This window comes from Mustela lutreola, chromosome X (assembly GCF_030435805.1).
Source record: "Mustela lutreola isolate mMusLut2 chromosome X, mMusLut2.pri, whole genome shotgun sequence".
NCBI lineage: Eukaryota > Metazoa > Chordata > Mammalia > Carnivora > Mustelidae > Mustela > Mustela lutreola.
This window is the reverse complement of record NC_081308.1, coordinates 86725895-86797983: the sequence shown is the minus strand read 5'-3', so window position 1 is coordinate 86797983 and position 72089 is coordinate 86725895. Positions and strand designations below refer to the sequence as shown.

At 37.2% G+C, this 72089-nt stretch overlaps 1 protein-coding gene across 10 annotated transcripts; it reads left to right on the top strand.

Annotated features, from left to right (window-relative positions):
• The first annotated feature begins 32950 nt into the window (after nt 1-32950).
• ZMAT1 (zinc finger matrin-type 1) lies at nt 32951-68752 on the top strand. Of its 10 annotated transcripts, XM_059157381.1 has the most exons (8): nt 33355-33518; nt 40014-40131; nt 47527-47633; nt 54635-54736; nt 54814-54988; nt 56664-56732; nt 64838-64937; nt 66228-68752. In XM_059157381.1, exons 3-8 carry the CDS (start codon nt 47529-47531, stop codon nt 67540-67542), a joined length of 1866 nt encoding a protein of 621 aa, XP_059013364.1. In that variant the 5' UTR covers nt 33355-33518; nt 40014-40131; nt 47527-47528; the 3' UTR covers nt 67543-68752. The 10 variants fall into 10 exon arrangements, with proteins under 10 accessions (XP_059013361.1, XP_059013360.1, XP_059013362.1 ...); XM_059157378.1 differs by lacking the exons at nt 33355-33518; nt 40014-40131 and adding an exon at nt 32951-33265 and having other exon boundaries at nt 56667-56732; XM_059157377.1 differs by lacking the exons at nt 33355-33518; nt 40014-40131 and adding an exon at nt 32951-33265.
• The last annotated feature ends 3337 nt before the right edge of the window (nt 68753-72089 follow it).

Below are 72089 nucleotides of genomic sequence, written 5' to 3'. Positions count from 1 at the left end.
ACTTCTTCATTGCCAATTTGAATGTCTTTTATTTCTCTTTGTTGTCTGATTGCTGTTGCTAGGACTTCTAATACTATGTTGAACAAGAGTGGTGCGAGTGGGCATTTTTGTTGTGTTTCTGACCTCAACGGGAAGGCTGTCAGCTTTTCCCCATTGAGGATGATATTTACTTTGGGCTTTTCATAGATAGATTTTATGAAGTTCAGGAATGTTCCCTCTATCCTTATACTTTGAAGCGGTTTAATCAGGAATGAATGCTGGATTTTGTCCAGTGCTTTTTATGGATCAATTGAGAGGACCATGTGATTCTTCTCTCTTCTCTTATTGATTTGCTCTATCACATTGGGTGATTCGTGAATGTTGAGCCATCCTTGCACTCCAGGGATAATTCCCAGCTGGTCATGGAAGATAATCTTCTTAATGTACTGTTGGATCCTACTTGCTAGGGTCTTATTGAGAATCTTAGCATCCAAATTCATCAGTGATATTGGTCTGAAATTCTCCTTTTTGGTGGGGTCTTTGCCTGGTTTGTGGATCAGGATAATGCTGGCTTCATAGAAAGAGTCTGGAAGTTTTCCTTCTGCTTCAATTTTTTGAAACAGCTTCTTTTTTGAAAGTGGTAGAATTCCCCAGGAAATCCATCAGTCCCTGGGCTCTTGTTTTTGGGGAGGTTTTTGGTCATGGCTTCAATCTCGTTACTAGATATCAGTCTATTCAGGTTGTCAGTTTCTTCCTGGTTCAATTTTGTAAGTTTATAGTTTTCCAGGAATGCATCCATTTCATCTAGGTTGCTTAACTTATTAGCATATAACTGTTGATAATAACTTCTGATGATTGTTTCTGCTTACTTGGTGTTAGTTGTAATCTCTCCCTTTTTTTCATAATTTTATTAATTTGGGCCTTTTCTCCTTTCTTTTGGATTAGTTTGGCCAATGGTTTAGTGATCTTATTGATTCTTTCAGAAAACCTGCTTCTAGTTTCATTGATGCGTTCTACTGTATCTCTAGTTTCTATCTCATTGATCTCTGCTCTAATCTTGATTATTTCCCTTCTTGTGTGGAGTTGGCTTAATTCGTTGTGGATTCTCCAGTTCTTTAAGGTGTAGAGACAGCTGCTGTGTTCTGGATTTTTCAATTTTTTTGAGGGAGGCTTGGATGGCTATGTATTTCCCCCTGAGGACTGCCTTTGCTGTATCCCATAGGTTTTGGACTGAAGTGTCTTCATTCTCATTGGTTTCCATGAATTGTTTCAGTTCTTCATTGATCTCCTGGTTGATCCAAGCATTCTTAAGCAAGTTGGCCTTTAGCTTCCAGGTGTATGAATTCCATACAAACTTTTCCTTGTGATTGAGCTCCAGTTTCAAAGCACTGTGATCTGAGAATATGCAGGGAATAATCTCAGTCTTTTGGTATCGGTTGAGTCCTGATTTGTGACCCAGTAGGTGGTCTATTCTGGAGAAGGTTCCATGTGCACTTGAGAAGAATGAGTATTCTGTTGTTTTAGGATGGAATGTTCTGTATTTATCTATGAAGTCCATCTGGTCCAATGTGTCATTCAATGCTCTTGTTTCTTTATTGATTTTGTGCTTGAATGATCTATTACTGATAGTGGTGTGTTAAGATCTCTTACTATTAATGTATTCATATCAATATGATTCTTTATCTTGATTAACAGTTTTCTTGTGTAATTGGCTACTCCCATAATGGAGGCATAAATATTTTCAATTGTTAGATCTTCGTGGTGGATAATCCCTTTAAGAATGATGTATTGTCTTTCTGTATCTCTGACTACAGTCTTTAGTTTAAAATCTAATTTATCTGATATAAGAAGCACTACCCCAGCCTTCTTTTGAGGTCCATTGGCATGAAAGATGCTTCTCCATCCCTTCACTTTCAGTCTGGGTGTATATTTAGGTTCAAAATGGGTCTCCTGTAGACAATATATGCATGGGTCCTGTCGTTTTATCCAATCTGCATCCCTGTGTTGTTTTATGGGCGCATTTAGGCCATTCACACTGAGAGTGATTATTGATAGATATGTTTTTATTGACATCGTGTTACCTTTGAAGTCTTTCTTTCTGTAGATTGTCTCTATATTTCTGTTCAATGCTATTCTTGGGATTTTTCCTCTTTTATAGAACCCGCTTTAATATTTCCTGCAGTGTCGGCTTGGTGGTTGAATAGTCTTTTAAGCCTTGACGGTCTTTGAAACTCTGTATCTATCCATCCATTTTGAATGTCAGTCTTGCCGGTCTTGGAAACTCTTTATCTCTCCATCCATTTTGAATGTCAGTCTTGCTGAATTAAGTATTCCTGGCTGCATTTTTATCATTTAGTGCCCTGAATACATCTTGCCATCCCTTTCTGGCTTGCCAGGTTTCTGTGGACAGGTCTAACATTATTCTGGTGGGCTTTCCTCTGTCCATAAGGAATTTTTTTGTCCTAGCTGCTTTCAAGAGCTTCTGCCTACAATTATGATCTATCATTCTTATTATCAGTTGTCTTGAGGTCTTTCTAAATTCTATAATCTTGTGGAGAGACCGTTCTGCCTCTAGTACAGGAATGCTGGTTCCATTCACAAGATTGGGAAAATTTTCATGGAGAATTTGTTCAACTATATCTTCTAGCTTTCTTTCTTTCTCCTCCCACTCAGGTATTCCAATAATTCTGATGTGGAACACTTCATAGCATCATTTATTTCCCTAATTCTGTTTTCATGGCTTCTAAATTGTTTGTTCCAGGCTTCCTCCTGATCCTTTTTCTCTGTTTGTCCTCCAGATCACTAATTCTATCTTCTGTCTCAGTTACCCTAGCTTTGAGAGAATTTAGATTAGATTGGAACTCATTGAGAACATTGTGAACATCATCCCTGTTGGCTTTCACTTCTGCCCTAATCAATTCTATTTAGTAATCCATGGCTTTCTCCAACCTAGCTAATGCCTGGATAATTGTTAGCCTGAATTCCTTTCCCAACATATTGTCTAGGTCCATAGCCGTTAGCTCTGTTGCAGAAGGCCCAGACTCTGAATTTTTCTTCTTTTGGGCATTCCTCCTCCTAGTCATTTTGGTGAGAGATGGCTGAATGGATGTAGCTGAATGTATCGACCATGGTGCAGGCAAGGTTTACCCTGGAATGCTTCTGAGCAATCAAGAGTCCTCACCCAAAAGAAAGAAAAAAAGAATCAAAAGAAAGAGAGAGAGAGAGAGAGAGGAATAAAAAAAGAAAGATAAAATAAAAGAGAAGGCCCAGCCCAAATGGGCCCCAAGGTAAGATTTATGAAGTATACAAACAAAAACAAACAAAAAGACTGATAAAATAGATGACAAAAGAAAAATAAATAAATACATAAAAACAAACAAACAAACAAACAAAAACAAAAAGAACCTCGTCAAAAAGAACTCCAAGTATAAGATTTATATACTACCAGGACAAACACAAATACACAGAAACAGTGGCAGAAGAAAAAGATGGGAGAGTGGTTATAAATTTTCAGTGTGGGTGAGAAAAGTTATTTTGATTCTTCCTGGATGTATCTTGATATCTTTTTTAAAGGACTCAACTTTCCTAAGATAAAGGGGGATTAAAAACTGGTTTACCTATAGGGGTAGCATTGATTGGGGAAAGGGGATTACCTTGAAGTTTAACTCTATATGAATATTAAAAAATAAAAATTAAAAAATGAATAAACTAAAATAAAATAAAATTTAAAAATTTAAAAAATAGAAAAGCAAAAGAAAAACAGTATATGTATCAAAAAGTTCAGGTTAAATGCTTATTATGGAATTTGATGTGCTGGACATCTCGTTGTGTTGCTAAATAGGTTAAAAATTATGTTGGGGCGCCTGGGTGGCTCAGTGGGTTAAGCCGCTGCCTTCGGCTCAGGTCATGATCTCAGAGTCCTGGGATCGAGTCCCGCATCGGGCTCTCTGCTCAGCAGGGAGCCTGCTTCCCTCTCTCTCTCTCTCTCTGTCTGCCTCTCCATCTACTTGTGATTTCTCTGTCAAATAAATAAATAAAATCTTTAAAAAAAAAAAATTATGCATAAAAAATGAACCAGAATAGTGGGATTGAATTAAAAATAAAAGTTGTCCATAATTATGGACATTGGGGAGGGTATGTGCTTTGGTGAGTGCTGTGAAGTGTGTAAACCTGGTGATTCACAGACCTGTACCCCTGGGGATAAAAATATATGTTTATAAAAAATTAAAAAATTAAAAAAAAATAATAAAAGTTGTATCTATGAAGTAGTGGTGGTGGTTTTCTTGTCTTTTTTTTTTTTTTTTTTTGTTAGTTTTCTGGAGAGGGGCCTGTTGATTGGTTTTTCAGGCACTGTTCCCTGAATTAAGTCCTCCTGCCCCCGTCAAGGGGGTGGGCTCTGAGGAAACCGGTTTTTCAGGCTTTTGTTCTCTGGAGGTTTTGTTTGTTTGTTTGTTCATTTGTTTTCTCTCGCCTTGGCAGCTTTTAATGGTTTCTGGAGGTTTAAAGGAAAGCAAACTGCCTCCAGACCTCCCTCTCAGAGAGAAGCCTCAGTTCGTTCTCCTCTGGGTGCTCCAGAGCACATAAATTCGCCCTCAGCCGCTAGCAGAGCACATTCCCATTCACAGTCTCTGGGGTCACAGGAACTCTGGCTTGTACCCAAAACCACGATAGCCGCAGCTGTCTAAGCAGCTCCAGACCGCCATAGAGGTTCCAAGCAGCGATAGCACACTGAGATTTTCCCACTGGCTGAGCTGGGAGTGCTCAGACTCTCCAGGTGCAGGGTCCTCCCTCAGGGGAGGATGTGGGATGCGACTCAGACTCTGGTAGCATGGCGCACATGGAGAGTGCAAAGGGCTGTGATTCTGCTGGCTGGGGCTGGCGAGGCTCCCTGCCCCTCATGGGAGCTGCCACCCAGACGCTCTCAGGTGCTGGCAGCTCAGGGACCAAAACCTGGCTTCTTCACTGCACTCTCTCTGGCTCAGCACCAAGGGTGGCTATCCTGGGTCCGGGGACTTAAGCCCCTGTCCCTAACCACCCCAATTCACACAATTCCCCCACCCCCCCACGATCCTTTGCTCTTTTTGAGTGCTTTCAACGTGACTCCAAGTTAATGCTGGTCTCCAATTGCAGGGCACTCTCATATTGGGGTATTACTTTCCAATGGGTTGCTTCTGGTGGCTCCCTCCCCGTTTTGTTTATGTTCCGATATCAGTCTGATGTTCCCACCCGCTTTACGTGCCCACTGGTGTCTTCTTCCCGTAGAGATCCAGAAGTGGATAATTCTAATCTCAGGCTGATTTCATGGGTGATCAGAGTACTTTGGTAGGTATCAGCTCGCTTTAAGGTGCAGGTTGAAATGGTGCCTCCTCCTACTTCCCCACTATCTTGTCCCAACCCCCCCGGATTTTTTTTTTTTTTTTTTTTTTTTTTTTTTTTTTTTTTTGTTCTTTTTGCTGTCTGGTTGCTGAGGCTAGGACTTCTAAAACTATGTTGAAAACAGTGGCGAGAGTGGAAATCCCTGTCATGGTCCTGACCGTAGGGGAAAAGCTCTCAATTTCTCCCCGTTGATCATGATATTCACTGTGGGTTTTTTATATATGGCTTTTATGATATTGAGGCATGTTTCCTCTATCTCTACATGGTGAAGTGTTTTTATCATGAAGGTTGCTGTATTTTGTCAAATTCTCTTTCTGCATCAATTGACAGAGAGAAAGAGCACAAGCAGACAGAGCAGTAGGTAGAGGGAAAGGAAGACACAGGCTCCTTGCTGAGCAGACAGCCCTGTGTGGGGCTTGCGGGGACCCTGAGATCATGACCTGAGCAGAAGGCAGACACTTAACTGATTGAGCCACCCAGGAACCCCATTTCTGCATCAAAAGAGAGAATCATATGGTTCTTATCCTTTCTTTTATTAATATGATGTATCATGTGGATTGATTTGGGGATGTTGAACCGCCCTTGCAGTCCAGGCATAAATCCCATTTGGTCATGGTGAATAATCCGTTTAATGTACTGTTGGATCATAGCAGCTAGAAAGATTCATGTGACATTAAGGGCTTCTAAGGCCTGAGCTGTTTGATATATATGGTCTTGCAGAAGTCATGATATTGTATGGGTGTGCATACAACAAAGGTCAATTTGTATAAGGTAGGAGGAGTGGAATGGAAGAGTAGAGTATGTGGCCCAGCTGAATGAGAGTGGTACCACAGGACAACAAGTAGCCCAAGGGGGCTTGGAGGGTAAAGTTTCTGGTGGGAAAATATTAATCAGTTCAGACATATGAGGGCCAAATAGTCTTTTTTTTTTTTTAAGATTTATTTATTTGGAAAAGACAGAGCACAAACACGGGGACAGGCAGAAGCGGAGAGGGAGAGGGAGAAGCAGACTCCCCACTGAGCTGGGAGCCAGAGGTGGGACTCTATCCCAGGATGTGGAGATCATGACCTGAGCCGAAGGCAGCCGCTTAACTGACTGAGCCACCCAGGCACCCCAGGGCCAAATAGTCTTAATGGAGGGACAAGGCCATGTATAATATTGATTCATGATGGGAAGCAGGAAGGGTGTGGGGTCCATGAAAGGAATGGTGATGAGGTAAGGAGAATGCTGGGAAGAGATGCAGGGATAAGAGTGGGAGAAGATGATGAGCAGTCATTTTGGATATCAAACATCTCCACGAGGACAGGAATTAGATGCAAAAGTAGTTGTCCAGGCTGAGGCACTAGGTAGCAGATCCAGCATTGCTAGAGGTTTAGCTTTTAGGTGACATGCTATTATATAGATATTGTCCAGCAGATCTGAAAACACAGAAAGTGGAGATGACAACTGGGGAATAGTGGACAGTGAAGTGTGGGTTGTTGGACAAAGGAAAATCATAGTTACTCCAGTTGTGGTGGTCACAATGGGAAGTAATATGGGGGCAGTTATAGGGATGGTTTCATGGCTAAGTCCCAAATGTTAAGCATAGTAAGGAATAGAGTCTTGGGATATTGTGAAGGGTACATTTCCCTTCATGTACCCAAGAGGGGAAATTAAATGGTATGGCATCAGTTGAAGTAAATTGGCTAACTGATAGGCTGCTAACTTGCACCAAGAGGGCATGCATGAAGATGGAAAAGAGTGGGTCAAGAATAAATCTAAACAATCTACCTGGAATTCCTTGATGCATCAGGGATCTATAATGGAGACTGCCAATAAGTTTTAGTTCCCCAAAAGTTGTCCTTATATTATCTAAGACAGGGTATGAAATCACAGAGATGTAGATAAGCAAAATGGATGCTTCACTTAAGCAGTCGACAATAACCATGGTGGCATTGACATTAGGTAGTTATGGAACAGAGGCTTGAATACATAGAAATTGAGGCATAAGGTAGTGGGACAGAGAAAAGAGGGAAGCTGGGAAAATTATAGAGCATCCAGGCAGGCATACAAGTGAGGTGGAAGAACCAAAGTTTGAGTTTGGGAACAGAGAAGAGGTTAGATCTTTATTTAGCGGGTTTTGGCATGGGATTGTAGGAGCAGGACATCTTAGGGCATCAGTGTCAAGGTTTGAACTGTCAAGTTGTACTGATATCGCTATTTGAAATATGTTTATCTACTAGGTAAGTGTCACCAGTAACCAAACTGTGGAAGGAGCTGAGATGCCCTTTAACAGACAAATGGATGAAGAAGATGTGGTCCTTATATACCACAGAATATTACTCAGAAAGGATGAATACTCAGCTTTTGCATCAACATGGATGGTACTGGAGGAGATTATGCTGAGTGAAATAAGTCAAGCAGAGAAAGTCAATTATCATATGATTTCACTTACTTGTGGAGCATAAGGAATAACGTGGAGGACATTAGGAGAAGGAAGGCGAAAATGAAGGGGGGAATTAGAGGGGGAGATGAACCATGAGAAACTATGGAATCCAAGAAACAAACTGAGGGCTTTAGAGAGGAGAGGGGTGGGAGGATGGATGAGCCTGGTGGTGGGTATTAAGGAGGGCGCATATTGCATGGAGCAATGGGTGTTACATGCAAACAATAAATCATGGAACACTACATCAAAAACTAATGATCGGGGCGCCTGAGCGGCTCAGTGGTTTGGGCTGCTGCCTTCGGCTCGGGTCATGATCTCAGGGTCCTGGGATCGAGCCCCGCATCGGGCTCCCTGCTCCGCAGGAAGCCTGCTTCCCTCTCTCTCTCTCTCTATCTCTGCCTGCCTCTCTGCCTACTTGTGATCTCTGTCTGTCAAATAAATAAATAAAATCTTAAAAAAAAAACTAATGATGTACTTACTGTATGGTGACTAACATAACTTTATAAAAAATTAAAGTGTTGGGCTGCTGGGCTAAGGCTGTCACTCTTGAAGTGACAGTACTTGTCTATATTATTGTCATATGTTATTGGTTTGTGGATGGTAACTGCAAGGATTCTGCTGTGGTAGGGGCTGGGAACTCCTCACATGAATTGGAGCTAGCTTCAAGACCTTGAGGCAAAGTTCTGCACTTGAAAAACTGTTACAAAAGTGGCTGAGTATCTGCCTTTTGCTACCCTCCAGGAGTCATGGAGTAATTTTTTTTATGAGAAATTGTGAAGTACTTGAACATTCCAAACAAATAAGATAAAAAGAGCCCATGTATTCTGGCCTTGAATTGAAGCAGTAGAATCTCATATCCAAGCCAAAAGTCAAATAAGGCACAGCAAAGATAAGCAGAACCAGAATGCTGACATTTGGGGGTCTTTGACATATAGTTTCTGGTGTGCTAGGGGTGCCTGTTTATTATTATGGGAGTCATGTGCATTGTCATCTTGGATGCTATAGTGTCTCCTTATTTGATATCACTGTAATGAGGTAGATCCAGAGATGGTATCCTATTTAATAATGCTGCCTCTGAGAACTAATTTAAGATCTTCTTTTCTTCAGTGGAAGATTCATACAGTTGTTGGCATGGTATCAGGTGTGAAGACCTCTAATTCCTGCAAAGAGAAGCTTCAGTTAACCAAACTTTAAAACTATGACACTGGGGGAAGGACAGCCGACTTTGGCAGAAAGCTTTCTTGTGGCATATAGAATAAATATTGGGGGTAAGAGTAGATTCTCGATTTTCAATGAACCTCATTCTATTATTTGCCTTTCACTGGACCTCTTTCTATTATTTGTTAGATACCAATCTAGTATGATTTATGCTAGATAGAAAAGTGAGAGTAGAATGAGGAGAAGTCATTAAGTTGAAGATGATGTTACATTTGAGTATTGTACATCTAGACTTATAAGTGAGAAATGCCTGTTTTTGACTAGAAAGGGGATGATGAAAGGTTAAGGAACAAAATACTAACCACAAAAAGAGATCTAGTATATAGAAATATTTAATAAAAACCTAATCCCAAACTTCTAGCCAATTCCATGATAATTGACCAGAGTTATGTATTTTCTATGAGCACTTTTCTTATCTGTGAAACAGAAATGGATGTACACACCATGTAAGTGTAGTGATGAGTAAAAGAAAGAAAGCACATAACTTATGTAGTGTTGTTAGTGGCATTTAACAAATTATCAGTATATATTAAATGAATACATTACTCGTACTCCTCCCAGCCAGCCAAAGGAAAATAAAGATTAGTGGTTGGAAACTGAGGAATCTTAATGCATTCTGTCTAATCCAGTACCCTCCCTCTGGCACTGTTACATGAACAGACCCATGTAGATCCTTGGCTGGGAAATGGGTGGTCTGGGAAGTTCCTTGGTGGCTTAAGGAAAACTGGTCAGTTCTGTTTGTAGGTGGTTGACATTCTGGCATCCACTGCTTCAGTCTGCATCCAGGCCACCGTCCTAGGGTCCCTAAATCCCTGCACACTATAGTTTCTTTGGTCTGACTACAGGCCTTTGACATTGACCTACAAGCACCATGTGATAATGTATCCACTTGGTAAATGTGAAATTGTATTATTTGCATTCATAATAATAATTTTAGAGGAAAAATGTTATCACTGAATATGGCTATTAATTATGTTTTCTCTATACCTTTTCACAATCTGTATTTAAAATAGATTGCAACAGAGGCACCTGGGTGGCTCAATGGGTTAAAGCTTCTGCCTTCAGCTCAGGTCATGATCCCAGGGTCCTGGGATCGAGCCCCACATCGGGCTCTCTGCTCGGCAGGGAGCCTGCTTCCCCCTCTCTCTCTGCCTGCCTCTCTGCCTGCTTGTGGTCTCTCAGTCAAATAAATAAATAAAATATTTTTAAAAAATAGATTGCAACAGATATGGTTTTGAGTCATAGTTCAGTGCCATGTGGTGAAGAAATCCAAAATTGCAGCTTGGACATCACATAGCAAGTAGCAAGGAGTTGAGGGGACATGAGGGGATTTTATAGGGTATAGAATAATCAGACAGCACCCAAACACCAAATCACATGACAAAAAGTATCATTTAGCCCCTTTCTCAACTAAGAAAGTTATGGGGGTGTGTGAAAGAGAGATAGAGAAAATGAGAGAGAAAGAGAGAGAGATCAGATGTGTTCAGGAGTTAGAGACATACTAAGAAAATATATGGCATCATATATTATATTAATTAAAAATATGTATGTACTATATATAAACACCATAAATATACTATAATATATGCTTGAACAAAAAAATGCAGTCCTTTTGTAAAAGGTGCTTACAACCTCACTTTTTTTGTCAATGATACATATTTAACATCTTTGAATTAAAAGGAAATACATTTATACCAAATCATTTTTCCATTTTAATTAAAAAGACCACTTATCTTTTTTTTTAAGAATTGATTTACTTAGTTGAGAGATAAAGTGCACAGTCAGAGGGGTAGAGGGGGAGGGAAAACGACAAGCAGTCTCTGCACTGAGCTGGAGCCTGACTTAGGGCTCAATCTCATGACCCTGAGATCATGACGTGAGCTGAACCCAAGAGTCTGACAGTCATTTGAATGAGACACCCAGGTGCCCCTAAAAGCCCCATTTTATCCTATGTTTTAAAATTTGTATCAGTTTCTTCTGCTGACCAAATTAACAAATTTAGGGCACAAAATATATATTTAGGGCAGATATATATCTCCATACAAGAGGATATTTTTATGTTGCTGCCTCTTTCTTTGCCATATTGCAAGATAAATCAATACCAGTATTTAGATGTATAGTCTCCAGATTGTGTGTGTGTGTGTGTGTGTGTGTCCATACCAGGAAGTGTAAGTTACCTCCTGTGACTCAGGGATTGCCCATCTTCAAAATGGGAGCAAAGAAAACTTCTTTATATGATCTCTGGGAGGAGAAAATGAGAAAACCTAAGAAGGCTTGTCACATTGGGCACTGCCTTCTCCCGCAACATAAAAAGTTACTTTGATATTTACCATTCCAGGTCTACTGTTGTGTAAAAAACCATCACAGAATTTAGTGGCAATAAACAACTGTTCTCACCAACACTGTGGGTTGGGAATTTGGACAGGGAAGAGCAGAGACAGATTTTCTTTTTTCCATAATCTCTAAGGCCTCAGATGGAAAAAAGCAGAGGTTCAGGGTGACTTCATGGCTAGGGCTGATATCATATGAAGTTATCCAGTTGATGCTAGTTGTGGGCTGGGGCCTCAGCAGAAACTGCTAACCAGACATCTGTATATGATATCTCCATTGATCTGGGCTTCCTCATGACATGGTTATAAGGTTCCAAGAGCAAGTAACCCAAAAGAAAGGAAATAGAAGCTACAGTTTCTCAATGCTTGTACCCAGAAACTGCCAAAGTGCTGCTTTGATATATTCTAATGGTTAAAGGTAGGTCATAAGCATGCCCAGGTTCAAGGGGAAGGACCACATACACTACCTTTTGATGGGAATGTCAAAAAATGTGTGGACATGGTTTAAAATCACCATGCTTCCTTTTGGTTCCTTTTTTCCTACTGACTTTTCACAGTAGTAAGTACCAATAATCCATATTATTTTTAAATTGTTGTTTATCTTTTAGTGTCCACTTGGGTTTTCAAGGATTGAAGAAAGTTTATATGGTCCTCGTACTGTGAAAAACCCATGGAATTCTGCATGACTTCTGTGTACCAGGCACTGTGCTTGCTCCTCAACATAAATTACCCCAGTTTATCCCTACAGCAAACCTATGATGTAAAATATTAGCAACTGCATTCGCTAAATGAGGTTGAAATGAATGAAAAGATTGATATTGTAACCCCAATCCTAAAGACATTATATTCAATGCTATTTCTTTTAACATTGGAGCTGTTTTTGAAAAGAACCCCTGAAGTAAGATCAATGAAAATGTGAAAATTGACTCCATAAGTTGTATGTCCTGTAAGCTCAAATATCTAATATGGCAATATATTAATAGAGAATGAGCTATGGAGACACAGTGTTTTATAAATTATATGTGTTCCACAAATGAGAACTATAGTTCAAATATGTGTTGAAAAAACAGTTGAACAAAAAAGTTGAGTGTATTGGCTGTTTTTATGATCCTGGTGCTCTTAGGCAGGTCCACACTGGATGTCTTGGGATCAAAGTCTTGATCAATGACAAATTCATTGCATAAGTGTATGATCTCATGGGTATGGAGCCTATATGGGAGAGCAGTCCTGGTTTACATTTTAAATTCTAGTGTTGGTGAGGAAGGACAGAAATGTATCTCATTACTTCATTGTTACTGTAATGGAGAAACAGGACTCAGTTGAGAAAAGGAAGGCATTGTATACAATCTAGGAGGGAAGCTGGCTGCTCTTAAGGCAAGGGACACATTGTTCATTGGGAATTGTGTGGACTCTCATTGGATAAAAGCTAAACTAGATTCCATTTTTGTAGCAAAATGATAAATAATAACTTAATTCAGGGTGCTTTAAAGCACTTTCACATCTTTTTCATAAAGCTGAAACCTTCTACCCAGGGTTACTGAACTCAAGACCTTTTCTCTTGCTAATAATTGACCTCCATCTGCCTGTTGATGCCCCTATGCTTTAATATCATGAGCCGGAAGGCAAGTAATTAAAATAATTCATTTAATCTTCATATTCCTCTGCATTTTCCTGGATGTTTGAGAAGCATAGCAGGTGAAAATCAAGCTGATAGGTGAAGTAAAGAAGTGAGGTAAAGGGATTTATTCAAGGTCCTTATAGAATTATGGGGTTAATTCTGGTACCAGGACCCAGACAGTTCTCCTGAATTTACTACAGTGGCTTCTCCAGCAGCCAAACTATTGGCTTTATTCCTTACTGGCTTTTTTTCCTTGATAAGTGGTATCTCATTTCTCCAAACAAAATATACAGGTAGCCAACAGACACACAAAATGATGCTCACCATCACTTATCATCAGGGAAATGCAAATCAAAACTAAAATGATATATTACCTTACACCTGTTGGAATGGTTGAAATTAACAACAGAAAAATCAACAGGTATTGGTGAGAGTGTGGAGCAAAAGGAACAGTCATGCGCTGTTGGTGGAAATATGAATTGGTACAGCCACTCTGTAAAACAGTATGGAGGTTCCTCAAAAAGTTAAAAATAGAAACATCTTATGATCTAGCAATTGCACTCCTGAGTGCTTACCCAAAGAGTACAAGAATACTAAACCAAAGGGACACATGCACCCTAATGTCTATAGCACCATTACTTACAATAGCCAATATACGGGAACAGCCCAAGTGTCCTTTGACTGATGAATGGATAAAGATGTGGTTTATATATACAATGGAATATTATTCAGCCATAAAAAAGAAGGAAATCTTGCCATTTGCAACATGGATGGAGCTAGAGAGCATAATGCTAAGTGAAATAAGTCAGAGAAAGACAAATATCATAGAATTTCACTCACATGTGGACTTTAGGAAACAAAACAAAAAAAAAGGGAAAAAATGAGAGAGAGAGAGAGAGAGAGAGAGAAACCAAGAAACAGACTCTTAATTATAAAGAACAATATGATGGTTACCAGAAGAGAGGAGAGAGGGGGATGTAACCCAATAACAAATAAGCCAAGGGAAAAAATAAGTGAGACTGAGAGACAAAGCAAGAAACAGACTCTTAACTGACAGTTACCAGAGGAAAGATGGGTAGGGGATGGGTGAACTAAGTGATGAGGATTAAGGAGTGCACCAGTGCAGATGAGCACAGGGTGTTGTATGGAAGTGTGGAATCACTATATTGTACACCCAAAACTAACGTAACACTATATGTTAACTAACAAATTAAAATAAAACACTTTTTAAAAAAGCATCATCTGGCTCTTCGTTGAGGGAAAAAAAAAAGCATCATCTGGCTCTTTCTTGAAACTAGACTGAAAGATGATAACTATAAAAGATGGGAAGTTATAAAGCTATCAGAATAATATAGACAAAAGACTCAGGTCTCTCATGTCAGCATGGTAGCATTAAAGGCCATCATAAATGAATGAATGCTGAGCAACCTAGCAAGTCTCAACTCATTTAAACAGATTTAAATCATACCAAGAGCATTCTCTGACCACAATGTAATGAAATTAGAAATCAGTAACAAAAAGATATCTGAAAACTCTCTAAATATTTGGAAATTCAGTGACAAATTTAAAAATAACCCGTAGATTGAAGAAGAAATTTAGAAAAGTGAAACTATAAAGCTTTTAGAATAGAATTAGAATAAAAACAGAATATACCAAACATGTGGCGTGCAGCTAAAGCTAAAGGGGGGAAAAAGAAGGAAAACAGAAACAAACTCATAAATACAGACAAGAAACTGATGGTAGTTGGAGGGGAAGGGAATAGAAGGATGAGAAAACTAGAAGAATAGGATTAAGAGGAAACAACCTCCAGTTATAAAATAAGTAAGTGTCAAGGATGAAAATTATAGCACAGGGAATACAGTTAATGATATTATAATATTGCTTATCATCACAGATGTTAACTACATTTATCATGGTTAACACTGAGTAATGAACTGTCTAATCACGAATCTTCTACACCTAAAGCTAACGCTGTACATCAACTATAATTCAATAATAAAACTTTAAAAATATATAGCAATAGGTGCTTATGTTAAAGAAAAAGAATGACCTCAGGGGATGGGTGAATAAGTGGAGATTAAGAAAAAAAAATAGATATCTTTCAGAGCTACCTCTGAAAGAGACTTATTGAAGCAGCATTACATTTTCAAATTACACATACTATCCATGAATCCATGAATCAGGGTCAGGCCATTTCTTTCTCAGTCAGCTACTCATAAAGGAACTCTCATGGCCATAAATGTGAGGTGAGACCTGAGGCTGTGATGTAAAAGTTCTTTTTCCTTTCTTAAGTATTTTATTTATTTATTTGTCAGAGAGAAAGGGAGGGAGAGAAAAAGAGAGTGCATGTGGGTGCACAAGCTGGAGGAGCTGCAGGCAGAGGGAGAAGCAGGCTGCCCGCTGAGCAAGGACCCTGAGATCATGACATGAACCCAAGGCAGATGCTTAATCACTGAGCCAACCAGGTTCACTTAAAATTTAATAATTGAGCACCTCGGCTACCCACTCCAGTAGTTTAATTATGTTCTCTGGATGTGCCCATGCCAAAACTCAGCCATGTTTTTTCTTATTTATTTATTTATTTGTTTGTTTGTTATGTTCTTTTAATTTACAATGAATTGTGGCTGGGTCCAATCAAACTCAAAATTTAGTGGGTCTGACAGTATCCAGTTCATGATGGGAAACTCTGGCTATATGCTCACTTGGTGTTGCAGAATCAGGTGTTCTGTCTCAATAACATGACACAGGCTCTTTTTTGAATGGTGTCTAATTTCCGTTGTCAGTGGTATGGTCTTCATCCAGAACACCATAGAGTATGTTGTAAATCTCCTATTGATGCTTGCTATTAATTCTATCTGTAATCTATTCTTCTACATGTACTTCTGATACCATAAGATCTGTTCAGTCATACGGCCCAAGCAGAGGGTTGCTTATACCCCAACTGGACCTGTTGCAGGGCATTTTCCTACTAGACTCTTAAAAAATTCACTGGTATGAATTTGTGATGGTTTTATCTCCCACTATCTGGTCCATAAATGTTTTACTAAAGACTTAAATGTACCTTTGAGTTCTTTCTCATCTAATCCAATTAACATGATGTCATCTATATAGCAAACCAAAAGGATGTTCTGCAGAATGTCCACGTGTTCCACATCTCTTGAGACTATATCATAACAGAATTTTAGTATTAACATATCCCTGAGACAAAGCCATAAATTAGTAAGTTGTTTAAATCATGTGAATGTAAACTGCCCTTGAACATTCTTCATGGTTAGGATGAAAAAGAACATATTTGTTAGATTAGTGGCCACATAGCATGTACTTGAAGCCATGTTAATCTGCTCTAGCAAAGATACCACATTCAACACAGCAGATGGAACTGGAGCTAATACTTGTTCGAGTTTGCGATAGTTTACTCTCTTCTTTCATAATCCTCTGGTCCAGACTGATAAATTAAATGAGAAAGTGATGGCATCATTATTTAAGTCCTGCATCCTTTTAGTATTTAAGGGTCTCAACAAATTTCTGCCACTCCCCATAGGATTGTGTATTTTTTTTTTTTGATTGACTGAAGTGTAGAGCTTCAGAGGATTCCACTTGGATTTCCCCAGATGATAACTTTTTCCTCACAGGCTAAGAAACCAGTGTGGAGGTTCTGTCGCCTATCATGTATATCCATTCTAATCATATTATTTGTGGATCACGGAGATGACAAGCAGATTATTTCATGGACTCATTAGAACAACAGTGAACCAAACATTGACAGACTCATTAGAATCACAGTAAGTCAGTCTGGGCTAATTCATATGCTCCCTCTCCAACAGAAGACCACAAATATGCTTCATGTCTTCAAACATCAATATCAACTAGAGTCCTACATCCAAAAGCTAAAAATGCCCTCAGTGTACAATTAGCTAAGGTTATGGATGGTCCCTTTGGAAAAAGACTAAGAACCATTAACATAGGGGGGAGACAAGATGGCGGGGAAGTAGGAGGAGGCGCCATTTCAACCTGTACCCTAAAGTGACCTGATTACCTACCAAAGAACTCCAGTCACCCATGAAATCAGCCTGAGATCAGAATTATACATGTCTGGATCTCTACCTAAGCAGAAGACGCCAGTGGGCAGTCTTTTTGTTTGTCTGTTTTTGTTTGTATACTTCATAAATCTTGGGGCCCATCTGGGCTGAACCTTCTCTTCTATTTCACCTTTTGTTCCTCTCTCTCTCTCTCTCTCTCTCTCTCTCTCTTGTTCTTTTCCTTTTCTTTTTTCTCTCATTTGGGTGGGGAACCCTGATTGCTCAGAAGTGTTCCAGGGTGCACCTTGACTGCACCACAGTCGATACATCCAACTACACCCGATCAGCCATCTCTCACCAAAATGACTAGGAGGAAGAATGCCCAACAAAAGAAAAATTCAGAGGATGGGACTTCTGCAACAGAGCTAATGGCTATCAACATAGACAATATGTCGGAAAGAGAATTCAGGCTAACAATCATCGAAACAATAGCTAGGCTGGAGAAAGCCATGGGTAACCAAACGGAATTGATTAGGGCTGAACTGAAAACGACCAGAGATCATGTTTTTAATGTTAGGGAAGAGCTGAAAGCTACCAGGGATGAGCTTCACAATGCTCTCAATGAGTTCCAATCTAATCTAAATACTCTCAAAGCTAGAGTAACTGAGACAGAAGATAGAATTAGTGATATGGAGGAGAAACAGATAGAGAGAAAGGATCAGAAGGAAGCCTGGAACAAACAGCTTAGAAACCATAAAAACAGAATCAGGGAAATAAATGATACCATGAAACGTTCCAACGTCAGAACTATTGGAATCCCGGAAGGGGAGGAGAAAGAAAGAAGTCTAGAAGATATAGTGGAACAAGTCCTTCATGAAAATTTTCCCAATCTTGTGAATGAAACCAGCGTTCATGTACTAGAGGCTGAACGGTCTCCACCCATGATTATACATTCCAAAAAAACATCACGACACCTGATAGTCAAATTGAGGAATTATAATTGTAGGTATAATCACTTGAAGGCCGCTAGGGCAAAGAGGCTCCTTACTTACAGAGTAAAGCCCATCAGAATAACATCAGAACTGTCCACAGAGACCTGGCAAGCCAGAAAAGCCTGGCAAGATATATTAAGGGCAATAAATGAGAGGAACATGCAGCCAAGACTACTTTATCCAGCAAGACTGACTTTCAAAATGGATGGAGAGATAAAGAGATCCAAGACCGGCAAGGCTTAAAAGACTATGCAACCACCAAGCTGACACTGCAAGAAATATTAAGGGGGGTTCTATAAAAGAGAAAAATCCTAAGAATACCATTGAACAGAAATATAGAGACAATCTACAGAAAGAAAGACTTCAAAGGTAACTCAATGTCAATAAAAACATATCTATCAATAATCACTCTCAGTGTGAATATCCTAAATGCGCCCATAAAATGGCACAGGGTTGCAGATTGGATAAAACAACAGGACCCATCCATATGTTGTCTACGAGAGACCCATTTTGAACCTAAAGATACACCCAGACTGAAAGTGAAGGGATGGAGAAGCATTTTTCATGCCAATGGGCCTCAAAAGAAGGCTGGGGTAGTGATTCTCATATCAGATAAATTAGATTTTAAACTAAAGACTGTAGTCAGAGATATGGAAGGACACTACATAATCCTTAAAGGGACTATCCACCAAGATGATCTAACAATTGTAAATATCTATGCCCCCAATATAGGAGCAGCCAATTACATAAGAAAACTGTTAATCAAGATAAAGAGTCATATTGATATGAATACACTAATCGTAGGAGATCTTAACATGCCTCTCTCAGAAATAGACAGATCATCGAAGCAGAAAATAAATAAAGAAACCAGAGCATTGAATGACACTTTGGACCAGATTGACTTCATAGATATATACAGAACATTCCACCCTAAAACAACAGAATACTCATTCTTCTCAAGTGCACATGGAACCTTCTCCAGAATAGACCACCTACTGGGTCACAAATCAGGACTCAAATTACACCAAAAGACTGAGATTATTCCCTGCATATTCTCAGATCGCAATGCTTTGAACTGGAGCTTAAATACAAGGAAAAGTTCAGAAGGAACTCAAACACCTGGAAGCTAAAGGTCACCTTCCTTAAGAATGCTTGGATCAACCAGGAGATCAAAGAAGAACTGAAACAATTCATGGAAACCAATGAGAATGAACACACTTTAGTACAAAACCTATGAAATACAGCAAAGGCGGTCCTAAGGGGGAAATACACAGCCATCCAAGCCTCCCTCAAAAAAATTGAAAAATCCAAAACAAACTAGCTGTCTCTACACCTTAAATAATTGGAGAATTAACAACAAATCAAACCAACTCCACACATAAGAAGGGAAATCATCAAGATTAGAGCTGAGATCAATGAGGTAGAAACCAAAGATACAGTAGAACGTATCAATGAAACTAGAAGTTGGTTTTTTGAAAGAATGAATAAGATCGATAAGCCACTGGCCACACTACTACAAAACAAAAGAGAGAAAGCCCAAATTCATAAAATTATGAATGAAAAGGAAGAGATAACAACTAACACCAAGGAAGCAGAAACAATCATCAGAAGTTATTATCAACAGTTATATGCCAATAAGCTTAGCAACCTTGATGAAATGGATGCATTCCTAGAAAACTATAAATTCCCAAAATTGAACCAGGAAGAAATCGACAACCTGAATAGACCGATGTCTAGTAACCAAATTGAAGCAGTGATCAAAAACCTCCCCAAAAACAAGAGCCCAGGACCTAATGGATTCCCTGGGGAATTCTACCAAAATTTCAAAGAAGAAATAACACCTATTCTCCTGAAGCTGTTTCAAAAAATTGAAGCAGAAGGAAAATTTCCAGACTCCTCCTATGAAGCCAGCATTACCCTGATCCCTAAACCAGACAAAGACCCTACCAGAAAGGAGAATTTCAGACCAATATCACTGATGAATATGTATGCTAAGATTCTCAACAAGATCCTAGCAAGCAGGATCCAACAGCACATTAAAAAGATTATCCACCATGACCAGGTGGGATTCATCCCTGGGTTAAAGGATGGTTCAACATTCACAAATCAATCAATGTGATAGAACAAATTAATATGAGAAGAGAGAAGAACCACGTGGTCCTCCCAATTGATGCAGACAAAGCATTTAACAAAATCCAGCATCCATTCCTGATTAAAACACTTCAAAGTATAGGGATAGTGGGAACATTCCTGAACTTCATCAAATCTATCTATGAAAGACGCACAGCAAATATCATCCTCAATGGGAAAAAGCTTGCAGCCTTCCCGTTGAGATCAAGAACAAGACAAGGATGCCCACTCTCACCACTCTTGTTAAACATAGTATTAGAAGTCCTAGCAACAGCAGTCAGACAACAAAGAGAAATAAAAGGTATCCAAATTGGCAATGAAGAAGTCAAACTCTCTCTCTTCACAAATGACATGATACTTTATATGGAAAACCCAAAAGACTTCACCCCCAAACTACTGGAAATCATACAGCAATTCAGCAATGTGGCAGGATACAAAGTCAATGTGCAGAAGTCAGTGGTTTTCTTATACACTAACAATGAAAATACAGAAAGCGAAATTAGAGAATCGATCCCATTTACTATAGTACCAAGAACCATAAGATACCTGCGGATAAACCTAACCAAAGAGGTAAAGGAACCTTACTTGTGGAACTACAGAAAACTCATGAAGAATTGAAGAAGACACAAAAACAAGGAAGACCACTCCATGCTCTTGGATCAGAAGAGTAAACATTGTTAAAATGTCTATACTGCCTAGAGCAATCTATACTTTTAATGCCATTCCGATAAAAATTCCACCAGTATTCTTCAAAGAACTGGAGCTAATAATCCTAAAATTTGTATGGAATCAGAAGAGACCCCAAATCGCTAAGGAAATGTTGAAAAATTAAAATAAAACTTCCAGCATCACGTTACCTGATTTTAAGCTTTATTACAAAGCTGTGGTCACCAAGACAGCATGGTACTGGCATAAAAACAGACACATAGACCAGTGGAACAGAGTAGAGAGCCCAAATATGGACCCTCAACCCTATGGTCAATTAATCTTCGACAAAACAGGAAAAGATATCCAGTGGAAAAAAGACAGTCTCTTCAATAAATGGTGCTGGGAAAACTGGACAGCTATATGTAGAAGAATGAACCTCGACCATTCTCTCACACCGTGCACAAAGACATACTCAAAATGGATAAAAGACCTCAACGTGAGACAGGAATCCATCAGAATCCTAGAGGAGAACATAGGCAGTAATCTCTTCTATATCAGCCACAGCAACTTCTTTCAAGATATGTCTCCAAAGGCAAAGGAAACAAAAGCGAATGAACTTTTGGGACTTCATCAAAATCAAAAGCTTCTGCACAGCAAAGGAAACAGTCAAGAAAACAAAGAAGCAACCCACGGAATGGGAGAAGATATTTGCAAATGACAGTACAGACAAAAGGTTAAGATCCAGGATCTATAATGAACTCCTCAAACTGAACACACACAAAGTAGGCAATCACATAAAAAAATGGGCAGAAGATATAAACAGAGGCTTCTCCAATGAAGACATACAAATGGCTATCAGACACATGAAAAAATGTTCATCATCACTAGCCCTCAGGGAGATTCAAATTAAAACCACATTGAGATATCACCTTACACCAGTTAGCATGGCCAAAATTAACAAGACAGGAATCAACATGTCTTGGAGGGGATGTGGAGAAAGGGGAACCCTCTTACACTGTTGGTGGGAATGCAGGTTGGTGCAGCCTCTTTGGAGAACAGTGTGGAGATTCCTCAAGAAATTAAAAATAGAACTACCCTATGACCCTGCTATTGCACTACTGGGTATTTACCCCAAAGATACAGATGGAGTGAAAAGAAAGGTCATCTGTACCCCAATTTTTATAGTAGCAATGGCCACGGTTGCCAAACTATGGAAAGAACCAAGATGTCCTTCAACAGAGGAATGGATAAGGAAAATGTGGTCCATATACACTATGGAGTATTATGCCTCCATCAGAAAGGATGAATACCCAACTTTTGTAGCAACATGGACAGGACTCAAAGAAATTATGCTGAGTGAAAGAAGTCAAGCAGAGAGAGTCAATTATCATATGGTTTCACATATTTGCGGAGCATAACAAATATCATGGAGGACATGGGGAGTTAGAGAGGAGAAGGGAGTTGGGGGAAATTGGAAGGGGAGATGAATCATGAGAGACTGTGGACTCTGAAAAAAAGTCTTAGGGGTTTGAAGTGGTGCGGGGGGAGAGGTTGGGGTACCAGTTGGTGGGTATTATAGAGGGCACGGATTGCATGGAGAACTGGGTGTGGTGAAAAAATAATGAATACTGTTATGCTGAAAGTAAATAAATTTAATTAAAAAAAAGAACATAGTAGGAGAGATAAAAAGCTTCCAGGACAAACAAAAACTGAAAGAATTTGCAAAAACACCAAACCAGCTCTACAGGAAATACTGAAAGGGGTCCTCTAAGCAAAGAGATAGCCTAAAAGTAGTAGATCAGAAAGGAACAAAGACAATATACAGTAACAGTCACCTTACACGCAATACAATGGCACTAAATTCATATCTCTCAATAGTTACCCTGAATGTTAATGGGCTAAATGCCCCAATCAAAAGACACAGGTTATCAGAATGGATTAAAAAACAAAACATATCTATATGTTGCCTACAAAAATCTCATTTTAAGCCTGAAGACGCCTCCAGATTTTAAATTGAGGGGGTGGAAAAGAATTTACCATGCTAATGGACATCATAAGAAAGCAGGAGTGGCAATCCTTATATCAGATCAATTAGATTTTAAGCCAATGACTATAATAAGAGTTGAGGAAGGACACTATATCATACTCAAAGGATCTGTCCAACAAGAAGATCTAACAAATTTAAATATCTATGCCCCCAACGTGGGAGCTGCCAAGTATATAAACCAATTCATAACAAAATCAAAGAAACACATCAACAATAATACAATAATAGTAGGGGACTTTAACACTCCCCTCAATGAAATGGACAGATCATCCAAGCAAAAGATCAAGAAGGAAATAAAGGCCTTCAGTGACACACTGGACCAGATGGACATCACAGATATATTCAGAACATTTCATCCCAAAGCAACAGAATACACATTCTTCTCTAGTGCACATGGAACATTCTCCAGAATCTATCACATCCTCGGTTCTAAATCAGGTCTCAACTGGTATTGAAAGATTGGGATCATTCCCTGCACATTTTCAGACCACAATGCTCTGAAGCTAGAACTCAATCACAGGAGGAAATTTGGAAAGAACCCAAATATGTGGAGATTAAACAGCAACCTTCTAAAGAATGAATGGGTCAACCAGGAAATTAAAGGAGAATTGAAAAATTCATGGAAACAAATGATAATGAAAACACAACAGTTCAAAATCTGTGGGACACAACAAAGGCAGCCCTGAGAGGAAAATATATAGCAGTACAAGCCTTTCTCAAGAAACAAGAAAGGTCTCAAGTACACAATCTAACCCTACACCAAAAGGAGCTGGAGAAATAACAAGAAAGAAACCCTAAACCCAGCAGGAGAATAGAATCATAAAGATCAGAGCAGAAATCAATGAAATAGAAACCAAAAAAACAACAGAACAAATCAACAAAAGTAGGAGCTGGTTTTTGAAAGAATTAATAAGATTGATAACCCCCTAGCCAGACTTATCAAAAAGAAAAGAGAAAGGGCCCAAATAAATAAAATCATGAATGAAAGAGGAGAAATCACAACTAACACCAAAGAAATACAGACAATTATAAGAACATACTATGAGCAATTCTATGCCAACAAATTTGACAAACTGGAAGAAATGTATGCATTCCTAGAGACATATAAACTACCACAACTGAACCAGGAAGAAATAGAAAGCCTGAACAGACCCATAACCAGTAAGGAGATTGAAACAGTCATCAAAAATCTCCAAACAAACAAAAGCCTGGGCCAGACGGCTTCCCGGGGGAATTCTACCAAACATTTAAAGAAGAACTAATTCCTATTCTCCTGAAACTGTTTCAGAAAATAGAAATGGAAGGAAAACTTCCAAACTCATTTTATGAGGCCAGTATCACCTTGATCCCAAAACCAGACAAGGATCCCATCAAAAAAGAGAACAACAGACCAATATGCTTGATGAACACAAATGCGAAAATTCTCACCAAAACACTAGCCAATAGGATTCAACAGTACATTAAAAGGATTATTCACCACGACCAAGTGGGATTTCCAGGGCTACAAGGTTGGTTCAACATCCGCAAATCAGTCAATGTGATACAGCACATCAATAAAAGAAAAAACAAGGACCATATGATATTCTCAATAGATGCTGAAAAAGCATTTGACAAAGTACAGCATTCGTTCCTGATCAAAACTCTCCAAAGTATAGGGATAGAGGGCACATACCTCAATATTATCAAAGCCATCTATTAAGAACCCACCGCAAATATTATTCTCAATGGAGAAAAACTGAAAGCTTTTCCGCTAAGGTCAGGAACACAGCAGGGATGTCCATTATCACCACTGCTATTCAACATAGTACTAGAAGTCCTAGCCTCAGCAATCAGACAACAAAAGGAAATTAAAGACATCCAAATCGGCAAAGAAGAAGTCAAACTATCACTCTTCGCAGATGATACGATACTATATGTGGAAAACCCAAAAGACTCCACTCCAAAACTGCTAGAACTTCTACAGGGATTCAGTAAAGTGTCAGGATATAAAATCAATGCACAGAAATTCGTTGCATTTCCTTACATCAACAACAAGACAGAGGAAAGAGAAATTAAGGAGTCCATCCCATTTACAATTGCACCCAAAACCATAAGATACCTAGGAATAAACCTAACCAAAGAGGCAAAGAATCTATACTCAGAAAACTATAAATTACTCATGAAAGAAGTTGAGGAAGACACAAAGAAATGGAAAAATGTTCCATGCTCCTGGATTGGAAGAATAAATATTGTGAAAATGTCTATGCTATCTAAAGCAATCTACACATTTAATGCAATTCCTATCAAAGTACCATCCATCTTTTTCAAAGAAATGGAACAAATAATCCTAAAATTTAAATGGAACCAGAAAAGATCTCGAATAGCCAAAGGAATATTGAAAAAGAAAGCCAACGTTGGTGGCATCACAATTCCAGACTTCAAGCTCTATTACAAAGCTGTTATCATCAAGACAGCATGGTACTGGCACAAAAACAGACACATAGATCAATGGAACAGAATAGAGAGCCCAGAAATAGACCCTCAACTCTATGGTCACCTAATCTTTGACAAAGCAGGAAAGAATATCCAATGGAAAAAAGACAGCCTCTTCAATAAATGGTGCTGGTAAAATTGCACAGCCAAATGCAGAAAAATGAAATTGGACCATTTCCTTACACCACACACGAAAATAGACTCAAAATGGATGAAGGACCTCAATATGAGAAAGGAATCCATCAAAATCCTTGAGGAGAACACAGGCAGCAACCTCTTTGACTTTAGCCCCAGCAACATCTTCCTAGGAACATCACCAAAGGCAGGGGAAGCAAGGGCAAAAATGAACTATTGGTATTTCATCAAGATCAAAAGCTTTTGCACAGCAAAGGAAACAGTTAACAAAACCAAAAGACGACTGACAGAATGGGAGAAGATATTTGCAAACAACATATCAGATAAAGGGCTAGTGTCCAAAATCTATAAAGAACTTAGCAAACTCAACACCCAAAGAACAAATAATCCAATCAAGAATTGGGCAGAGGACATGAACAGACATTTCTGCAAAGAAGGCATCCAGATGGCCAACAGACACATGAAAACGTCCTTCATATCACTCGGCATCAGGGAAATACAAATCAAAACCACAATGAGATATCACCTCACACCAGTCAGAATGGCTAAAATGAACAAGTCAGGAAATGACAGATGCTGGCGAGGATGCAGAGAAGGGGAACCTTCTACACTGTTGGTGGGAATGCAAGCTGGTGCCACCACTCTGGAAAACAGCTTGGAGGTTCCTCAAAATGTTGAAAATAGAACTACCCTACGACCCAGCAATTGCACTACTGGATATTTACCCTAAAGATACAAACGTGGTGATTCAAAGGGGCACGTGCACCCGAATGTTTATAGCAGCAATGTCCACAATAGCCAAACTATATAAAGAACCTAGATGTCCACCAACAGATGAATGGATCAAGAAGAAGTGGTATATATACACAATGGAATACTATGCAGCCATCAAAAAAATGTAATCTTGTCATTTGTGACGACGTGGATGGAACTAGAGGGTATCATGCTTAGCGAAATAAGTCAAGCAGAGAAAGACAACTATCATATGATCTCCCTGATATGAGGAAGTGGAGATGCAACATGGGTGATTAAGGGTGTAGGAGAAGAATAAATGAAACAAGATGGGATTAAGGGGGAGAGAAACCATAAGTGACTCTTAATCTCACAAAACAAACTGAGGGTTGCTGGGGGGAGGAGAGTTGGGAGAAGGGGTGGGGTTATGGACATCAGGGAGGGTATGTGCTATGGTGAGTGCTGTGAAGTGTGTAAACCTGGCAATTCACAGACCTATACCATGGGGGATAAAAATACATCATATGTTAATAAAATAAAAAAAAAACTTTAAATCTTCTAATGGACACTGTTACTTGTGCAATACATGTATTTAACTTCACTGTCACTTAAATGCACAGAACAGTCTCTAGCTGAAAGAACAACTCTAGACAAGACCTAAGCTGGTGTTTCCTAAAACAAGAGCTGCATGGTGGTGTAAAGAGAATGGATAGCACAACATATAAAAATCATGGTCAGCAGAGCTGTAGAAACAAGACAGAATGAGGGGCTGAAACCATTGCATGACTCCAAACTCCATTGAGTGTTTAAATAACAGATTCCTAAACATATTCTTCCCTTAACCAATCATAGAAAATAAATATATTATGTAAAACACTTCCCTATAGTTCTCAAGCAACAAGAACTTTCTGGAACTTTCTAGTATTTATGTGGCATAGGAATCATTAAAGTGATTTTGGTAGAAGTTTGGATGCTAAATTACATCTAGGATGTTCCCTTCAGACTTTCTCTAGACTAACATGAAAGTTATTTGTGTGTTTGCAATGGAGGTGGGGAGCAGAGAATGAGGAAGAGACTATATGAAGATGTATACAGAGATAAATACATTAGGCATACACAGATATATTTTCTGTTAAAGCTCTACATACTCTCCTTCTCACATATATGTATGTTATGACAATAAATATATTTTTATTGACAACCTTTCATGTCAATAAAAATATACTTCCATAACATCAATTACCAATCAGATACACCCTATGCTATCATAGTTTTATCTATAACTATTTCTACTTAAATAGTGGAGAAATATGTAAACTATTTTGTATTTTCCTCATAACCCTGATTTACCATGTCCTCTCTATTAGTATTTTTATATATTTTCCAGATATATTTTATGTATATTTATATATAACTCAAATGCTATATATTCATTCATAAATATGTTTATTTAAAACCAGGTAACATTAGGGGGACCCGGGTGGCTCAGCATGCAACTCTTTGGTTTTTTGGCTCAGGTCATGATCTCAGGGTTGTGAGCTTGAGCCCTGTGTCAGGCTCCAGACTCAGTGAGGAATCTGCTTCTGTTTCTCTTTCTCTCCCTCTCCCTCTGCCCTGCCCATCACTTGTGCTTCCTCTCTAAATCTTTTTTAAAAAATAAATAAAACTAAGTAACATTATATGTATGATTTTATGCATTTCTTATTTGTGTGTCTCAATCTGTGTATTTGCTTTTCTTTAATTTCATTGTTGTTGAACAACTGTGGACATTTGCCATTGTTTTTCACCTTTGATTTGTTTGTTAATAAAACATCACTGTTTTACTTAGATTTGTTTTTATGTCAGATATATTATTTATATGCCACTAAATTATGTTTTGATTATTTCTTTCATTTTCTTTTTTTTAACGTTTTATTTATTTATTTGACAGACAGAGGTTACAAGTAGACAGAAATGCAGGCAGAGAGGAAGGGAAACAGGCTCCCTGCTGAACAAAGAGCCAGATCCCAGGATCCTGGGATCATGACCCAAGTTTTTTTTTTTTTTTTTACTGGTTTCTCAAATATGCAGATATATTCCTTCATTTATTTTGGTATCTCTGACTTCCACCTTAAACCTTTTACACATGCCTCTACCTGCCTTTTCTTTCTATGATATGGGGAGTTGGTAGTTAAAGCTTAGTTGAGGCAATACAGTGCCCTCCCTGTAGCCCAGTGATGTAAACAAACCATTTCAATCACTAAATTAAAAACCACAGAATAGTTAATTACATTAACAAGGTTCAGTTCACATTCCTTAAGTGGGATTAATGAACCCAATATAACATCACTGCTTTAAGAAGACAAAATTATGGAAAACGTCTAGCCCATGGCAGGGTTTTGTCAATTTTTACATTCTGCAACATCCCACTTCCTTTCTCTCCTGTTAAAGAAATTAATTTGGCATTCACTTAGTAGCATTACTGTCAGAGAGAGCAGTGATAAGTGTAAAAGGAAGAAAGGAAAGTAAATGCTCATTGTCATAATGTATGACTGATATCTGGCGGCATTTTTTGTATTATGACACATCACCAAATGGAACTAGGGAATGCGGAGAAAATTAAGTAACTACTTTGTTTTATTTCATGCACTATACTCTCCCCCCTTTTTACTGTTTGATTTAACAGCAGGCACATAATTTTCTATGGAGCTTAAGAGGGCATAATTAATTCCATAATTTAATAAATATTTGTTGGTGCACTGTTGTGGAGGGGAATGCAAACTGGTGCATACACTGTGCAAAACAGTATGGAGTTTCCCCAGAAAGTTAAAAATGGAGCTACCTTATGATCCAGCAGTAGCACTACTGGGTATTTACCCAAAGAATATAAGACTACTAATTTAAAGGGATACACGCACCCCTATGTTTACAGCAGCATTACTCACAATAACCAAATACGGAAGGACCCCCAAGTTTCCATTGATGGAATGGATAGAGAACATGTACTATATATACAATATATTTTTTATCATAAAAATAATGAAATCTTGCCATTTGCAATGACATGGATAGAGCTAGAGAGTATAATGCTAAGCAAAATAAGTCATTCAGAGAAAGACAAATACCATATGAATTCACTCATATGTGGAATTTAAGACACAAAACAAAACAAATGAAGAGAAAAAATAAGAGAGAGAGATACAGAGAGAGGAAAATCAAGAAAAAGACTCTTAACTATAGAGAAGAAACTGATGATTACCAAAGGGGAGGTGGGGGGGAGATGCTTTAAATAGGCGATGGGGATTAAGGAGTACACTTGTGATGAGCACAGGAAGTGTTGAATCACCATATTGCTCACCTAAAACTAATATAACACTATATGATAACTAACTAAGATAACAATAGAAACTTAATAAATATTTATTGAAAGCTATAGTCCAAAGATAGGAAATTATAACTATCACACAGAGGTCAGGGGACTGCAGAATACTATTGTTAATTTTACATGTCCTCCAGAGACTCTGGGTGCAAGAGTTGTATAAGAATGCTAAAACCACCACAAAAATTCATATTTTATATCTTTCAGAGTCCATATAAAGATTGACTTTCACCCCCATTCCATTTTAAAATGTCATACAAATGTGTATCATTGGTAAGACCTAAACCATATTCAGAATCCTGCTGGCCAAGAAATCTGAGAAATATAATTCATAGGCTTCCAATTTTTGCAACACATGGGAGTGCATAGAAAGAGGTAGAAAGGCTTCCCAGTGTTAGCTGACAATATCAAAAAGGTCCTCTGAGTTTTATTCCTCTAACACTTCTGATGATTTTTTAACATACCAGATTTCCTATATTAAATATTTTCTGTTTAAAAAAACCTAGTGCATGGGTGCCTGGGTGGCTCAGTGGGTTAAGCCGCTGCCTTCGGCTCAGGTCATGATCTCAGGGTCCTGGGATCGAGTCACGCATCGGGCTCTCTGCTCAGCAGGGAGCCTGCTTCCTCCTCTCTCTCTCTGCCTGCCTCTCTGCCTGCTTGTGATCTCTCTCTGTCAAATAAATAAATAAATCTTTAAAAATAAAATAAATAAATAAATAAATAAAAATAAATAAAAAAAACCTAGTGCAGGGCACCTGGGTGGCTCAGTGGGTTAAACCTCTGCCTTTAGCTCAGGTCATGATCTCAAGGTCCTGGAATCCAGCCCCTCTGCTCAGCGGGGAGCCTGCTTCCTCCTCTCTCTCTGCCTGCCTCTCTACCTACTTGTGATCTCTGTCTGTCAAATAAATAAATAAAAATATTATTTAAAAAACCTTATAAAATACCTAGTGCAGTTTCTCTTTTGCTGACTAAGTCCTGAGTAATGTATACTCCCCAAAGATTTTGATTGAATAGTTTTAATACAAGTGGATGGCGATTCATATTTTGAGAAGCAATATTTTTAAGGGCCCAATCAATGTTTTATTTAATATAAAACACATATGTAATGTAACACATACATTATGCATATCATATATAACTTGGAATACTATCTAATGAACATGAACCTTGAATAAATCAGATTCCCATCTCCTTCTCTCTTTAGCCTTGTCCTCCTCTTCTTTAATGAAAAAGATGAAAATCATCAAGGATTTTTTAAAATTCCAGGATAAAGTCTAAAGTGGTAGTTTTGGGGCCCCACATAGTGGGTTCAAGGAAAGTGCTGATGGGGGTGAGGGCAGGACAGCCAGCAAGGACATGGATGGAACTAAAGGGTATTATGCTAAGCAAAATAAGTCAATCAGAGAAAGACAATTATCATATGATCTCTCTGATATGAGGAATTTGAGAGATAGGGTAGGGGTCGTGTGGGGAAGGGAGGGGAAAAAATGAAACAAGATGGGACCCGGGAGGGAGGAAAAACTATGAAAGACTCTTAATCTCAGGAAACAAACTGAGGTTTGCTGGGTGGTGGGGGAGGAGGGATAGGGTAGCTAGGTTATGGACACTGGGGAGGGTATGTGTTATGGTGAGTGCTGTGAATTGTGTAAGACTGATGATTCACAGACCTGTACCTGAGAAGCAATGTTTTTGAGGGATTTCCTCCCCCTACGCACAATATTGGAAGGGATAAAATTGCATTCCCTCTCTAGGCTTTCCTTGTCCTATTGGCTATTTCAGTGGAATATTTCTTGTGTGTGATCTATCCAGTAGATCTATCATTGCTTTGATAAGTAAACATTGCACTAACTTCCAGAAAGACAGGATAGAAAATTAGAGAAACCATTCAGTACCTCAGATAATTGTGGGTAAGTTACCGAACCACAAAACAGCAAAGACATATTCCTGAGAGCCCAGTATTCCAAGTCTTCAGATTTGCTAATCTGAAATGCAGTCAATACAGCCAAATTTTCAAATGCTTTTAGGAAACTTTTTCTTGGCATGAAATGACCCTTTCAAACATTGACAAGGAAGTAATAAACAACTTTAGAGTTAAATAAAACATTTCTGTGGGACAGACCTAGGGATTTAGGGACATAGCCTTAGGAACCACTGGTTCAAGACCTTGACTCTAGGACTCTACTGTGCTGGAGCACAAGTATTCAAAAATAAAACAAACTGTCTCTTGTATCAGAATGTTCCCAGGCTATGGAGAAAAAAGGAGCATAATACAAATATGCACAGGATATAGGGGCAGCACAGAGGAGGGTGGGATTAAGTCTAAGTGACAGAACAGGTTACTGGAGGAATGTATTATCTGGGTTTCAAGGAGTGTATAAGGGCTCATGAGACATGTGCTTAATGTGGGGAAAGTGCATTTCAGGAAGAAGGAACAATATATACAACATTGCATAATGAAATGACAGTATTCATAGGAACCTATAATTAATATTGCAGAATCATAAAGTAAGAGTGGTGAGGTGGGAGCCATGAAGGAATTGAAATCAGAGGAAAGGAGACCAGTAAGACAGAAGCCATAGTTCTGACAAGAGATGGTGACTTGAAATAGGGTAATGGAAATAAAACTGGAAGGGAGAATACCCAAGAGAAACTTTTGCACACAAGCACCAGGACACATATCCATCAATAGGGAAATGAATGGGATATTATACAGCATTAAAAATGAATGAGCTACAGCTACATAAGTGAATCTTAGAAACAAAATGTTTAGCAAAAGAAAAACGTCCCAAAATGCTACTTAGAAAAAGATACAAAATGTTCTGAATTTGAAAAGTAAAAAACATTGTTTAGGCATATATGTATGTAATAAAAATATACGTAACAAGAGCATGGAAATAGTAAATGTAAATCAAGATACTGGTTTCTTTAGGATGGCAGTTGGCGGAAAATGTTGAGAAGTTTTAAATTATCAGTAATATTCCAGCTTTTTGGTTGGGTACCAGATTCACAGGTTTTTACCATAATTTAAAAGGGCAGATGGATCGATAATCGTCATTTACGGCCCCAAGACGAAAATGTCATGACCAAATATTCTGTTTATTTCTGTTCTCTGTACTGAGGGCTGCAAGAAAGACATATTTTGGAGGTGAAATCGGTTGGTTTCCAGACGTATTTTAAACCTTAAATTGGTTTTAGATCAGCTCCTCCAAAGGAAGAGGCCTCACTGTGTGAGGCCCACGTGCTTTTACATCCCGCGCTTTTTGCCCTTTGCCCTTGGCCATCATCGCTTCCCCTCCAAAGGGAAACGGGTGACGCCAGGCGGTGGGGAAGGGGGAGGGGCAGCCCGCGGGTCTAAAGAGTTCCTATTGGTGGGGAGAAGGAGCGAGAACGAGGCTCGAGCTGAAGCGTGGAAAAGAGGGGTGAAGGGGGAGGGGCTAAACGGAAGGCGGGGCTAAAAGAGCTTAACGGGAGTGAGGCGCAAGTGCAATTGTCCGCGCGTCGCTGCGATGGCGGCGGCGCCGAGCACAGTTACGCCGCTGGCGGCAGAGTCTTCCCCTCAGGAAGCTACCGTCTCTGCCGCCTCCTCCTCCTCCTCCTCCGCCTGCGCGGCGGCGGCGGTGGCGGCGGCAGTGATTGTGCCTGCCTCCTCCGCCACCTCCACCTCTGCCAGCCCGCCTGCCGGTGGCTGTGGCGACGGCGGCGGCGGCTTTGGCGGCTCCACTATGGCGGCGGCGGGGAGGGGGGGCAGTAGTTTTAAAGTAGACACCCGCCCTCGCCTCAGAGAAGGTGAGTTCCCGTCCTGGGCTGTGGGAGCGGCCCCATCTCCTTCGCTGCCTCTCTTCAGCCTGTCCGAGATCGGACTGGGCGCGGTTAGCCATCGCCCCACCCCCCACCTGCTGTGGCGCAGTAAAGGCCAAGCTCGCCCCGCCCCGCCCTGCCGTAGTAGCCCCGAGTGTGCAAGACGGACCGAAGCAGAGAGGGGCTTCCCTACTTCGCCCCCACAAAGGATGAAGGGGATCCCCAGGAAAAGGAGCTGCAGGTATTCACAAGGCAGGAGTTTGAAGGGAAGAGAAATACCACATAGTTTTTCTCCCAGCGAGGGTGCCTCAGTATGGTCTACGAAGCTGAGGTGCGGTTTGGTTAAAAAAAAAAGAGAGAGAGAGAGGAGGCAAGGCAGAAGTGCTGTGGAACTGGACGGTCAGGAAAAGGGAAGGAGGACTGATGGAGAAAGGGGGCAGAGATTTTTTTTAAAGGCCGAAGAAATAACTAAGAGGGAGGAAACCCCATTTGGTGAAATTCGTCCTGCAGTGTATAAACTTGGAGTAGGGTATTTAAAGAGAAAGGAGGTTAGGAATCTGGGAAGGTTAGAGTGTATACTTGAGCTTTAAAATAGGAGCTATTAGATTTTAGGATCATAGGGTCTGGTGGAGGGCGTTGAACTAAGAAAAGAATAAAGGAGTAGTGTGGTAAAATCACAGGTTTCAGAAATCACTTTGGAGAGTTTTCTTTGGCTATTTGAGAGTGTGACCTTGTAGAGCGAGGTTTAGGGGCCCATCTCTGAGATGATTTTGATTTTAATAAGTGCTGTTGTACGTGCCAACACATACTACTCCTAACATAAAAAGATTTCTTGGCGATTTCAGTAATAAGTGGTTTCTAGTTAACACAAAATACTATATACTAGTAAACAGATTACTAATAGCAAACTGTAAATTTTGCCATTGAAATGTGTTTTAAAACAGTGCTTGAAAATGCGTCTTAGATTATTGAGACCGATTCCACTATAGAAGAGCTCAGTAAAGCATTTAGCCATCGTCAATTTCGTAATTAATTTCCAGTATTTGTGTGTTACCTTATGTTGCTAACTGGCCTCCAAAGTGAAAGATGTGGACAACAAAATGAAGTAGAATAATTTAAGTTCCTTTTTCTTTGGAGGACACCCCATTAAAATTACCCCATAAAAATGATTTTCTCTTCACATTTTTAAGTGGTACATCTCTCTGTGCTATTTCATAACCTTTCACACCTTTCACTTTGGAGGAATGGCAAAGCAGTAAAAAAAAATCCTTTATAATATTGGTCACAGGCACATTACATAAATGCCACTTACTTAATATGGAAGTCAGAAATACACTGTGATAATGGTGATGTCTTTTTATTTATTAACTCTCTTATTGAAGGCAACTGTTGAAAGACTGTAGTGTCTTTAGTCAGTCTGGATTTGTACAGTTGTTTCAGGATAAAAATATGAAATCTGAATTTTTTTTTGTTTTTATACCAAACTATGTATAACTAGAAAGAAGGAAAGAACAATTTTTAGAGGTGGTTGAGATCACAGTTCAATCTGGCTGTCATGGCCTTTCCACAGTATCTCCAGTATTCCAGTATCTCATGGATATCTCACGGAGCAAATGGCTTTTTGCCTGCCTTTGTGACTGGCTTGATTATAGTATCTTTGTATTTATGTATATTTTGATGGCTTTAAGAGATAGAAATTCATAAAGTAGCAGCAATACTCTGTAAATACTATTACTAGCTGGCAAAATGAGAGCTCTAGCATAGGTAAGTGGTGCAGTGAACTTAAATTCTGTTGTTCATATACTAGATTTTGTGACCCTGAACAGATCACGAACTTCCTGAATTTGGGTTTTGAAATTTCTGGAATAGAGGTTTTAGACCAGCCAGACTCCAAGGTTGATTTCAGATCTGAAAATATGAACCATGATTTTGCAGATACTCTCGATGGCATTTCCATGGCTGTGCAGTAGGACAGTAATTCATAAGCCCTGAGAAACTTTGGCCATAGTTCCCATTTGACATTCAGTGAGTAATGAAATCGTGTTGTTAGTGTTGAGACCATTTACTAGGATGTGAAAAACCAAATATAATTGCTACCTAAAAGTTACCTCTTACCATTTCATTTTAGGTAAATATCCTTCATTAATGTTTCACTCCAAACCAAAACTCTTATCTTTCCACTTAACAAAAGATAAATATGTGATACAGTACACTATCGAAGACATTGTTAGGTCTCAAAAATATTTTTGTTTAGGTATTTATAGAGACTATAAATGGTTGCCAGTAGTACAATAATACGTAAAGGAGAAGAAAGAAAAATGTTGCTTAATGGTGTATCTTTTGCTTGTTTGTTTTTTGAGCCTTCGTTAGGAAATTGGTCTAAACAGTGACAAAGAATTGTCAGGATTCCAGTTATTATAGGTCCACTTCAGATAGATCCATTAAAAGTGGTTTGATCAGGAGTTTGCTAAACTATTTTCAACTATAACCAACATCTTTCTTGGGGTTGATAATGAGCAAATGTTAGTGGAGATTAGAAATTGCCAAGCAGAGGAGATGAAAAGCTTTCAATGTTACAAATGGGAAATTGGGTAATAAAAACAAAACAAAAGAAATGCCAAGTAAATGGGCATATGACAAAACACATACCTACCCAGAATTCGTAGTAAGAGGAGTCACGAGATTTTATAGGACACTTCATTTTTCCTTTTTTTTAAAGATTTTATTTATTTATTTGACAGAGATCACAAGTAGGCAGCGAGGCAGGCAGAGAGAGAGAGAGAGAGGAAAGCAGGCTCCCTGCTGAGCAGAGAGCCTGATGCGGAACTCCATCCCAGGACCCTGAGATCATGACCTGAGCAGAAGGCATCAGCTTAACCCACTGAGCCACCCAGGTGCCCCAGGACACTTCATTTTTCATTCAATTCATTCAATTCATTCAATTTCATTCAATTTTGAAAGTGTTAAAAAACATTTTCAAAAATGTTTAATGGCTCAAAAATGAACTTTCACCCAGTGTTGATGTCCCAATGTAATCATAGTAAAAATCAAAATGAAAACAAATCCCTTTTATTTACCTCTTCCTTTTAAGAAAAATAATTTTTTAAGTGGGTTGTGTTTTAGATTGGAGGACATGCTGGCTTTTTATTTAGTTAATAATCCGTTTGCATAGCAATTACCCAACAATTACCTTTGTCTCCATATTATTCAGTAAAGTTTCAAGTGCACCATAAGAAAACCTAGTTAATGGCCTTTCCTTCATTTATTCAGGAATCGTTTATTTAACACTGTATGTGTGTGTGTGCCAGGCACTATGCTAAGTGATGAGGATATAGGTGGATTAGACATGGCTATATTAAGGAGCTCAATAGTAGTGCTTGATAGTAAAATTATAAAATGAATAAATAAATAACTGGGAAAAATACAATTTTAAATAACACTTGTCAAACTCTTAAACTATCAGGACTGCCCCATTGTTTATTATAAATCTGTATTCTGCCCATGGTGTCTTACATACTACAGGCACACTAAAACACATTATATTATAAATGTAGTATCTAAAAAAGGAATAATTAGCAAACTGTTAGAATTAATTTTTAATTCTTTACATTTGGCAGGGTGGGGCTGTCTGGAGCGAGGTTAATGACCACTTATTCGTTTTTGACCCCCTGTCCTTAATTAGGTGTCAATATATGATAATACTAAGCATGTCGCCTCCTGTATTCATCACATATCTGTTAGGGTATGAACTTTGATTCTTTTCCACCTGAAACTAGTCTTGGAGATCCATTCACATTTACTAACCTGTTGGAATGAATGGCATGGTACTGTGCTGACACCAAGTAGTTGTCATAGGATCAAGTAAATATACACAGGACTTGAATTCATTTTATAACTTTACAAACAGGCAGGATTCCAGAGATAATGAGCCACAAAGTGCTAATAATTATGAAGGTCAGGGACTTAGTTTAAATAAAGACAGAGTTAATACTGAACATGTAACTAGTACTCCCAGTTATTTCTTTAATTACGTTGTATTTTGTAATTCTTAATATGCTATAGGAAAGCCTTCATTATGTTTTTAATGTAACAATCTATGTAAAATAGCTAAACTTGACAAATTTATGGGTCAAGTACTAATCTTATAAACTGAGAAAGTAAGGATACTAGATAACATTATAACTGTTCATAATGCTCCCAGGTACAAATCTGCATTTCTGGCACAAATAATCTTTCTGAAGACTCCTTAAGTGGGTTGTGACATTTAGGGGGCGGGGAGAGTTAAAACACCTTGGCAAGGTTAACATGTTCCATTTTCCACTTTAACTTAGTGTTGAGCCCTGTTTATCTTTCTATATATGATGGTATTAAAAAATTGTAAAGGTCAAATCAGCTATTAAAAAATCGTTTTAAGACAAAATGTTTGAGGGAGGCTGTCTCAAAAGGTGTAATCATGGAGAAAAAGCACATAAGCTCTTTGCAGAATTAAAATGATGATTTCTCTGGTTCATTAATACCTGACTACATCTGAGACTAATAGTAAAATTTATATTTATATTATTGCAGACAATTCTTCTGAGCTTTGCTCCATTCTTGTCACTTTATTAAAATAGGATGCAAAGACATTTTTTATGATGCTGGGTTTTTTTGCAAGATCAGTTGGACTGTGAAATTCCCACTTCAACAAAGCATTAAAGCAGTTAATAGCTAGTTATTGCCAAACACATCTGATGGGTTGTCTTGAGGAAGAAATTTAGTGTTTTGTACAACTAAATCTAATTGTCATGCAACAAATGCAAGTAAGATTCCTTTTTTAATTGTAGCCATTTATATATAGAATCATCTAATTTGAATAAGCTTAAACTTACCAAGATAACCAAAGAACATTTCATTGGAGTGAACAGAGAAAGTTCTTATACTTAAAACTGAAGGATGTTACAATCTTCCTTTCCTCGGAGATCCTGTATGGATTTTTTGTTTGTTTGTTTGTTTGTTTGGGTTTTTTTTGTTTGTTTGTTTTGGTTTGTTTGTTTTTGAGAGAGAGAGAGAGAGCCTGCAGCCATGGTGCCTGGCACTTGGGGAGGGGTGTTGGTTAAAAGGGAGAGAGAATCTTAAGGAGGCTTCCCACCCAGTGTAGAGCCCAACACAGGGTTCGATCTCAGGACTGTCAGATCATGATCTGAGCCAAAATCAAGAGTCAGACACTTAACTGACTGAGCCACACAGGCACCCCAGATCCTGTATGTTTTTTAATTTCATTAGTGAGAGTGGACCAAATTGTAGGCATAGATTCATTATTTTTTTTCTGACTCATGGCCATAAATATTTTTCTTTTATCACAAAAATCTATTACATCCTAAATTATCTGGTGTTGTCTAATAGTATTATAAGAAAGTTTCAAATAGGATAATTTGGATTTCACACTTATTTGCATTTTTGGATACAGAAGCTAAGGGTATTTTACTTTAGCATAATAATGCAATTATTCGGAGTAGATACAATCCAACAAAGTTCTCTAAAAATGAGTTTCTGGAAGTGAATCCTCTGTGCTTTTTGTATCATCAACGGCAGATAACAAGCTGAATTGAATACTTTTGTACCAACATAAGAGATTCTAATCCACAGGATGTTAATTATTGGTACTTATATTTGTATTTCACTTATTTAAAAACATCCCTCAGCTGTTACTAATGCCTCTTCTCAGACTTCTGAAACTTTTTCATAGTCCAAATCCACCTGAGTCTGGAATCATGTAATTCAACTTCCCCAATCCTTTGTTTCCTATGACCTCTTTGGGCTTTTTAGCTTCCTTACTTTGAAATGAGAACAGTAGACTAAATCAGTTATAAACTAGAACCAATTTTGCTGCATAAGGGACATGTGTCAATGTCTGGAGATATTTTTGTTTGTCACAGCTGGGGAGTGCTACCAACTTCTACTTGGTAGAGGCTGGGGATGGATGCTGTTAAATGTCTTACCATGCATAGAATAGCCCCTCACAACAATGAATTATGTGGGCCTAAGTGACAATAGTGCTAAGATTCAGAAACGTTGGACTAGATGATCTCTAAAATTACTCTGATCTGAAATAAAGTTATTGTAAAGATGTTCTTCATTTATTTCACAGAGAGAGAAAGCGAGCAAGAGCAGGAACACAAGCAGGGGGAGTGGGAGAGTGAAAGCAGGCTTCCGGCCAAGCAGGGAGCCGGATGTGGAGCTGGATCCCAAACCCTGAGATCAGGACCCGACCCAAGGGCAGACACTTAAGGACTGAGCCACCCAGGCACCCCTGAAATTAAGTTATTATATATAATGTTAAGTAAAACCTTGAGCTACTGAATTAGTAAACAAGCATACTTTATCAAGTGATTATGTGTGTTAAACATTTTTTTTAATTTTGTTTCATTTAATAATCACCATGTCCTGGGAGAGACATTGTGTTTCTGTACTTTTTAGATTAAAAAAAAAATACTGTCTCAGAGTGGTTAAACAATTTGCTCAAGGATATATAGTTAGAAGTAGAGATAGGATTTGAATCTATTTGACCAACTCAAAAGCTTATTTTTCTTCTTACTACCCACTGCTGTAGGTCATAGTTTTTTTGGCCCATTCCAATTTTTTACGAAAATTTTGTTTTCTCAAATCATGTAAACATTCCTGTAGGAAAGAAATAAGGAGACTAAACACTTGGGAGACCTGGGTGGCTCAGTCAGTTAAGTGTCTGCCTTCGGTTCAGGTCATGATCCCAGGATCCTCCAGTTGAGTCCCACGTTGGGTTTCTTGCTCAGTGGAGAGCCTGCTTCTTCCTCTGCCTGCCACTCCCCCTGCCTGTGCTCTCCCTCTCTCTCTGAAAAGTAAGTAAAATTTTAAAAAAGACTAAACACTTTCATCAATAGAAAATTAGTTGATTCTTTATCTCACCAAAGGCTAACACCATACAAAAATATAATCAAATTGTAGGATTGCCAGATACTTGAACTTTCATATCAGATCCCATTTATGGTTTGTCACAAAACCACTCTTTCATTTAAAATAACCCTTATGAAAATTAATTAATTAACTCATAATTGTTATTCAAGAGAGGATCACTTAGGTGATAACAGAAAAACAAAGGTTTATTACTTGCTCATGCATTTTCCTCTGAGTGATAGGTTGACTGCAGGGCAACTGCCTGCCCTTCATGCTGTGGTTGAGGGAGGAGAAGGTGCTTTTGTCTTTTATTTTAACTTTTTTCAGTATTTTATTACATTTCTTATTGTGGCCAGATATACATAATGCAAAACTGCCATTTTAAGCATTTTTAAGTGTGCAACTCAGTGGCATTAAATACATCCCTGTTGTTAGGCAACCTTCACCACTATCCATCTCCAGAAATTTTTCATTGTCCCAAACTGGAACTCTGTACTGGCAGGTCAGAGTTTTGCTATATGACCATATTTCTCCAACCTAAAGAATTTTCTGGTGTATCTGATTTCTGGAAAATAAAATATTTAAAAGATATTCTTAGTATGTTAACAGTTGACAACCTGAGGAACTGTACTGTTTATTGTGACCACAGTGGACAGCATTACAAAGCTATTTTACTCTCTTAATATTCTGAATTTAAACAGGAGTATACATTAAACATTGGTTTTATTTCATCTGTTCCATATCCTTTAAGCTGTAACTCCATTATCAGCCTTAGTTCTCTTTCCATTTTGAACCTAGTTTTTGACAGTGCTTTCCTATTTCCTATTGCTTTTTTTTTAATGGTAAAATGTAAAGAAGTGCTATCATCATGAGAAACTCCTGTGTTTCAAAGACCGTATATCCCAGTCTTCCTTTGAGAGTGCACCATTATATCACTAAGATCTTGCGATCAAGCTACACTAAGATGGGCTTTGATTCTGAGTATAAAATCTTTCTCCCCTATCCATATCTGTTTTCCAAATTTATTTTTTTTCTTTTCCAAATTTATGAGGGCATATAAAATTCATATATGTCAGAGAATGAAGAACAGTTGAGAAGTACTATTCTAGGAATATTAAAGCAACATTGGAAGATATTTATCTTCCCATGTTCAAAGAACTTTACTTGCTGCAGATGAGGAATGAAGTCACACTTCACAGCATTTATTGTTTTGTCATTTGATATTCTAAAGTGTAATCTACTTACATTTTTAACCCTAGCTCTCCTAACTTCTAACTAAATTAGATTGGAAGATACAGGACCCTCTGCCATGAATTTGGTGTATTCATTGTCAGAAAAGAAAACTGATCCACTTATACCTAAATTATAACCAAAATAATACCCTAATTTGCTAAAAAAAAAATTATTGACACTAACTGTAATGACCAAAACGTTATATTTAGTAATAGAAGTGCTGTGTATGTTTTTGCAAAAACATGCCTTGGAGAGAATCAATTTTAGGGTTGGGGCATAGATAAGAAAATGCAGATAATAGAGGAATAGGGGAAGAAATATTGGGACCTTTTGAATTTTTAGGCCCTAAAGTATGTACAACTGCTTAAAATTTCAAATCATCTTTTGTGTTTTCTGATAGACTTATTATTTGGAAGGAGCTAAGATATTTGGATCCTTCTATAAGTGCCCCACCAAAACTTTGCTTCTCTATGTATTTGTATCTAAAATACAACATTTTCTTATTGATAACTATCAACCCGTATATGGTCAAGTACAAAGAAACTTTACAAATGGGTATCTGGAAGATTGTGTTATGTTCTTAGTCATATAGCTAGTTAATAGGGTAAAGGCTAATGCATGCTCTCATTCTAGTGCTTTTTACAACTCTTACTGCTTTGGGAATTAAGAATCTCTATAAGCCATATTTAACAACCAACCAAAAAAACTACATTTGTTTCAAATTCTGACCAGTATATAAAGAGAAAAGATGTAAAGAGAGTGTAAAGAAGAAAAGGAAAAAGAGGAAGAAACAAATTGTCAAGTTTCTTCAGCTATTCATTCCTACCAGAATCAGTTCCAAAGCCCCGGTGAGAACACTTACTTTGTGAGAACACTTACTTTGTGAGAACACTTATTTTAGTTCATGGCATATAGTGAGTCCACAACAAACATTAGCTTCTGTTCCAGCCATCTTCCTCACAGCCAACATCATTTATTCACATGATCCCTCAATTAACATCTATTCCCTGAATTTGGCCTGTCCTCGAGGTCTTCCCCCTGAGACAGGCTGGGAATATCACCAATTTCCTCTCCCACTTTCAGAATTGGCTATATAGGTCATTTTTTTCTGGGAGTCTAAAAATCCTGTCTCAAATGGTGGGGATGGGGGTATAGCGGGGTCTAAAGGAACATTTTTTAGCATCTCTTGTGAATTGGACATGTATTTCTTATATATGCCAAACCTAGAGAGGAAGTTTCTCATTCAAGACTTTGGCTTTTATTTTTATTTAATTTAATTTTTTTTCAGTGTTCCAAGATTCATTAAGAACTAGCTCTCAGGGAGGCACCTGGGTGACTCAGTGGTTAATATGCCTCTGCCTTCAGCTCAGGTCATGATCTCAGGGTCCTGGGATCGAGCCACACATCAGGCTCTCTGATCAACGGGGAGTCTGCTTGCCCATCTCTTTCTGCCTGTCCCTCTGCCTACTTGTGATCTCTCTCTCTGTCAAATAAGTAAATAAAATCTTTATTAAAAAAGCAACTACCTTTCAGAGAAACCCTGGGCAGAATTAGGCACTTACTAACTATGTAACTTTGGAGAAATAGCTTGACCTTCCCAATCTTAAGGTATAACCTTAGAAAGTAGCAATCATTACATCGATGTCAAATTTAGGGGAAATGCAGTTTGAAGAAATTTTGGCAGTGTGGGATGCCCTCTGAAAAAACAATACCTTATCATGTATGATTGTTATCAGCAAAAAGCCAGCTTCTACAAGCCTCCTGTCTACAAATTCAGGATCTAAAAAGATCTTGAAAGGCCAGAATTATTGGTAGAATCTAACAAAGGAGAACTTAAATGAGACAAATATAAGTGTATTGGGTCTTCTAGGGATCCATAAAAATTTCTTTCCATATAACTATGTCCTGGAGTGCAGACTTTAACTAGCTCAAGGTGAAAGAGAAGGTTGTATTTTAGTCAAAAGTTAACCTAGCATGAGCCAATAGTATGATATGCCCACCAAAAAAAATGGCAAATTAGGCTATATTAATAGAAGAGAAATATTCAAAACAAAGGTGAATACACAACACTAAGGAGCTGTATACTTAAAAATGGTTAAGGTAGTAAATTTTATATTTTGCATTCTCATTATAATAAAAAATGAGGTGATGATCTCATTTTACTAGTTTGTAGTTATTGTGACCCCATTAAGGGTGATTGTGCTTAAGTTACACTTTATGAATGGCTGGGATTTAGGAAAACTAGTAAGAGGACTAGAAGTCATGCTACATGACAGAACTGGGGTCAATTCACAAAAAGATAAGGTGGGTGGGAATAAAGATGTACTGATTCTCTTAAAATATTTGAGGATTGCAATTTTAGGAGAGGGATTATACTTAAAATGACTTTAAGGAATAGAACTAGGACCAGTGGAAGCTCTGAGACAGTATGAGGCTCAGCAGTGATGCATGAGCATCACCAGGGAACTTGTTAAAAAAAAAAAAACTGTATGTTCTTGGTCCCCCACCCCAGAACTACGAATAAGAAGTTCTGGGAATGGGACCCAATAATCAATTAATCTTTTAACAAGTTTCCAGGTGATTCTGATGAACGCTAAAGTTTGAGACCTGCCCCCTCCAGGAAAACAGACTTTTCAGTTCAAGAGATTCAGCAACAAATCACCTGGAAAGCTTTAAGAAACGGGGTATGGGCAAGAAACTATGATGGGGAACCACTCTCAGAGATTCTGGTTAATTGGTCTTGATGGAGTCTGGGTATTGGTATGTTTAAAAAAAAATAACTTGGAGACTTCAATGTGCAGCCAGGGTTGGAACTACCTTTGTGAAAAGTTGAACTGGCATCACTAGGTAGGCTGTTTAAGAGATTACCTGGGGGACCATATTTAACAACACAAATTCTTGGGCTTCAACTCCAGAGATTTATATAGATTTGAGGTCGTGCCAAGGAATACTTTTTTTCTTTCCTTTTTGTTCTTTTTTTTTTTTTCCCAAAAATCATTTCAGGTTAGACTAAAGCACGGTTAGCTTGATAAGTATCATAGATGACAAAACCTGTATATCAATCAGCTTAGTCACCAAATAGATATTGCACAGCCATTATTTGTAAGGATCTGAGCCTGTCCTGTAGGGCAGTGATTCCCAGCATGGTTGATTATCAGAATCACTTGTGGTTGGATTGAACCACCCACAGAGATTTTTAGTTCAGCATGTATGATTTTGGAAAAACTGCATGTGAATTTGATGTGATACCCTGATTGAGAATAATTTTTACATGAAGATTTGTACCTGAAAATTTGAATGTAGATTTTATCATATTTGAATTGATTAGGAAAGCATGCTATTTAAAGAAAATTAGGGTCAGTCCTCCTAAGTACATTTTTATCTGCATCATCATTCCAGTATCTTCTTGTTAAAATACAGATTTTTGTATATTTTAGTTTTTGATTCACTGAAGTCAGAACATCGGCACATTCTTTATATTACAGTCACAAAGAACACCCACTGACAAGTAATTGTGGGTGAATTTATTTGATTTAAGGTCAAAGTTCTGCTTCTTGCATCAGGAGCATTTTGTAAGCTTAAATGTGATAGATCTAAAAGCTTATCATATTCATAGCAAGTTCTAAGCTCAGGATTTAATGCCCCTTGGTTTTGATAGTTACGTCTCTTATGTCCATGTCTTCCTTTCTGTGCCTGCTGCCCATCCTCTGGTTCAAGCCTCAATGACCTCTTGCTTGCAACTGATTCCTAACTCTTATCCATATTTTGAGCTGCTTCTTTTCCCTTTTTAATTTTTTATTTTTTATAAACATATATTTTTATCCCCAGGGGTACAGGTCTGAATCACCAGGTTTACACACTTCATAGCACTCACCAAAGCACATACCCTCCCCTATGTCCATAACCCCACCCCTCTTCTCCCAGCCCCCCTCCCCCCAGCAACCCTCAGTTTGTTTTGTGAGATTAAGAGTCACTTATTGTTTGTCTCCCTCCAAGTCCCATCTTGTTTCATTGATTCTTCTCCTACCCACTTAAGCCCCCATGTTGCATCACCACTTCCTCATATCAGGGAGATCATATGATAGTTGTCTTTCTCTGATTGACTTATTTTGCTAAGCATGATACACTCTAGTTCCATCCACATCGTCACAAATGGCAAGATTTCATTTCTTTTGATGGCTGCATAGTATTCCATTGTGTATATATACCACATCTTCTTTATCCATTCATCTGTTGATGGACATCTAGGTTCTTTCCATAGTTTGGCTGTTGTAGACATTGCTGCTGTAAACATTCAGGTGCATGTGCCCCTTTGGATCCCTACGTTTGTATCTTTAGGGTAAATACCCAGTAGTGCAATTGCTGGGTCGTAGGGTAGTTCTATTTTCAACATTTTGAGGAACCTCCAAGCTGTTTTTCAGAGTGGTGGCACCAGCTTGCATTCCCACCAACAGTGTAGGAGGGTTCCCCTTTTTCCACATCCTCGCCAGCATCTGTCATTTCCTGACTTGTTCATTTTAGCCATTCTGACTGGTGTGAGGTGATAACTCATTGTGGTTTTGATTTGCATTGCCCTGATAATTAATGATGTTAATTATAGTTATTCTTAACTTGGACAAGCAATTTTTTAAGAACGCCTCTTTAGTGCATATAGAGATACTGAAAATTAAGCTTAGTTGAAGATATCTGACATAATTTTTAAAATAAAAATCTTTACATGTGCCTGGGTGGCTTAGTCAGTTAAGTGGTTGGCTCTTGATTTTGGCACAGGTCATGATCTCAGGGTCCTGGGATTGAGCCCCTATATTGGGCTCTGCACTCAGTGGGGAGTCTGCTTGAGGATTCTTTCTTTCCCCCTCTCCCTATGCCCCTCCCCCTGCTCATACACTCACTCCCTCTAAAATAAATAAATCTTAATATAAAATTAATATATTTAAAAGTTTTTAAATAGAAAGTTTTACATGTGTTTTGCAAAAATTAAAACAAGATAACTATAAAGAATAAAATATTTAAGTTTCTCCCTTTGTTCCTTTTCTAGCCCCATTTCCCAGAGTTAACCACTTTTAAATTTAATTTATATCTTTGCATATTTTTTCTATGTAGTGTATAATTAATTTTTGTTACTTTTGGGAACTAGATGTGTTATATTTTTTCTTCTACAATGGAAAATTTCCTTTGGTAATAAGTTATATTTGTAGTTAAGTTGTATTTATAATATAAGTTATAGTTATATGAATATAGTTATATTTATAGTTTGCCAACAAACTATAATATTTACTAGTTGAAGATTTTAAAGAGAAATTCAAAATCTTACCAGTATGCTTGGTTTATCAATTTAATGTATCTTTGGCATTTCTCTATGAATATGTGGTATCAACTTATTCATTTAAATAGCCAAATGGTGAGCAAAATGTTTGTTTTGTGATTTATACCTTATAGATAATGAACTTTGGCAGAATACATTGCAGCTATTAAGAAACTTAGAACTGTAGACCTCAAGCATAAATGCAGAAAGTTTCAGTATGTGTTATTACTACAGTGAGAAACACTATAGCATAATTTCTAGATGTTCTTACATGACCCTTACTTTGAGGGGCTTATGTGAGACATGTTTTGCCAGATGGGTATTCAGTCTTTTTACAACAATGGAGTATGTCTGCCCACCATGACCAAACTTTCTCTGTGGTTCCAACCACAAAGAAGATAACATTGGAGCCATAGCTGTCACATAGCCATAGTGACAGTCTTAATGCTTTATTAGGATTATCTCTTGTAAAACAAAAGTCCAAGGCTGGGTTTTTTAATCCTGCCTTTCATTATGGGTACTCTAGATCATCCCATGAAGCTCATGTAGTTACTAATAACCCCATAACTTTTCCTTTGGAATGATATTGACTAGACTTATCATACCAACTAACTTCCTGTATCAGAGATTAGAAATTTACTTAATATTGAATTGTATCCTCAATAAGCAAAGAGCTATTACTATAGTCTCATAGGCACTCAGATTTGAGTGACACAATAAATAAGATAGTTGAATGAAAATGATACTTCCAAATATTCATTAATATGATATACAGTCTCACTTCCCTTTATTTTATTCATAGATATGATTTGGAATGAACAGGAAAAGACTGAACTTTATACAGATAACTTTTGTAATGTATGTGGAGTGGTGCTACAGTTTGAATCACAAAGGATTTCACATTATGAGGTAGGTTAAAAATAATGGGAATAGAGTCTAAAGGATATTTTTATTTTATTTTTTATGGTTTAATGTATACATGTATTTATATATTTGTTTATCCTCTACACTCATTTAAAGGAGGTTTTTAAATGTAGCCACTAAACTTCCTATTTTATTGTTTTTGATTCTTATGAAAATCCTGCGAAGTAGGTGATATTATTTCCCTTTTTTTTTAATTTTTAATTTTTTTTATAAACATGTATTTTTATCCCCAGGGGTACAGGTCTGTGAATCGCCAGGTTTACACACTTCACAGCACTCACCAAAGCACATACCCTCCCCAATGTCCATAACCCCACCCCCCTTCTCCCAACCCCCCTCCCCCCAGCAACCCTCAGTTTGTTTTGTGAGATTAAGAGTCACTTATGGTTTGTCTCTCTCCCAGTCCCATCTTGTTTCATTGATTCTTCTCCTACCCACTTAAGCCCCCATGTTGCATCACCACTTCCTCATATCAGGGAGATCATATGATAGTTGTCTTTCTCTGATTGACTTATTTTGCTAAGCATGATACACTCTAGTTCCATCCACATCGTCACAAATGGCAAGATTTCATTTCTTTTGATGGCTGCATAGTATTCCATTGTGTATATATACCACATCTTCTTGATCCATTCATCTGTATTATTTCCCTTTGATGGATGAGGAGACTGGCTCAGAGAGAGTCAGTAACTTACTAGCTTAAGTTTGAGGATTTGGGGTTTAAAATCATTCTTTTTTATTCCAAAGTTTCTTTACTTTTCTTCACACCATTCTGCCTCCCTTTGTAGTCATCAAGCCACTATATCCTTCATGTACTTGTAGTAAATATAAGGGAGGCATTATAAAGCTTGAGTAGAAGGGATATTATAGAACTCGAGTCTTCCTTTATAGTAAATAAGGGCTATAAAAACAAAATGAACCAGTCTTGCACTTGACTTAGCCAACATTTTTTTTAAAGCAGAACCATAGGATTATAAAGCTAGGAGAGGGAATATTTAAGGTTCTTACTCCTTTGGTTTATTTATTTAAAAACAGACTCAGAGGGGTCATGATTCTTTGTAGCATCATTGGCGTGACCAAGCTTAAAAATGATTTCTTCTGATTTCAAGTCCGGTGTTCTTTTCTTTCATTTGGTGTTGCCCTTCCCTACCCCATTTCTATATCATAGGATGAGCTATTGGATTTCTTTCATTTCTAGTGTCTGGGTTACCAAAGGTACTAGATAAATTTACTTTAAAAAATACAAAGCCAGCTTTACTTTTTAAAACGCACTTTGTCTTGTCCATTGCAAATGTTACTGGCAGCTATATTTCAGCTCTTATGTTGACTGGGATTCAATTACTATAAATTACAGATAGGGAAATTTTGTTGGCTATGGAATGAGAGGACCTACATTCAGGCTTTAACCCCATCATTGTTGTGTAACCCTGGACAAGTCACTTTGCTTCTCTGAGCATGTTTCTTGAACCTGCAAAATTGGGGTGGTAAAATCTCACTCACTAGGCTCATGAGAATTAAATGAATCAAATTATTGGACAGTGTCGAGTACATCCTCAGCCCCCAGAGTTCAAAGATTTGGAATTAGTAAAGAGATACACAAAATCAAGGGGGCTCTGTGATAACTGTGATTCAAACCATTTGAATTTAAATTTGAGAAAATAGCTTTTTGTGAGCTTATGAAGTAATAGTATAGAAAATACACAAAAATATGAGAAAGTAGCATCCAGTTATAATTCTGTCACTTGTAGGTAACTATTATTTAACTTCTCTTTTGCTGATATGATTCCACTATGCTTTCTATACACACATGGGATATACACTTTAACAAAATATAATTTTTATATGATTTTTACTTCCTTTTTCATGTAAGAGCATGTTCTGGACACCTGTCCTATTGGTACATCTTTTTATTTTTTTTGTAGTGTTTTAAGGACAATAAAGCATTATGTAATGTTATAGCATTTTTATTAATAAATATTTATTAAGAACTACCAATACTTCAGAACTTGGATGGTTATAAGGATTAAATTGTAAATAATACAGTGTTCTTATCTTCAGAGAACTCTGCAAATAATGCAGGCAATAAAAATATATTGCAAAATAAAATTTATGATATTAAAAAGCAAACAAAAATAAGTTTACACATTGTATAATTACAAAATATTTGCTACTAGCCTATAGTTAAAAATTTGGCACTTTATAAATTGAAATTGATATTTAAATGAAATTGATATTTAAAGTATTGCCAATTCTAGTACTTTGAAAGGTTATACATTTTTCAGAAAGGCTGGGTTTTTAAAAACATTTTATAGAATTCTGAACCTTTGAAAAGCTATTCTGCTCTGGGAAAATTTGGAGAGAGCAAAGCTAGACTTCCTGAGAGCCAAATTTATTATATTATGAAATAAGTACTTTTAAACTGAATTGTTTAAATTCCAGAGTACACTTTTGAAAAGCAATATGGTTTTTTTTTCTGTTTAACTACAGTGAAAGACTGTACACTGCCAAAGCAGGCAAAATGGTAGACTACTTAAGTTGACATACACAAAAGCAGTAAAAATGACAGAATCTACATTCCCCACTGGAATTTCCCATTTGAATTTTAAAAAGCTAGAATGAGAATATTTTAAAATACAGTTTCTCTTGGCCCTAGGAGTTAGGTATTGATTTATTTTCCTGAGATTTATAGCCCTCATACTTGAAAAAAAAAGCAATATGGTTTTAATAAGAAGAGAAAATGAGCTGTACATGTTTCTTAAAATTCCATTTGTTAAGGATTTTATTATAGATTTTATAGGTTACCATCTTTTTCTTTTTTTCAAATTTTTGTATAATTCTTATTAGTTAGTTAATTCTTATTAGTTAGTTAACATACAGTGCAATACTACTTTTAGGTGAACAACACGTACGTACAACAGCTGGTGCTCATCATAAGTGCATTCCTCAGTCCCCATTACCAATTTAACCCACCCACCTACCTCTCCTCTGGTAACCATCACTTTGTTTTCTGTAGTTGCATTTATTTCTTGGTTCACCTCTCTCTCTCTCTCTCTCTCTCTCTCTCTCTCTTTTCTCACTTTATTCGTTTGTTTTGTTTCTTAAATTTCACATGTGAGTAAAATTGTATGGTATTTGTCTTTCTCTGATTGACTTATTTCATTAGCATTATACTCTAACTCTAGCCATGTCATTGCAGATGGTAAAATATCATTCTTTCCTATGGCTGAGTAACATTCCATTGTGTGTAGGTGTATGTGTGTGTGTGTGTGTGTGTGTGTGTGTGTGTATACACACACTACATCTTTATCCATTCATCAGTTGATGGACATTTGGGCTCATTCCATAATTTGGCTATTGTTGATAATGTAACATATTTTTAAATTTAAATTTCAGTGCCATCTGTTAGTTTGGTGCTTATGATTATTAAATTATCAAATCGAAATTATACATAACCTTCCATATATTTGAAAGTATTTCCATACACATACTCTACTTGAAAAGATGATTTTTTTCCTCTTTAGTATACAGCCTGGTTAATACTATCAGACTATCTCAGTGTATAGTATTTATTGCACATGTAAAATAGAATAGTACTGTTGAACTTTTGAATGTTTCTTATTTAAATTCCAGTTAGTTAACATAGAGCACAATATTAGTTTCAGGTGTACAAAATAGTTATTCAGACTTCCATACAACACCTGGTGCTCATCACAAGTGCACTTCTTAATCCCCATCACCTATTTAACAATTTCGCCACTAACCTCCCCTATGGTAAACATCAGTTTTTTCTCTGTAGTTAAGAATCTGTTTCTTGGTTTGCTTCTATCTCTCTTTTTTCCCTTTGTTAGTTTCTTTTATTTCTTAAATTCCACATATGAGTAAAATCATATGGTATTTGTCTTTCTCTGACTTAACTTCCTTAGCATTATACTCTCCCTCTCCTACTCCATACATGTCATTGCAACTGGCAAGATTTCACTCTTTTTTTTTAAAGATTTTGTTTATTTGTCGGAGAGAGAAAGAGAGAGAGGGAAGGAGGGAGAGGATAAGCACAGGCAGGGGGAGTAACAGGCAGAGCAGGCAGAAGGAGAAGCAGGCTCCCCGCTGAGCAAGAAGCCTTATTCAGGACTGGATTCCAGGACCCTGGGATCATGACCTGAGTTGAAAGCAGACCTTTAACCAACTGATCCACCCAGGCATCCCAGATTTCATTCTTTTTAATGGCTAAGCAATATTCCATTGTATATATATACCATTTCTTTATCCATTCATCAGTCAATGGACACTTGGGCTGTTTCCATAATTTGGCTATTGTAGAAAATGCTGCTATAAACATAAGTGTTCATGCATCCCTTTGAATCAGTATTTTTGTATTCTTTGGGTAAATACCTACTAGTACAATTGCTAGATCATAAGGTAGTTTTACTTTTAACTTTCTGAAAAATCTCCATACTGTTTTCCAGAGTGGCTATACCAGTTTGTATTCCCACCAACAGTGCAAGAGTGTTCCCCTTTCTCCACACTCTTGCCAATACCTATTGTTTTGTGTCTTGTTGATTTTAGCCATTCTGACAGATAAAAGGTTACCGCATTATAGTTTTGATTTGTATTTCCCTGATGATGAGTGATGTTGAGCATATTTTCATGTGTCTATTGGCCATCTGGATGTCATCTTTGGAACAATGTCTGTTCATGTCCTCTGCCCATTTTTTAACTAAATTATTCATTTTTTGAGTGTTGGATTTGGTAAGTTCTTTATATATTTTGGATATCTTCTTTGCAGATATCTTCTCCTATTCCATAGGTTACCTTTTTGTTGTGTTGTTTCCTTCACTATGCAGAAGATTTTTATATTGATGAAGTCCCAATAGTGTATTTTTTTTTATTTTATTTTTTAATTTATTTTCAGCGTAACAGTATTCCTTGTTTCTGCACCACACCCAGTGCTCTATGCAATCCGTGCCCTCTCCAATACCCACTACCTGGTTCCCCCAACTTCCCATCCCCCGCCCCTTCAAAACCCTCAGATTGTTTTTCAGAGTCCATAGTCTCTCATGGTTCACCAATAGTGTATTTTTGCTTTTATTTCTCTTGTCTCAGGAGACATATCTAGAAAGAAGTTGCTACGGCCGATGTCAAAGAGAAGGTTACTGCCTGTGTTCTCCTCTGGAATTTTTATGGTTTCAGTTCTCACATTTAGGTCTTTAATCCATTTTGAACATATTTTTGTGGATGGTATAAGAAAGTAGTCCAGTTTCATTCTTTTCCATGTTGCTGTCCAGTGTTCCCAAATGACTCCGACAAAAAACGCTAGAGCTGATAAACAAATTCAGTAAAGTCTCAGGACACATAATCAACATATAGAAATCTGTTACATTTCTATACACCAATAACGAAGCAGCAGAGAGAAATTAAGGAATCAATCCCATTTACAGTTGCACCAAAACCAGTAAGATAGCTAGGAATAAACCTAACCAAAGCAGGGAAAGACCTATAGTCTGAAAACTATAAAAGACTGATGAAAGAAACTAAAGAGGACACAAAGAAATGGAAATTAACCCACAGCACTAGGGGCAATTAATCTTTGACAAAGAAGTTTTGAGTTTTAAGGATGTTGCGCTTATTAAAATTTCTTTTTGTATTTATATTTAGATGTTTAAACAACCATTTTTTGCACTTATATCATATAGATATGTCCCTTCATTTTCTTCGAATACCTTTAAAAGTTCTGTTTCTCATGTTAAAGTTTTTACTCATCTAGTATTAAATTTTGCATATGGAGGAGGGTGTTTATGACAATTTTTCATACAGATAGCCTGATGTCCCAGCACTGTTTATTTCACAGTCCATTCTTTCTGCATTGGTTTGTGTGGTACTTCTGTCATATACTAAATTTCATATATATATTCTTGAGACTATTATTCTGTAGTATTGTATTGCTTTGTTTGCCTTTCTGTACAGTAGTTTCACCTCATTACTATAGCTTTAAAATAAAGATATGTGGTGGCGAAATTTTACATGAAAAAAATCATCATAAAGTTAAAAGACAAACAGCATATTGAGTGGTATTTATAACAAGAGATAGGACTATGTATATAAAATTTTATCTCTTAAAAAGGAGATCTGAAAGAAAGAAAGCAAAATGTTAACATCTGTTAAAACAGAGTGGTGGGTATGGGCTTCAGCTGTATTATTTCCTGACTTTTCTGCAAGATGGATGTATTTCATAATTTAAAATTCTATAGATAGTGATTATATCACAGCATGTGCTCAGGAATACTAGTTTCCCTTCTACCTACACCAACAGTTTTGTTATTCTTATTTTGTTACACATTTGTAGAGATTTTTCTAATATGCTTAACTTAGAAGGTTTAAAATTTTCACAAAAAAGAATTTTGAGAGGTAAGCAGTACAGAGCTGGTATGACAGTTCCATGATATCATCAGGAACCTAGGCATTTTCTGTCTTTCTATTCTGCTGAACTAGCTTTTGTCCTCAAGATCCCCTAAAGTCCCAGATGACTGCTGGAACCGTGATCTTAATTCCAGAAACAGAAGGGAAGAAGATTGGAAGGGCTCATCCCTCAGCATGTTAAAGAGATTTCTCAGAACTTCCACCCAGTGGTTCAGATTATATCTTATTGGCCAGAATCTAGTCACATGGTTACATTTTGTGGAAAGGGAGGCTGAAACATGCAGTCTTTTAGCTGGGTATACCGCCCAAGACATGTAACTAAGAAGAAGAAATTTGATATTGGGAAGCCACCAGGAGTCTCTGTCAACAACATAAAAGTTATTGATCTCTGAATTACAGCATTTTCATTATGAGATTCAGAGATTTGAAAAAAGCACGTGAAGCTCCTTCATAAACATGGTACAACACCACATATATTACAACTTACAAGTGCTATCCTCAAATCCAAAGAGGTGTAAACTCAGGGTGCTTCTGTTATTGCATAAACGAAGTCATATTGTATCTTTTTTCAGAGTGAAAAACATGCTCAAAATGTTAGGTTTTATTTTCAAATGCATGGGGAACAAAATGAAGTGCCTGGTAAGAAAATGAAGATGGATGTTAGGAATTTTCAGGTAAGTGGCCTATATTGATGTCGTAATTCTAAACTTTGAGTTATCAAATCATTTTAACAAGATTGTGCTTATTTCAGGTCCATAGAAGTGAAGTAGTGGACAGAAATAAATTTTGTGATCTCTGCAACATGATATTTAGCTCCCCAATTGTTGCTCAGTCTCACTATGTAGGAAAAGTCCATGCTAAAAAATTGAAGCAATTAATGGAGGAGCATGATCAGGCATCTCCATCAGGATTTCAGCCAGAGATGGGTAAGATTACATTCACCTCTTTAGCTTCAGTACAGGGTCTCCTGATCATTTTTTTTCCATCTTCGCTATCCATTTTTTTACTGGAGAGACTTTTGCTCTGGAGTAATAACTTGATTCCTCTTCTTCTGCCCAGTTAATCTCTTTCTGTTCTTTGTCATTTAATATGGAGATTATAATTGCTAGCTGAATTTTAAGAAATGTTATGACCTTTCCCTTTTCATTTATTAAATACAAATGAAAGCAGGTGATTTGTTATGCTGCTATGAAGAAACAACAAAAAGCAGCCTGGACTCTCCATTTTCTAATCAGATCATAAAATCTCACTTAGCTCCTTCTTCTTTTCCTTGCCATCAATCTCATTTTTTCTTCTTTAGTTCTTCCTAGAACATTATCTCACATATGTGTTCACACCAGTATTTTCACTATAATATAGTTATGATGTAGTGTTTTCTGACTATAACTATAAGCAAAAAAAAATAATGTTACAGAATCTCCTTCTACCCTGATAGTTCACTTCATTCCTCTTATAAATATAAAGTACCATCAACATCATCAATCAGTAATGGGTACTTATTTTATGCTAGATCACAAGGACACACAGAACTATAAAACATTGCCTCTTTCCTCCTTCCAGTGATATTGAGTCATCAGCACATGAGATATCTAACCTAAAGATCTCGCTTCTGGCCTAAGGTGGCAGAGTATACCCTAGAAAACTGAACTTGTATTTTGAAAAATTTGTGTGCTAGAATAAAAAATGAGATAATTAATCCTCTGTAAAAAATAATATACTACATTCTCACTAGTTTCAACACTTTAGGAATAAGGCATGCGTTGTATGGAAAATTTACCAACATAAATTTCCAACTCATATGTGAGGCCTCACCCTACCTTAAAACATACTGTTTTATAAACATCTAATGAATCATTGAACACTACATCAGAAACTAATGATGTACTATGCAGTGGCTAACTGAACATAATAAAAAAATAAATAAAAGAATACTGTGAATAATAATATAAAAAATTAAACCAGAATTATTTTTAAACTTATTCTAGTCTTTCTAATTTTTGTGTATTTGTTTGTCTTCCTGTCTTCTAAAGAGGGTTGGAATCAATATTCCCTAAAATAGAAAGCATCTTGTAAAGTCTTGTTTTCAGTCCCCTAAACTCATCAATTTAAGCTCATGTGGGATACTAAATGTAAGAACTCTGAAATAACTATAATTGTAGAAACATATAATTTTATAGACTTAAACAACTGCATAAATTTTATTTTGATACAAATACCACAAATCTGGACTGGATAGACTTACTGGGGTACTCAAGAAAGACACCAGCTTAGAAGTTGGTACCATCTGTTTTACCCTCACTAATTTTAAGAACCATCCTTTCATTGATTATTCCAATAAAGATAATTAGCCAATGCCTGATGTTGAATATTCCTTCTTGTACTTATGTTGAAGAAACCTGAAGACAGACTTGTATTCAAATTTCTATTCCCACAGAAAAGTAAATTCTTTTTAACCTGAGTGCCTTTATCCAACAGCACTGTGTGGAAAAAAGCCCAGAGATAGCAATTTTCAAAGAATTCTGAATTCCCCTAATACTTTGTAATGAATGTAGCTCTAATAACTGAATATATGTTGATTACTTCTCATTACAACTATTTCAGCAGGTGTGCCTCTTACTACTTCTGCAGAATCAACTTTTCTGAAGCCCCTTGCTGTCAAGCCTCCTCCAGGTGGGATTAAAGACAAGACTATGCCTTCCTCTTCCAGCAGTGCTTTGGATTTGAATAATCCAAACAAGTATTGCAAGCTCTGTCCTGCTTCCTTTAATAGTCCATTAATGGCCCAACAGCATTATGTTGGGAAAAAACACAAAAGAAATGAAGCTAGAAAGAAGTTTGTAGACAACATAAGAGAGAAACCTCTTCCAGCAAAATCAGATGCAAATGGTAAACAGTAAAAATATCCCAAAACTCTTTCATAGGAAGTTTATATTTTATAAAACATACTGACTTATGTATATATCAGTTTGCTGTAGGTTGATAGTACTGATGGTATTATACAATTTTAGATGAGTAAGGACTTCAGAGTCCATCTAGTTCTGTCTGTTGGTTTTCTAGAAAATGAGACTCAGAAAAGTTTAGATGACATTTATTAATTATAGAATCAAATATAGGTATCCCCATGGTTCCACGTTATATCATAGGTACATAAGGAAGTATTTTTAATTAGTGTTGTGTGCTTACATTATTCAGTCACTAAGTATGGCTTAAGTGTCTCTAGGGTGCTAGGCTAGTCTTTGTTGGGAATACAAATGAGGATATACCATTTTCACTGAAAGAGCAAGTGTATAAAGTTGTTGGGTTTATAACACTTCATTGCAAGAGGCTACAGACATGAATTTTTGTGTACATATTTTTGGTAACTAGAGGAGTGAAACACCATGGTTCAGAAAACCTTCCTTGAGGAAGTATATGATTTAGAGTGGTAGAAGTGGGAAGGAGAATTAACAGAAGAGCTAGAAAGAGTGGCAAGAATTCAGGCACAATAAAGATTCTGATCCTGACTGGAATAATCCACTTGCTCTTCTAACCATATTTTTTTTTCATTTTTCCCCCCACAGGCACCTTCTCACTACTAGTGTATTTTATTCCTTTTTCATATTCTCCCTTCCATCCACTTCTTTTCCTCCACTTGCTGTTATTTTTCAATTCTTTTCTTACTAGAACTTTCTGCTTCATGTGAAAATGTTCATTTCTCCCACCTGGAAGCCCTATTCTTTGTCATATGTAATTCCTTATGTTCTGGTTCTTCTGTGTCTCTGCTTCTTTTCTGTTTTCTTCGGGGGATTTTTTTAATGCATTACCTAAATGTAGGTGTTCCTGTGGCTCCATTCTTGACCTTATTCTACAAACATGATCTAAGCTGTTTCCCTGATTTCATCTCTTATCTGTATGCTTATGACCTTTCTGTCAAGCTTTGGATTCATATCTCCAATGGGCAGCTACTGCTTTACCTGGATACCTCATATCCATTTCAATTCCACTCAGTTACTCAGAATAGAAACCTGTAGTTAACTGTGAATTCCCCAACACTACCTTCTTTACTTTTTATATCTAATGAAACACCAAGCCGTGACTGTTTTACCTGTTCCCTTATCTCCAGCCCTACTCTTCCCATACTAGCTCAGGCCCTCAACACCTTTCCTAGAGCTTTGCTACTCAAAGTGTGGTTTGTGGCCAGCATCATCAGCATCACTTGGGAGCTTGTTAGAAAAAAGAATTTCAGGCCTCATTGCAGACCTACTAAATCAGAAACTGCATTTTGACAAGATGACTAGGTGATTTGTTCTCGCAATAAATTTTGAGAAGCATTGTTCTAGAATATTGCCACAGCCTCCTAACTACTCTCCCTACCATCAGTTTTGTCTCTCCAAATCTACCCTCAATTTAACCATGAGAGTGTTTCACCTAAAGTACACATCTTTCCATGTCACTCCCTACTTTAAAATCCTCGCTTGATTCTCCTTTTTCTGGGGATAAAAATCTAAGCTTCACAGCTCTTTATCATCTTTCCCTGCATACGTTCTCCAGGCTTATCCCCTGCTACTTCCTGCCATATCTGTATAGGTCAGAACCAACAAACTGCTTATGGTTTCCAGAAACCATTACCGTATTTCTTGTTTCTGTGCCCTTTTTCATGCTGCCATTTTACCTGAAACATCTCCATGTTCCTCTTCTTTATCTAATTCCTACTCATTCTTTAACATACTACTTCCTGGGAAGCCTTTTCTGTTCCTTCAAGACTTATCTTCTGTGCTTCCTTAACCTGCATGCATAATTTTCTCTCCATGTGTCTTTATCTCCTACTAGAATGTGTAAGGTCTTTGAGGAAAGGGATTTCACCTAACTCTAATGTATTTCCAGTGCTAGCGATAGAAACTGGCACAGAGTAGGCCTCCCTCAATAGCAATTAGTTTAATATAGAATCAGTGAACTACTAATCTTGATATATTGAATGCTAACCCTGCATTTATACTATTTAAGTTTCCCAATTAATGTGATTCAACATATCCCAAAAAGTTATATAGAGATCCATGTTTTTATCTAGGAATTTGAAGAATGTTGATTTAGGCAAAAGTAGAAATAAAAGTGGTAGGGTTTCAGAACACTGAAAAGAAATAAAATGAAAAAAAAAGTGGTAGAGCTAAAAGTAGTAGATGTTTGGAGAAATGACAAGCTTTAACTTGTTAGGGTATTTTTCCTATTGCTAGGGTGAGGATATCTTAAATAAGTACCTTCTAGTTTAAAGGCCAGCATTAGGTAAAATTGGAACTGAGTCAGCTATGAGAAGTGTATATAGCCTGGTCACAACTAAAGGGAGAGTCATGTTAGCATTCTGAAGTTTCAAGATTATTAGAATAAGGAAAGGATATTGGTGAAATTTTCATCTGGCCAGGGAGGAAGGCTGACCATTAGCATAATAGAGCTCAAAGAACAAATTTCCAGCCCTGCTTTTGACTGTTCCATTTTAAGAACAGTAAACATTTGAGGATTAAAAAATAGCTAGAGAATTTAAATTAGCTAATGAGAATTTCAAAGAACAGAACAGCAGAAGCCCATATTATAAGCAAGCAAGTGGTAAGACAGAAACAGTTTGATATATGACACTTTGACTTTTTCATTCATCAGCCCATCTTCTCCCTTCTTTCTGTCTCTGCCTTTTTTTTCCATCTGTTGTGTTTATATATGTTCCTACTATACCTAATCTCTGTCTGTCTTCATCATTCTCACTGCTTTCTTCATGTCCCTCATCCAGCCCAGATCTTATTAGCACAGGAATGGCTACCATAACGATATGGAACTAAAGTATGTATGTATTTTTTATTTATTGTATTTGTTTTGTTTATCTTACTAATTTCTAGCTTCATTATTGCACTTAGATATCTCACCTTCACCTGTAACTCAAACATACCTAAAATCGAATTAATAATCTTCTCTAAAACCAACTTAAATTTCCCAAGATTCCTGTCTTTGCCTGTTGTACCATTTCTTAGTTACCTGCATTTGAATCTTTGAGGGCATCTTCAACTACTTTATTTTCCTCTATCTTGCCCATCAACAAGTCTTATCAAGTCTTATTAGAACTATTTTTCCTTTCCATTACATTTCCACTATCATCATTTCACACTTCAATCCTGTAACAACCTCCTGGAGGGCCTTACATATACCTCATTGTTACTCTCTTGTTCTTCAGTACCAAGATTTCAACCCTGGATCAGTTCCACAGTCCCCATTTTCTACTTTTACATTCAAGATACTGTTGAAAATTTTGTAAAGCTAGAGACTGGGTACCTTGATAGAGTCTTGGAATCCCATCTCTGTGGACTTATCGTCCTGTTTCCTTTACTTTTCCCTTCACTTTCCTCTCAGCAATGATTTTAAAACCCACACCATTGTCCAGGACTCTCTTCCACTCTTCTACGCTTCCCCCCTCACACCTTTCAGATAAACTTATCTCCCACATTCAATCAGTCACCAAGTTTTGCCAGTTTTTTCTTTTTTAGTTTTTCCAGTTTTGATGGTATATTTCACCAATCTCCCTGCTCCTGCCTATCCCTACTGTGTTCTACCTCATGCCCTCCTTATCTCTTGCCTTGTCTAGTTATTTACATACATGTGGTCTCCTTACTTTGAGGCTTGTTCCTCTCAAATTTATCCTCCATATTGCAGCTACAGGAGAGACTTCTCTAAAACACACAGCTGACCATGTCACTTACTGCTTGAAGCATTTCAAGGTTTCCAAATTCACAGGATAAAAAGTCTAGGCTCCTTAGCATAACACTTACATCTCTCTGACCTGACACCCTTTTGCCTTTCCCATATTGTCCTGTTATATTTTATTCTACAACAATTCCAAATTTTAAGAAGTTCTTAAAACACTTCTATGTTTCTATCATGCTAGTCCATCTCCATACAATACTATTCTCAACTTTTTTCAACAAGATAACTGTTGTTCATCCTTCCAAGTTAACTAAGGCATCATCTCTTCCAGTAGCCTTCTTCAGACCCCCATACTGTGCTAAGTGCCTCTGCTTCTTTGAGCTCCCATACCCCCTAAGCATACCTCTTACCTTTTACCAAATGAGATTGAAATCCTTTATTTATGTTTCTCACTTGCATTTGTGAGCAACCTGCCCATTTTATTCATCTGTACCCGTAGAATCTAGCATGATGTTTGGTGCCACATAGGTGCTTAGTGTTTTTTGAACAGATTATTTGAAGTCAACACATCATGCTCATTTCTGTCTCTCCCATATCTGATACTGTTTTCATCCCCTGGAATGCCCTTATCTGCCTTCCTTATAATTCAAATCCTTCTTATCCTCCCAGATCCACCATAACTTCCCTCACTTGTCTGGCTGCTGATATTCTCCCCCTCCTCTGATTCCTCATAGATTTCACTGTTCATTGAGAGTTGTGCTAATTATAGCCCGTTAAATGAGTTAGCCTCCTTAGACAAAAGATTATATTTTACCCTGCAATATCCATCTTAGCACTTTATATGGTAATAAGTACAGTTTTTTTCATTATTTGCTAATTGTTTATTGAAAGGCAGTGTCATATAGAAGGATAAACATAGATTGAAAGATATGTTTGAAGTCACTTACCCAGTTGTACCTCAGATTCCTGAGGTGTAAAGTGAAAATAAGGCTACTTCACAGGATTTTCAAAGGATGAAATGAAACAGCACAGTACCCATCACAGAATAGGTGCTTAACAAATGTTACCTTTTTTTTGAAATGTTTGTTCTCCTGTTGTAATTTAAAAACAGGTAAATTAGACTTTTTCTACTTTTCTTCATAAAGTAAATTCACATAAGCTGTACTTTTCTTTATATTAGGCTCTCAATTGGTTATTTTCCATTTAAGCTATTAGACCAATGGTTCTCACCTTGACTACATGTTAGAATTATGCAAGGAACTTTTAGAAATCTCAGTGCTCAGGCCATCCCACAAATCAATTAAATTAGAATCCCTAGGACCTACACATTAGTGTTTTGTTTTCTGTTTTTTAACTCCCTAACTGATTAGGATATAGAGCTAAGATTGAGAACCACAACAGTAGACTATAAAGATAGGTACTTCCCCAATCTGTGCTTTGAAAACAAAGGTCTCAGTCTGGGGAGTTATAAGATAGATCTGTGATTAGGAGAAAAATGGGCACCACAGGTGTTTGGTTATGGGAAATTCTGAAAGGTATGAGATTTGAAGAAGCTTGAGTTTCTGAATGAAGTCAGAAATAAGGAATCCTAGCAGAGCTGAGGGCAGCAGAGCTGGATAGGGACAAGGAGCAGACCAAGATGGAAGAATAGAAAGTATAAGAAATAGAATAGATTAAAGAGATTTAGAGTATACTTACCTTGGTGAGCATTAAGTAATGTATAAAATTGTTGAATCATTGTATTGTTTACCTGGAACTAATGTAACACTATATATTAATTATATTTCAATTAAAAAAGGAAAAGATAAACATAATGGAGGCAGGTTACAGAAGGATTAAACCAGGAATTTTGATCTTGGAGCCAATAAATAGGCTTCATATCTTCAGAGAAAGTGTTTACACCATTTTTATATATTATTTTCTGAGATGTCTATATCTAGAAAAAGATAAAGAATATCAGTGTATGAAAAAGACAAGAGCTAAGGTTATAGTAATCAGACCACAGAGTTCGAGAACTGCCTCTGGACCTTTCATATGTGACCTGCAGCTTCTCTAAACCCATATATTACCTATATTATAATCTTCTGATATAATTTGTAAAAAAAAAAAAAAAGAGGAACTGAGGAGAATATTATGTATACTGTATACTTTATAAGCACTAAACAGATATGTAAAACCCCTAAAATCTAACCTGAGTTTATAATCATAATGAAGATCATTGGCTCAATATTAGCGCAATGGTGCTCAATGGCTGTATAAAAAAATCATCTAAGAATGCTTTCAAAAAGTAAGAAAGCCTGGTTCCACTCCTAGAGATTCTGATTTAAACGGTCTGATGTGGAGCTGTAACATGAATATTTTTAGGTTTCCACATGGTTCTAATATGTAGCTAGCATTGAGAACCACTAACCTAGAGGAAATCAGGATTCCTGCTTATCTTGCATAATTTCGGTGCTCTCAAAATGTATGTATGGTGTTGGCCAAGCAAATCTGAATGTTAATTTTTGCACTTGTTAAATAAGGATATTAATAATTTTTTGAAAAGTTTGTTGTGAGCATGCATAGTCCTGGCTTTAGACCTTGGCTTTGCAGGAAGTCCAGCATCTTCACGGTAGATAAACCTCAAATCAGGAACTGACTGGACCACAAACAAACTTGGCAAACACTGATAAATAATCAAAGAACAAGAAAGGCATTCCCTTAGTGTATTTCCCACACATTCTCTAAGAATAATTACCTGAGCTATTGTTAAAATACAAATTCCCTCTCATAGAGACAGTGTATCATGTTCTCCAGGGGAGGGAACTGGGGGTCTATATTTAAGTAATATTCCAAGTAATTCTTAGCAGAGAAGTCTGGGAAACACTGTCACTTAAGTTAATACACTGTCATTCTGGTATTGATTTATGGTAGGAGGAGATAAATATTTTTTCAGTCCTCAAGGTTTTTAAAACTTGGATCTATCACCCAGGTATCCCTTTTTTAGGATCAAATAATATGGGAAACCAAATTAAATCTGTAAATGATTTGGTGAGCATGAAATCAGAGCACTGGCAGAGAGGATAGTTATGAGGAGTCATTCATTCAGTCTTTGGCATAACCTGCTGAGTTCTCCTGGGCCCACTAGAGTATCTGTCAATTGTAAGCAGACTCCTTGTGTTCTTCCATATTATTGTATTTCTTTCCCCTTGACAATATTCTCTTGTTTCTATGAATGATCTTTGCTTGGACAAAGCCAGTACACTTGATAATAATTAATTTAGCATCCTTTGGATGATTAAATTGCTCTTTGATTTAAAAGATGACCTCTCTTGACCCTAAAATTACTGCAGCCACCAATTTGTTGCCTCTTCTTTAGCATGGGATTATTTCATATTTAGCTTATGAAATTTATTAACTTGCTACTTCTAACCAAAGAGGAAGTGGAAGAATAATGAAGTTAAGAAAATAAAGATTAATTTATCCCCTGCTTTCAATTCTACCTAAGAAGCAGAATAGAAAGGTAGCTGATATAGCTATAGTTCTTGACTCTTTTGAAGTGGTAACTAGTAGTTTTGTTTTAGAATCTTGCTTTCAGCTTTTATCCTGAGAGTGGGGCTCACTGAACCTCTCTCCTTTCTAAAATCTGTCTGTGGAAATTACTTTCGATAAACTAATGCACTACAGTGATTTCAGGTAAGAGAGTAAAAATTTGCTTTTGTTTAATCTTTTGGGACCTTTCAGGTTTTTGTTGGGCAGAAAAAGAATTAGGAGCAAGCAGAAAGGTTGGTTAAGGGATTAAGAGATTGGGCGTACTAAATTTGAAGTGCCTGCTGCACTTTGATGTAGAAACAATAGGCAGGCAGATAGCAGTTTCTTAAGAAAGAGTCCAAGCCTAGAGAAGCAATGTGATGTAGTGTAAAGAATTCTGGGCTCTAAATTAAGAAGTATGAGCACCGAGAGGTTATCTCTATTACTAACTGGCTCCTTGAGTTTGACCAAGTCATTTGACCTCTCTGGACCTTACCTTCAAATTGGGAAAGTTCAGTAGATAATCTCAGTAAATTCCTGTCCAGTTCTGTGATTCTAAATGTGTCTACATTGATCTGCTTAACTTGGACTCTCTATTTTTTCAGCATTTAGTATGAGAACCTACGTTTGTCATATTTGTAATATCACCTTTACATCTTTAGAAATGTTCCGGTCCCATATGCAAGGAAGCGAACACCAAATTAAGTAAGTATTTTTTTTTTTTTTTTTACCAAAATGCTCCTGTGACAACAAAGGGCAGAGCTTCTGTCAAGTACCCTTGCATGTATTTTACAAACTTTCTAGGCATTCATTTCCCTATGAGTGGATACTGCTATAGGTGATGGCATTTGTAAGTAATAGTATTTGATACTGCTAAAAGTGATGGTATTTAAATCCCCTAGGGACTTTCCTAGTCAAGATAGTATACTGGCAGAGCTGGGTAATTGGCACCCCTGCTAACCAGACAGCATTGTCCTTTTCTGGAGAAATGCTAAAGGATCATTCTCATTGAGCCATACAAACTCAAATGAGTCTTGGAAGGTTGCTTAGTTTCAGGAGATTCAGTGATCTGGTCATCATCCTTCTAGCAAGGTACAGTGGTTAAGAACAAAGGTCTTGCTGTTGGACATATCTGGATTGGAATATCAGATCTGTGTTTCTAACAAGCATATGACTTTCGACAGCTCCAATATGAAGTGGCTGTAATGAAATGTTAAAAATTTAAAAAAATTTTAAGAAAGAAATGTTAAAAATATTTGTAAGGTGCCTGGCCTGACATATAATAGGAGCTCAATAAATATTTATTCCATTCTATTTGATTGTTTTAAGGAGAGGATTAAGTGGACAATTAGGGATTGGATAAGTCAAGTAGCAGGACAGAGGGGCACTTAACTATTGTATTTTTTGTTTGTTGCTTTAAAAATCAAACCATAGTGTTTCTGTTACATTATTTTATTCTGGTAAAAAATATTTCTACTTTGAGTCTGAATACTTAGGAGCTAAATTGTCTGATTAATCTTCATTTAGACTCTTTTTTTTGAATCTCAGAGTTCCAGAATAAATATCCACTATATTTGTAGATCTATACAAGAAGCTAATTAAAACTTCTAAAACAATGTGACATTCAGATCAGACCATTTGGGGGCATTAAATATTATTGACCCTTTTCCACATATCCCAACATGCCTTACATTTTAAGTACTAAGACAGTAGCAGCTATGTCTACATCTTTGTACCCATCTTCCCTTTTATCTCAGCCCTTTTTTTGTGTGTAAAAAATCATGAGGTACATGGGAAGTATCTGACTGTCCCTGCTTGCTGCTTCTTTTTGGTGTAAAAAGTGATGATTTATAGCTTTTATATTGCAGTAGGTTTTTAAAAATTTGCTTGGGCTTTTGTTGTTTTTGTTTTTCCAAACTAATCTTTTGGAAAGCAAAGAAAATATTCAGAATAAAATAACCTAGTAACAATAACTTTCTGCTGTCTTCTTTGCAGAGAATCCATTGTTACCAATCCAGTGAAGAATTCGAAGACACGAGACTCTTCCCAAGATGAATGTGCAGATTACATCCAAGTGCAGAAAGCCAGAGGACTGGAATCCAAGACTTGTTTCAGAAAGATGGAAAGGGGTTCTTTGGAAACCCGTGGGTACAGGGAAGTAGTTGATTCCAGATCCAGACATAGAATGTTTGAACAAAGACTCCCATGTGAGTCTTTCCGCACATACCCAGGATCATATAATATTTCACAAACAGGAGAAAACCAGTTACCTCATTGTTCACCAGCTCATTCAAAGAAGACCTATGACTCTTTCCAAGATGAACTAGAAGATTACATCAAAGTGCAGAAAGCCAGAGGACTAGATCCAAAGATTTGTTTCAGAAAAAAAAGAGAGAACTCTGTGGAAACCCGTAGGTACAGAGAAGTTGATTCTGGACCCAGACAAAGAATGTTTGAGCCAAGATTTTCACTTGAGACTTCTCATACCTACCAACAGCCATATAATATTTCACCAGTAGAAAGCCAGTTACATCACCGGTTACCAGCTCGTTCAAAGAGGACTTACGATTCTTTCCAAGATGAACTTGAAGATTACATCAAAGTGCAGAAAGCCAGAGGATTAGAGCCAAAGACTTGTTTTAGAAAGATTAGTGATAGCTCTACAGAAACCCGTAAGTACAAAGAAATGGTTGATTCCAAACATAGAATGTTTGAGCAAAAACTCCCATTGGAGGCTTCCCAGACCTATACAGGGTCATACAGTATTTCACAAGCAGTAGAAAACCAGTTACCTCATTGCTTGCCAACTAATGACAGCAAACAAAGAGTAGACTCTATGACCTCTTGTCAGCCCATCAGAGACTATTTCTCAGAAAAACCAGTACCCCTTAGCCTTAGTCAGCAAGAAAATAACTCTGGCCCATACAGTGTAGAATCTGAAGTTTACAAGCACCTCTCTTCAGAAAACAGTACCAGTGACCATCAAGCAGGTCATAAACGGAGACATCAGAAGAGAAGAAGGCACCTGGAGGAAGGCGAAGAAAGGCCAGAGAAAGAGCAGTCCAAGCATAAAAGGAAAAAGAGTTGTGGGGATACTGATCTAGACAAGGACAAGAGCATCCGACAAAGGAAAAGAGAGAGTGATAAAGTCAGTGTCAGTTCAGGAAAGCTTAAACATCGGAAAAAAAAAAAAAGCCATGGTGTACCTACTGAGAAAGAAGAACGTAAGCACAAGAAAGAGAAAAAGAAATCTGTTGAAGAAAAGACAGAAGAGGAAATGCTTTGGGATGAATCTATTCTTGGATTTTGAGCTTTTAGTTTTGTTTACCCAAAGATTAATAGAAGAAATATCTAAGAATATGGATTTAGACAAACAGGAACATCTAGTAAAGAGAAGGAGCAGTGGATACAGTCAGTATCAGTTTAGGAAAGCTTAGTTTTTGTGTGTGTAAATTGGAATTGAATTGAAAGAAGAAACAAGCTTAAACCTACCCTCTGAGAAAGAACATAAGAAAAACATAAAAACACAACAAAAACAAGAGAAAAGGAAACCTGTTGAAGAAAAGACCAGAGTCAGTGTTTTGGGAGGAGTCTGTTTTAGGAATTTGAACATTTCATTTTATTTGCCTAAGGATGAATTGAAGGAATCAGTTTAGAAAATGGATTTAGACAAAAAACAAAAACATCCAATGAAGAAGAGAAGAGGTGAATATGGCCATTGTCAATTCAGGAAAGCTTAGTTTGGGGGCAGGGTGTAAAAACTGGAAATGAATTGAAAGAAGAAACAAGCATAAACCTAGCCTCTGAGAAAGAACAACATACCAACACAAGAACAGAAAAGAAAAGGATACCTGTTGAAGAAAGATGGTGCTTTGGGATGAGTCTGCTCTTGGATTTTGAACTGTTTTTAGTTTTTACCCTTAAGGTTGAGTTGAAGAAATAAATTAAAGAGCTTGGTTTCATGAAATTGTTATTTGAATTTTCCTAAGTGAACAGTTAACTTTAACCTCTAACAAAAGCCAAGTGAAGTAAAAGTATTCAATTTGCCTTGTCCTCAAGGTACTTTTCCTCATTTTCTTAAAAGAAAAATTACGTTTCTTACATATAATGTAATTTTGTTTAATGAGGTTGTCCCTACTTCTGTTCATCAAATTGCTGTGGTGGTGAATTACTTACCCATGGGAGATAATTTATTTTAAATGAGAGAACTACCAGGCATTACAGAATCCATTCCTTGTTTAGGTTTGTGTTAGTGTTGTTGATATTTTATTGTTGTTGTTGTGTGTCTATTTGTTTCTTGGTTTTCTTCAAGAAAAATGTATGAAGCGACTTAGACCAATTTTTTTTTGTTAAATATAATTTGCAGTGTATTTTTGTATTTTCTAAATCTGAAAGTGAAAATGGAAGTCTATAGCAAGTTTAGATGATATATAGTTTTAAAAAGCTCTCAAAAAGTACTGATACAAAATCAGTCTATATTCTGCAAATGTTTATATTATAATAAAGTGTTTTAATTTCTACATATTGTTTTGGGTAACCAATCATTTGCCAGCCAAAGATGATTTTATTTGGGGAATGAGAGGAGAAACAATTATGCAGTTTGCACCTCTTACGAGATCACAATGTGAGATTGTAATAATTTCATTTATTTCACATCTTGCTTAGGAGAAGCAGACTTGAGTTCAGTTTTAAGTTAAAAAATTCGACCAACTAAATAATTTGAAACTGAAAAAGGAATAATTTCCCAAGTGGGAGAGGGCTGTGAGAGTACATTACCTTTAAATTGTTTCATCTTGATTTTTTTTTTACACTGGTGCTCCCTTCTTTTATGATTGGCACCTCCTGTAAATATTGAAAATCACCATGGTACAGTAGAAAGAGTAATACTGGGAGTCAAAATCCCAGGATTCTGGTCTCAGTTGTACCATCAAGTTGCCATGTGACTTTATGGGAATATTATCAGAATCCAACATGGAGTCATCAGGAATAGGAAGAATAGGCTATAGTATTCCCTTGATGTGTTAATCTTATCAAAAAGGTAAATAAATTTAGATGGTAATGTATCTGCATGTAGCCAACACATTTAATAGTCCTTTTTCCTTAAGATTTTGTTGAAATGGTAAATGTGAGCCAAAGCATAATATGATTGATTGGGTTTATGCCAGGTTGGTATAGTCTGAAAGGAAGTTAGATAGCTCTCAAATTAACTTTTCTTCCACAAGACTTTGGTTGGTATAAGATTATTTGGTGCTACACTACTACTTTTTTTTTTATTTTTTTTTCACCATAACAGTATCCATTATTTTTGCACCACACCCAGTGCTCCATGCAATCCGTGTCCTCTCTAATACCCACCACCTGGTTCTCTTTTTAACACATCTGGTATAGTGGTGAAAGGAGAGGGGAAAGAACCACAGCAGAGCAAATAGACTGTGAATTAGCAAATAGACTGTGAATTAGCTACACGAATGGCAAGATCTTTTTCTGAATTTGGCAAAAAAAAATGCAGCTCTTTTCCACAGAAAACGCAAGACAAGATTATTGAATTGTAAGCATTTTTAGAATTGGTGAATTATTTTGCAGAAGTCCCATTTTTTATGGAAGGGTGGAGGGTAGAAATTCAAAACTATACATCATCAGAATATTCACTAAGACACCAAATTGCTCTGATCTTTTCCAAATAACTTAAATAGATCAATGATTTATTAAAATTAGCAGCACACAATTTCATCAACATTGTGTAAATCATAAAAATCTTAACATTAAAATCATTTAAATTATGTGGGGTGGCAAGTTTGGAGAGGGAAAAGTGTGTGCTGTTGACTACATTCTTGGGAAAGTTACCAGGGACTTGCTCTAGAAATTGGTTTTGAAAATGTCTAGGACAAAAACCGTTTTGACAAAAATAAAGTTTAGGGGCACCTGGGTGGCTCAGTTGTTGGACCTCTGCCTTTGGCTCAGGTCATGATCCCAGGGTTCTAGGATTGGGCTCCCTGCTCAGTGGAGAGCCTGCTTCTCCCTCTCCCTCTGCCTGCTGCTTCCCCTACTTGTGTGCTCACTCATGCTCCCTCTCTGTCAAGTAAAATAAAATCTAAAAAAAAAAAAAACCTTTATGTTAACTCTATCATAAAATTAGTTTTCTATTAACCAAAAAGTATTTTCTGGTTGAAGCTGGGGACAAAGACCTGGAGCCTGACTTTGGCAAATTTGTTCTGCTCTTAACTTCTGCCTCTCAGCACTGAGAGGTGACAATATAAATCAAGATATTTAAATATATATGCAGGTCCCCAAATCATCTCTACTTCTGGAGTTGAGGCTGAATCTAGCAAGATGAAATTTAGTAGTGTTACTATTAATGTTTTTGGCTGTAGAAGACAATACGAAAATATATTTCAGGGGGCATAGTTTTAAGATATTACATGTGAAAATGTTGAGATTTTTATTACATGCTTAGTCTGAAAGACTAATGCGCTCATCTAGACATAAGATCACTTATGATGTAAGACAAATAGTGTTCACACAAGTAAATTAATAACACCTAGCTTCATAGGTATATACTCAATAGAAGATGGGGGGCAAATTTGGGCTGAATTTGGAAAATAGTTTTCAAAAATTGCAGCTTTAGGGGAAAAATGGAATTGACCATCTTGTCATATGCAAGTCTTAAACAAATTATAAGAGCTGTCAGCATTGAGCCAGGAAGGAACCTGGGGGAAAAAATGAAAAGCATAGGTTCTATTCCACAAAGAGCACTCTAACAGGGTAAATGGACCAATAAATAGGAAATTGCAGTATAAATTTGATAAAGTCTACAATATGAGCGCTGAAGGATGCTGTGGTTAGGTAACAAGCTTAATGGACTGGGAAGTGGGCATTCAGGAAAGACTTCCCAAAGGAAGTGATACCTAAGCAAAACTTTTCCTCTCCGTTCAAAGTCATTTCTTTGCTACATCCACTTGGCTATCTAATAGGTACTTCAAACAATATAGGTAGCTACACTGAGTGCCTCCTTCTGCCATTACCAACCATTCACCTTTCGGTTTCCCCCATTTCTGTAAAACTGTCCCAATTGTTCAAGCCAAAAACTATTTTTGAGAACCTCTTCACTTTTACATTAGTCTGTAAACAATTCTCCTTGATCATATCACCAAAATATCTCTCTTGATGTTCAATTCTCTTCATTGTCACTGCCACCACTCCAAACTGAAATATAATCTCTTGATCAAACTAGAAAAGTAGGTTTGAGAACAACTGAAACATTCAAAGAAGCCATCAGAGGTTCTGAATTACAGATGAGTGGGGAAAAGCTACATAGAATCAGTGAGAGATCAAGGAGTGTTGTGGTGAACTAGGCCCATAAGGATTTCAGAACTATTCATCATAGTATTTCCTACAGAACAAACCCACACACACAAAGAAAACTGTTAGTTTCAGAAATCAAATGGAACAAGACAGAAATGCTGTGGGTAAGGAGAAAGGAAAATTCAAATAGTAGTGGATAGGGAAAGAATCCAGAGAAAGAAGTTCCCAGGAAGTATTATGAACAGCAAAATAAACTTCTGAAGGTAAGAGTAGCAACTTAGAAAGCCAGATCTAGTAGAAAATGAACACAACAGAAAAATGCAGACACAAATTAAATGAAAACTAACCTAACCTAGTGTTTTAAAATAAGCTGAAATAAAGAAAACGTTCATGAGCTTTGATACAGAACATAAATTCAGAAATAGAACCCAGAAATAGATAACAGAAAGATGTAAAACAAAACCTGACAGAACTAAGTAAATAAATGTAAAACCAATTGGAAATTAAACTGCCAAGAATACAAGAGAGAAGAGACACTATGTTAAAGATAGGGAA

Bases quoted from the DNA above. Each gene is read 5' to 3' on its own strand.
- ZMAT1 (XM_059157377.1), top strand. From the start codon at position 32,986: ATGGCGGCGGCGCCGAGCACAGTTACGCCGCTGGCGGCAGAGTCTTCC. The intron at 33,266-47,526 runs GTGAGTTCCCGT...TTTTATTCATAG, and splicing joins CCGCCCTCGCCTCAGAGAAG to ATATGATTTGGAATGAACAG. The intron at 47,634-54,634 runs GTAGGTTAAAAA...ATCTTTTTTCAG, and splicing joins AAAGGATTTCACATTATGAG to AGTGAAAAACATGCTCAAAA.